This window comes from Lactuca saligna, chromosome 9 (assembly GCF_052625555.1).
Source record: "Lactuca saligna cultivar CGN05327 chromosome 9, ASM5262555v1, whole genome shotgun sequence".
NCBI classification, from domain to species: Eukaryota; Viridiplantae; Streptophyta; class Magnoliopsida; order Asterales; family Asteraceae; genus Lactuca; species Lactuca saligna.
Window position 1 is genome coordinate 156,284,651 of NC_136425.1, and position 72,089 is coordinate 156,356,739.

At 35.3% G+C, this 72,089-nt stretch overlaps 5 protein-coding genes across 5 annotated transcripts; 3 read left to right on the forward strand and 2 right to left on the reverse strand.

Annotated features, from left to right (window-relative positions):
• The first annotated feature begins 10,693 nt into the window (after positions 1–10,693).
• Positions 10,694–13,768, forward strand: ATNUG2 (GTP-binding family protein). Its single transcript, XM_078974661.1, has 11 exons — positions 10,694–11,041; positions 11,365–11,498; positions 11,585–11,714; positions 11,853–12,007; positions 12,088–12,189; positions 12,281–12,385; positions 12,476–12,604; positions 12,694–12,834; positions 12,947–13,047; positions 13,165–13,222; positions 13,323–13,768. Exons 1-11 carry the CDS (start codon positions 10,798–10,800, stop codon positions 13,623–13,625), a joined length of 1,602 nt encoding a protein of 533 aa, XP_078830787.1. The 5' UTR covers positions 10,694–10,797; the 3' UTR covers positions 13,626–13,768.
• Positions 13,769–18,059: 4,291 nt separating this feature from the next.
• On the forward strand, positions 18,060–21,869 carry LOC145014127 (MLO-like protein 14). Its single transcript, XM_078972503.1, has 14 exons — positions 18,060–18,862; positions 18,949–19,006; positions 19,085–19,275; positions 19,587–19,703; positions 19,811–19,871; positions 19,953–20,047; positions 20,172–20,246; positions 20,353–20,438; positions 20,542–20,591; positions 20,728–20,768; positions 20,849–21,019; positions 21,085–21,120; positions 21,199–21,327; positions 21,397–21,869. Exons 1-14 carry the CDS (start codon positions 18,731–18,733, stop codon positions 21,733–21,735), a joined length of 1,581 nt encoding a protein of 526 aa, XP_078828629.1. The 5' UTR covers positions 18,060–18,730; the 3' UTR covers positions 21,736–21,869.
• A 15,546-nt stretch (positions 21,870–37,415) lies between these two features.
• LOC145016848 (uncharacterized) lies at positions 37,416–46,969 on the forward strand. The gene is made up of 12 exons (XM_078975029.1): positions 37,416–37,571; positions 37,666–37,734; positions 37,816–38,016; positions 39,845–39,984; positions 40,878–41,017; positions 41,177–41,326; positions 41,987–42,232; positions 42,325–42,760; positions 42,852–43,636; positions 43,959–45,176; positions 45,306–46,115; positions 46,161–46,969. The coding sequence occupies exons 1-12, from the start codon at positions 37,416–37,418 to the stop codon at positions 46,967–46,969; spliced, it is 5,160 nt and encodes a 1,719-aa protein (XP_078831155.1).
• A 758-nt stretch (positions 46,970–47,727) lies between these two features.
• Positions 47,728–49,752, reverse strand: LOC145018237 (nucleic acid-binding protein). Its single transcript, XM_078976136.1, has 8 exons — positions 49,075–49,752; positions 48,801–48,846; positions 48,649–48,698; positions 48,506–48,547; positions 48,299–48,412; positions 48,135–48,213; positions 47,984–48,055; positions 47,728–47,881 (listed from the first exon to the last, which is right to left on the reverse strand). Exons 1-8 carry the CDS (start codon positions 49,632–49,634, stop codon positions 47,834–47,836), a joined length of 1,011 nt encoding a protein of 336 aa, XP_078832262.1. The 5' UTR covers positions 49,635–49,752; the 3' UTR covers positions 47,728–47,833.
• Positions 49,753–55,407: 5,655 nt separating this feature from the next.
• LOC145018326 (E3 ubiquitin-protein ligase RMA1H1-like) lies at positions 55,408–57,039 on the reverse strand. The gene is made up of 2 exons (XM_078976221.1): positions 56,899–57,039; positions 55,408–56,352 (listed from the first exon to the last, which is right to left on the reverse strand). Exon 2 carries the CDS (start codon positions 56,345–56,347, stop codon positions 55,538–55,540), a length of 810 nt encoding a protein of 269 aa, XP_078832347.1. The 5' UTR covers positions 56,348–56,352; positions 56,899–57,039; the 3' UTR covers positions 55,408–55,537.
• Positions 57,040–72,089: the final 15,050 nt, after the last annotated feature.

The window sequence follows — 72,089 nt, forward strand, 5'->3', positions numbered from 1 at the left end:
CATGGGTAAATGGGAAGACATCACCATGGATTTTGTGACTAAACTGCCCAGAACGAAGAACAGACATGACATGATTTGGGTAGTCGTGGATCGTTTCACCAAGAGTGCACACTTCATAGCATCCAACGAGAAGTGGTCTATGGATAAGCTCGCAAATGCTTACGTGAAGGAAATTGTAAGACTTCACGGTGTCCCTCTTATGATTGTGTCAGATCGTGATAGTCGTTTCACGTCAAGGTTTTGGAGGAGTCTACAAGAGGAGTTGGGTACAAAGTTGTGTTTAAGTACTACTTACCATCCGTAAACTGATGGTCAGAGCGAAAGAACGATTCAGACGTTGGAAGATATGCTGAGAGCATGTACCCTCGAATTCCAAGGGAATTGGGACGAGCACTTACCTCTAGTAGAATTTTCCTACAACAATAGTTTTCACTCGAGCATCAAGATGGCACCTTATCAAGCCTTGTATGGACAGAAGTTTCGTACGCCGTCTTGTTGGCTTGAAGCCGGAGAGAAGCAGTTTATGGGCCCGGAGATAGTCCATGAGACTACTGAGAAATTGAAGGTGATTAGGGAAAGAATGTTAGCAGCTCAGGATCGTCAGAAGAGCTATGCCGACAAGAAAAGACGACCGATAACCTTCGAAGTTGGGGATTCCGTTTTGCTTAAAGTATCACCGTGGAAGGGACTTATACGATTTGGGAAACGAGGAAAGTTAAGTCCAAGGTTTCTTGGACCGTTCAAAGTTCTTCAGAAGATTGGGAACCAAGCTTACAAGCTGGAATTGCCCGAAGAACTCAATGGTATTCATAACACCTTCCATGTGTGTTATTTGAGGAAATTCATGGGAGATGTTCCCGACATAATTCCAATCTCATAGTTAAGGATGGATGAGAATAAAAGGTTGATCGAAGAGCCCGAGGCAATTGTTGACCGTAAGACTAAGAAGTTACGATGCAAGATGGTCGACTTAGTGCTAGTCCGATGGAAACATTCGAATGGGCCGAATCTCACTTGGGAAACAGAGGATGACATGATGAGTCGCTATCCACATCTGTTTGCTGATGCATGATTCCGGGACGGAATCATCCTAAGGGGGAGAGAATTATAACGCCCGAGTTTCAGGGCTAAGCATTTTTGTCAATGTAATAGTCTAGGTCAACTATTGTAACTCTTTTTTTTTAGTAATAAATATGAAATATTTGAGTATTATGTGAATTATGTGTGTTTATGTGTTTATTATTTAATTATAAATGTATAATTAATAAAGAATAAAAATAAGCGTCAAAATTAAAGTGTGAGATAATCCCGATATCTCTACATAAAGTTGTAGAATATGTCTCAAGGTTTCCGTACATATAAAGAATGCCGAAATCCGAGCTATAACGAAGAAGTTATGGCCCGCCGAAGTTTTACGGCAAAACCGGCACGGCACCGGGAGACGTAAATAGTGAATTTACGATAGAAGACTTTTTAGCCTTAGCAATCTAAACAAAAGTCGTAGAATATGTTAAACTAAGAACATCGATAAAAAGAACGCCCAAATCTGACTTCGTATGAAGAAGTTATGATTTTTCTAAGATTCGGATTAGCAATGCACGGCCCGAAACTCGAATTTTTGTTCGAGCGGTTTTTGGCTTACGCGACCTAAATGAGAGTTGAAGATCTCATTAATAGGAACTCAACGGTAAAAAGACAGACGAAAATGAAGTCCGTATGAAGGAGTTATGAACTCTTCGCGGTCATTTAACAGTCTAAACGCCTCCTACTGTTAAATTTGAGATCGGTTGAGAATTAGCTGACGGAGTCTAAATTAAAGTTGTAGATCTTGATTTTACCTACGCGAGGATATAAAGAACGTCGAAAACGGAGCTCGTATGCGAAAGTTATGATTTTTCTAAGTTTGAGGGCTGAGACGCGATAGGGGTGACGTGGCACCACCAAAATTGGACACGTGGCGCCACCAGAAGGCCACCACATGGACCAACTCGGCGAGTAGGTCCCCCCTACTCGGCGAGTCCATCAGATTTCTCCCCTATAAATAGAGGTGTCGGGTTCCCTCATTTCCTCACCCCTCACCCCTCTTCTTTCTCTCTCTAAACTCTCTCTCTAAGCCCCCTACCCCCCCTAAAAGCCTAGGTAAACCCCCTAGCACCCGAAGGAAGCCCCGAGGCTCCCGGATTCCCGAGAAAAGAGCCTTTCAGCTCAGGAATGCTGCTCCAGCGAAGCCCGGTTTTCGAGAAAAACCCGCTGTAAGTGAGTTGTACCTATCCTATCTTTAGTTTAGCTTATGTTTTAATATAGGAATGTTATTAGGTCCTTAAAATAATTATTTGGGCTATTATTATGAGTTATATTGAGTGTTATTAACGCTTATATAATAATAATAATAGTCAGCTAATTAATTTGTCGCGGTTATCATTAGACTAAACCCTAGTGGTATCGATACTAGGTTTTATCGAAGAAATATCATTTTGAGAGTATCGAAGCGTTGTCCGAGTGCTGAGTCACCACCTAATCAGGTGAGTGCATGATACCTTTCAACTTACACATATATATGAAGTATTTTATATAAATTACGTGCTATGTGTGCATATTATCTGAATACTTGCTATCTATACTAGATGAACGTTGTTATACATGTTTTCAATGATTTAAACTGTATATGTATTTTATATCTACGAAAATGTTGGGGTAAAACATGGGTAGATGTAATAGGTGATGTGTGATAAAATGATGAGAGGCCTCGATGTTGTTGTTGTTGATCCAGTCATCTAGCGGAGTATAGATGACGACCACAGACTCTTCTAGACAGTCCAGTGGAACACTAGCAGGCTCGCAACCTGTAGGTGTTGTGAACGATGTGTTCACCGATGTACTCCATCCCCCACATGGTTGCCTATTAGGACATTTATTGCTGAGGAATCCCCTTAGCAGTAGTGTCCGTCCCGATGATGATCCTTAGGCTAGGTCCCTTACGATAGGTGTTTAGGGATGTAAAGTGAGGATAACGGGAACGGGTAATCAGGTTATTGTTGATTGATGAAATTAATAAACTTATTTATTGTGGGTTGAAAACCCTATGTGCTCACCAGGCTCCCAAGCCTGACCCACTCATTTTTATGTATTACAGGTAGTGGCGCATGAGCATAGGTGTGATGTTTTGGACGAGGGATTACGGATATAGGCATGTAGATATGAAATAATGTAGTAAGGCTTATATTGTACTGTTTATACTTTTGATCTGTACGAACATGACATCCCGAGTCTTTTATTGAAATACATTTCTATGGAAAATGCTTTTGATAAATCTTTATCATATTATTGTTTTGGGACAAATTCCGCAACCCTTTTATTAAAAGATAACTCTGATTTAGAAATAAAGTATAAACAAAACCAGTCTTTTCTGGCCGTGATTTTGGGGATGTCACACCTTTGGCTCAAAAAGTTATAAAATATGGTCTACAAGATGTATGGGGTGTTTATGGCAATAAGGTGGGCACCTTTATGCCATAAAGACCCCCAGTAACCCCAGATCTGAAGCACAAACTGACTTCCAATACTCAATCCCAAATACAACCTCTCTAGGGCTTATAAAGTTGTAGAAAAAGGTCCAAAATCAAGATCTAGATAAAGAATATACAAGGTTTTCAGTTTGATACCTCTAATAAGCTGGAAATATGCTCAAAACTTTGGATCTTCTTGTTTCCCCTTGATCTCACAAGCCTCTTTCTCTTCTTCAAGCTTCAATCACACAAAGTAACACCACAAGGCTTACGAACACACTAAAAAACGGCTAAAGTTTCGAGTTAGGGTTTGCTCTGGACGATGGGGGTTGAGTTGAGGGGTTATAATGTGTTTAAATAGGGTGCAAACCCTCAATTTAGAGTTTCACTCAAATAGCGCCTACTCGCCGAGTCGGTCTCCCGACTCGTCGAGTAGACTACTTAAACTTCCCGCGGATCACGACTCTACTCGACGAGTTGGGCCTCCAACTTGTCGAGTCCCAGAGAAAAACATAAAAATACATGAATTAAAGGCATACCAGGAATTGGGTGTTACATTTAGCTTTTTAACCCCAAAATTAAAAATATACCCATACCCACCGCATTCATTTTTACAAGTGAAAACATTCATAAGATTCGTTCATCTCAATCTCACCCATGTGTCTCTCGTTCTTCACCATGAAAACACCCATTTTTGCTCTAATTATTGCTCCAGTTTAGCATGATCCTCCTCCGATTTCTACTCCAGTTCAGTGTCGTTGGCTTAGGTTTCAACCTCCACTTCCGATATGGTAAAAACCGTGATTTTTTTCTGTTTACATTGCATCTCAAATTTGATGCATTTAGACGTGCATCTCCGATTTTTTTCTGTTTATCAGTTCCATCTCCGATTTTTATTGGTTTTTCACAATTTAACACACGGTGGGTTGTAGGTATGGTGAAGAAACAATTCAATGTTTGTTTTTCTCGGTTCGGTACCCACAATGGGTATTGCATCCCCTATTTTTATGGAATCAATGAAATTGAGAAATTATAACTATAAAACTAGAAATTTATGAAATTAAAGAGGGCTTATATATGTTAACAGTGAAATTGATGAACATGTCAGTTGTGTTAATTGTGGAATTGTGAAATTGGTTATATGTGTGTGAATTATCTTGGTTTGATGTTAATTGTTAGTTTGTTTCATGTTAGTTGTGTTAACTCTGAAATTGGTTATATGTGTGTGAATTTCCTTGGTTTGTTAACCGTTAGTTGTGTTAACTGTTAGTTTGTTTACATCTTCTTATTATGTAGTTCTCATATAAGGGACGTAAACTACACTAATGTTGTTGATTGTGAACCATCTAAAAAAAGAAAAGAACAAAATGTGTATGGGATAGTCAAACCTTTAAGGAGTTCGTTGATGCATGCGTGATTAAATTTAATAAAGGTCATAAAACTGATGGCCCCTTCATTAAGAGTGGATGGGAGAATTTAATAAAACACGTGAAGGAAAAACAAGGAGAACCTTTGACAGAATACAACTGAAAAACAAATGGGACAACATGAAAAAAGATGGGAAGGTTTATGACTGATTAATGAGGCTTGAAAGCGAAATCGGTGGAACAAGAAGCTTAATAAATGCATCGCTTAAGTGGCAGGAAGAAAAAATAAAGGTATATTTTACTATTCTTTTTAATTATTTTATGTTATGATCGCAGTGTGAAATTGATGAGTTAAACATTATTTGTTTATCTTGTAGGCAAATAAAGACTATGCCAAATTTAAGGATGCAAATTTGAGCATGTTCGATACTCAATATGCTCTTTTGTTTCAGGATTTCGCTTCCACCAGAAATCATACTATGACTCTGTTATATTTTCAAAATGAAGAAAATATAAAGGGCAACGGAGATAGTGATGAAATCAATTTAGATGATGATGAGTCTCTTTTGACCAGTTCCCTTGAAAAGTAGTTCATGTAAAAAGAAGAAGTCTATGAATGTTGGCAATAACCGATCAACCAAAAGTAAACCTTCAATTTATGAGGAAAAAGTAGATACTTTATTGGATGACATATCAACAAAAAGCACACAAACTTTTCCACAAAATAATCCATCTCCTAAAATAGCAGGTTGCATGGCGGTTTTCATAAAAGTTTATCGGTTTCAATGAAGGATCCAAAGACTATTCACAAGCATTGTTAGTCTTCACCAAAACCCAAAATTATGAAGCTTTTATGTTTCCAACGATTGATGAAGCGAAGATGGAGTTCCTTACGTTACTAATAAAATAATGATTTGTGTTATCCTTTATGAGTTATCCTTTGACATCAAGTGTTATGACTTTATGTGTTATCCTTTGATATTAGGTATTATCGTTTATCCCTTGAAGTAATATAATCGACATTTTTATGGGTTATTTTGTTTACGTAATCTAATCGACAATTTTTTACTTGTGTAGGATGTATAGTGATGACTCTAATTCATCTGATGATAATGAGGTCTATTTGGTGGAAGAGGATATAAAATTCAAAATGTTATGTGGATTAGCTCTAAAAGGGAACAAAATTGCAACTGTAGGGTCTAAAATGGAAAAGTCACAATTAAAACCCTCCATAATGTGATCGACGCTTCAAGTGAGGATGGCAGGGATGCGTTTATTTTTTATCCATGTTGCATTAGTGTGTTTCCCCCCCAATGTATACATCAAGAACGACCCAAATTGACCTTAGGTTTTGTTGTCTTTCACTTGCGTCGATTAGGAAGGAAGAAGGAAAAAAACCAAGGGCCAGTCGTGATAGAGAAGTCAAGCGAGAGAAAGGGAATGATAGAAAGGAAGCCTTCAATTGTGTAACATCATGTTTCGAGAAGTTTTTTATTCAGGGATTATAGACAATAAATGGATAAAGTAAAGGCCTTGGGCTTTAAGGTAATGAGGTTTATACCTTATGGGATGATGATAATGTTGGATAAGTGATTAAAGTCTTGCTTTGTGTCTTGGAGTCGAATGGGAAAATGGGGACAGTGATGTTTCAAACTTCTTCTACGAATAAAGGATTTTAGTTTGATGTGTTTAACTTAAAAGTAATTATATAAGGTTGTGGGGGCTCGTCAATACCTTTTCGTGGATATAAAGATCGCCAAAAACGGAGTTGAAACGAATAAGTTATGGTTGTTTGAAGCTGGAATGGATTTGGGTGAAATGTCGCAGCCATGACGTGGGGATCAGTCAGGACAAGCCCATGATTTTTAGGACTTTCAATGTATTTAAGCTTAATGTTCCGCATTTTTGGGCATTTTATCAGCCTTCATCGCCTTGAGCACCCCTTGGGAAATAAACCTTAGCCTCCACCTTCAAGATTTGAGTTTTTCCTCTCTCTCATCTCTACTATTTTGGATGCTTTTTATGTTATTTTGATGGAGCTTAAAGATCAAGAATGTTCTTTTGGTTTCAAGGAATAATGCTTCAAGTTTGGATCCATCAAAGACACTACATTTATGGACTATTGTAAGTATAAAGTTCCAATCGTGCCATGTAGTTCCTTGGATATTGTCATTTGAGATTTTTGGCACTTTTGGTCAATTTTATGGGAGATCTTGGAGTTGAGTGGACTCCAGCATCCATTTATCAGTTTAGAATGCTTCTTGGACTCCATATTCTAGTAAAGTTGTGATCTTTTTCCTTCCATTTTAGTCATGCAGGTTGTCTTGGTCCTTAAGGCCATTTATGTGTAATAAAGTTTAGATCTTGAAAGATTGTAGCATTGTTATGGATAAAGTTGGAAACTTTATCCATCTAGACATCTTGTTGATTCATATATGAAAGTTGGAGACTTGGACTTAATGAATTAAGTTGAGAAAGATGCATTTGGGTCCCTTTGAGACTTAAAGTCTAGATTTCAGTGGTTTGGACCTTTCTAATAATAAAGTTAGAAAGTTTATCCATTAAGACCTTGGAAAGGATCAGATATGGGCTTAGGAGATCTTGAAATCGGAAGAAAATAGATTAAGCTCGTTTGAGCTGTTCAAACTAGTCACCACGACGTAGCCTTAGGTTGCCACGATGTGGCAACTGGGGAATCAATTACTGTTTTGGCGTTTTGTACATACGACGTGTCCAAGGAAGGATATGAGGTTGAGGGCTAATGAATGGCAATTTTGACTTTGACTGTTGATTTTTTGACCAATTTGACTTTTGGTTAGACTTAAGTATAATTGAGCATTTAGCTAAAGATTGGTTTTGGTTTGGCTTTAGGAAGGTTGGGTTTGATGTTATGTTTCTAAGGTAGTTGTTGGGCTTTTGTTGAATAGTTCAGGTGAGTTTCTCCTTGTTGTACTCGTGGATCGAATGCACCAATGTTAGCCCACTAGGTTAAGTGACATGGTATATAGGATGATGCTATGTTGATTATATGTCAAATTGGTATATCTATATAATTACTTATACTTGCTAGTTATATGTTTATATGTTACATATGTCAACATAATGTGGGTTGGTTGAGGTTCAATTGCTTTGTGCTGTCGGCCAAGAAACCCGGGCAATCCAATCGGGAAATTATGGGCCAATGGTGATCCAATTGGGAGATTGTGGGCCAGAGTGGCAATCTAATAGGTAGATTGTGGGCCATAGTGGTGATCTAATTGGTAGAATGTGGGCCATAGTGGCAATTCAATCGGAGATTGTGGGCTAATGCAATCCAGTCTGGAGACTTTGGACCCATCATGCAATATGTATGTCTATTTGGTTGTGTATGATATTCTAGATAACTCACTAAGCTTTGTCTTACAATTTGATTTCATGGTTTCAGGTATATCAGATGATCGGGGCAAGGTAAATGTGTGATTATGCACATCATCCTTGGATATTTTATTGATAAATGATTTTAGGATACTCTGATTAACGATTATGGCTTTTGGAATGATGTTTTGAATGATTTATGGATTATTATAATGGTTTCATATATGAAAGTTTTTACTATTATTTTTGGGATATTACAAATTGACCTTAGGCTAACATGAACTCAACAAGACCGATTCACTCTTGATGTTGTTGTAGTTGATTCGTCTGATCATATCCCAATTATTGGACCTATAAGAGAGATGTAGAGAGAGGTGACGTTCCACCTCATATGTGGGACATCCCTGTTTTCACAGCCTTTATAAAACATTTTGTTTATGCTTATTTAAAACAATTGTTATTGCGAAATTGGTCCTAAAATATCCTTGACATGATATAACAACAAAATCAAGGCATTTTAGAAATTTTATATTTTAAAAACTTGAGATGTCATAACTGATACAATAAACATAAGCATAACAAAGACTTTAAAATATCTCAATATACTAAAGATCTACATCTCCTTGAATCTCTCACTAGATAATTACATTATCTATCAGTACATTCATATCGCTACTTGTGATACAAAGAAAATGATTGGGTCAGGTTGGGAAACCTGGTGAGATACATAGGGGTTTCAACCTACATAATTATATATATTCTTCAACATTCAAATAACCCAATTACCCTATTCTCATTGTCCTCACTTTCTAATCCTAGTATGACGATCTCGAGAGATCTTTCCTAAAGGATCTTTGTCGACAATATGATAACATTTTAGGTAAGCACGACACTACAAAAGTAATTGGATAGGCACGATAGGCACGACAATACAATAATACCTGGATAAGCACGCCAGTACTAAAGTGCTTTGGACAACACAATAAGCATGACAATACAATCGTACTTTGGTTAGGCGCGACAAGTCACAACTTATTATTTCGCACATATCTCATTAACCTATTAAGGCCACTAATTCACACAACCCTATCACAACCTATCCTTTATTATTACGCATAACCCTTTACTATCCAATTATATTCATAACTCTCTTATATGATATTCGTTCTCGATTGTCTTTTTATCGATGAATAGGTATTGAAGGGATCTTCAACTCTCATTTAGATTGTTTTTCGTAACAATCGACCGATTTCAATTTTGGTTTTTGATACATATATTGCTATGCTAAAATGTTAGAAAAATCACCTTCTCACGAAGTCAGATTTAGGGGTTCTTTATATGTGTGGAATCCTTGTGACGTATACTATAATTTTGGTTAAGATTATTTATCCTAAATAACATTCTATTAAAAGTCAACTTGAACACTTATAACATTCAAATTGACTAGCCTAATCTGCGGGTGTCACAATTACCTCCCCTTAGGATGATTACCGTCCGTAATCATCAAAGGCAGTGCTTGTATAATAACTATGCACGCTACCTTTCCATATTAGGTAATAATCGTAACTCTTACGTCTAAATTTGATCTTCATCGGAAACTTCTGCTCCATCTACTTTGATTATCATAACAGACTGATGGGTCATGTTCTAATGACCTCTCATCGTACGATGCAATGAATAGACTCAAGTCCTTTTGAGTCAGACTCTAGAATGGAATATACCTCCCTTCATGTTCTAGTGTGATATAATCATTTTATAGCACGTAGTTCTTCTAGCTACATGGTGCTCTACCATTAACGACGATTGCAATACTTTTATTGGCTGCTTCAGTTATCTTTTTCCTTCAGCCTTCTGGCTTAAGTCGGATGCTACATCGAACATGGTTCTCTGTAACTTACTTTGCAGACTTATCTTATCCGGACTCGGTTTAAAGTTTTCTGGGTCAGCGTCTGTCCGGTCCAGGTTTAGACCCACTTTCATCCCTAACCATAAAGACCATTCATGTAATTTTGTCTTTTTTTTTTCTTCATATGTACTTGTTATATTAAAAAATAGACCCTAAGAACCACTTTATGCACTACTAACTACGAAGATGAACTAGCGTGCAAGTGTATGTAATCCTCTTCTCTTAACACATAATCAAACTTAGCTTGAATTCTCTTATGATACTTGTCTAATCCCAATCATAAAAAATACATAATGGATTTTGATTAGTTTTTTGACCATATGTCTCGAGGGTTGCTTACCTTTCAATTTCTTTAGCAAATAATGACTATTTGAAATCAAATTAAATTATTATTTCGTATTGATTAAGGATAGATCTCATGTAATTGTTGAAAATCAAATTATGTATTTTTTTTCTTTGAAAAAGATAGTTTAATGGACTGAAATTGCCAATATAAAAATAGTAAAGGAACTATTTTGTAAATCACTTAAACATCATCAAAACCCTATAAACAACCGGCTGCCGCATTGGTGTTGGTCTCGACCTCATATTTACCATCTTCGATTTGCGGGCGGCACAGAACTTGTAGGCGATCAACTTATCGTAGCAAGCTTGATCGGAAAAAATGGTGAAGAAGAAAGAGAGGTCAGTGAACGTTTCGGGAAAGCCGAAGCATTCTCTCGATGTCAACAGAGATGCCGGCAACAAGAACAAAAGTGGCGGCACCGCCCGTACCGCCGCCACCGTTCGTCGTCTTAAGATGTACAAGACGAGGCCGAAGCGTGACAGCAAAGGAACAATTCTCAAACACGAATTGCAGTCAAAGGAGTTGCCATCTACTCGCATACAACCTGATCGACGCTGGTTTGGTAAGTAACATTTTCGATTTTTGTTCGTACTGTATACTGTTAGAACATAATGTTCGATATGTATCATAGTAAGGCATTCAAGGCAGATGCATGATTCCAAAACACACGATTAACAAGTTTGAGCTACTGCATCTGTTCCAGATAAATTAGGGCGGCGCTTTTAGTTTGACGTTAAAAATAGAGTTTTCAACTTGAAATTTGGTATTGACATGAAATTTTTGTAGAAGAATTTGATAACTGACCTTGTTGGTGTTCGGTTTGTAACAAAATCTATATCGGTTTTCCAGTTATACGTATTAACAGCATAAAATTGTGTCATTTAGGTAACACTAGAGTTGTAAATCAGAAAGAGCTTGAATTCTTCCGTGAAGAGCTACAAAGTCGACTCTCAAGCAATTATAATGTCATAATGAAGGAGAGAAAGTTGCCGATGTCCCTATTGAATGATCATCAGAAGGTAAACAAACCATTAGTCAAGCAAGAGTTCACCTTATGATCTTTATTTACCCTTTCTAATACTGGTTTTTTTCACCTGTTTTACAGCAAGCAAGAGTTCACCTTCTTGATACAGAGCCATTTGCTGATGCATTTGGACCAAAGGGGAAGAGAAAACGTCCAAAGCTAGCTGTCTCTGATTATGAATCATTAGCTAAGAGGGCCGATGGTTCTCAAGGTAAAATAACCTTATCTACCCATGAAGATCTATCCTTTGTTTTTCAATTTTGGAGTTGATTTCATGCAACTCCTTGTCTTCTTCTAGTGAATTGCTAATCGATCAAAACTTGCACTAACATGTGTTCCAACTCTGTAGATGCTTTTGAAGAAAAACATGGTGATGATCCAGTGGATCCAAATGCAGATGGATTCAGGGATCTTGTTCGCCACACAATGTTTGAAAAGGGTCAAAGTAAACGCATTTGGGGTGAGCTTTACAAAGTCATAGACTCTTCAGATGTTGTCATCCAGGTTAGTCTTCTTCTGCTAATTTTGTATAATTCACAATATCACTTCACATTATCGAATCATACTTGTTTCATCAATTACAGGTACTCGATGCTAGGGATCCCCAAGGTACAAGATGCCATCATCTTGAAAAGCATCTGAAAGAGCATTGCAAACACAAGCACATGATCTTATTATTAAACAAGGTATAACCATAAACCATTATCAGTTTTAGGAAATTTCCCCAAAAAAGTAAATGATTTAACTGATAATCAACTTTCCTTGTATTTTCTACAGTGTGATTTGACACCTCCATGGGTTACAAAAGGTTGGCTTAGGGTCCTATCTAGGGAATATCCTACACTAGCATTTCATGCAAGCATCAACAAGTCTTATGGAAAGGTAATAATTGTTATCAATATATCATATTTCATTATTTATCTACTCTCCATTATATAATTCCTGTCTAATTATGCTAATGATTTCTTATAGAACTCTCTTTTATCTGTGTTGAGACAATTTTCGCGTCTAAAAAGTGACAAACAAGCAATATCAGTTGGATTTGTGGGGTATCCCAATGTTGGAAAATCATCTGTTATCAACACTTTGCGTACGAAAAATGTAAGTTCTATTTTATTTTTAGTGTTAAGAATCACAATGTGATGTTTTTTTTGTTATAAATTATTTGACTATTTCTTTTTAATAAAAAGGTTTGCAAAGTTGCTCCAATCCCTGGGGAGACTAAAGTTTGGCAATACATAACACTTACAAAGAAGATATTCTTGATTGATTGCCCTGGTGTTGTTTATGGAAGCAGTGACACTGAAACTGATATTGTTTTGAAAGGAGTGGTTAGTTTTCTCATTAGTTTTATCATCCCTCTAAACCCTAGGATTTAGGGTTTTAGGGTTTCACATTTTTTTTTGTTGTGATTGAATTTAAATAAGTTTTGTTATTGTTTAGGTGAGAGTTACAAATTTGCATGATGCAACAGAGCATATTGGGGAGGTGTTAAATCGTGTCAAGAAAGAGCACCTTGAAAGAGCATACAAGATAAAAGAATGGTATTCCTTATTATTATTTTTTTTAACTATAGTAATTTTAAACAATAAATATTTTAATTGTGTAAATTAAAAGTTGTTCAATTTGTAAGTAGATTGTGTTTTGTGTATAATAAACAGGGTAGATGAGTATGACTTTCTGCTTCAGCTATGCAAGTTATCAGGCAAACTACTGAGGGTAATTAATTCTCTATTCCAATTCCACTTGTCTAACTCTGGAATGGAATCAGAATTCTTTAGTAGAAAATAAAAAGATATTGTATTGTGTGTGTTAACAGGGAGGTGAACCTGATCTGACGACTGCTGCAAAGATGGTTCTTCATGATTGGCAAAGGGGTAAAATACCCTTTTTTGTCCCACCCCCAAAAGTAGATGACACGTCAGCAGAAGGTGAAAAGAAAAGTGGTTTGGAGAAAGATGATGTGGCGGTAGCTGATGAAAACAGTAAAGAGTTGGCTGCTAAAAAAAGCATTGAGAATATTGTTTCCTCACAGCAGTTAAAGGATGTGCCTGTTCAAGTGGATTTGTTCACTGATAATGAGTTAAAAGGGGATGCAAATGAAATGGAGGAGGAATCGTAGATACATTTTGGTTAAAATGGCAGTTTTGACTTTTGAGTGTTTTAGAGAAAAAGCTATCTTTATTTACTTTTTCAATTGTAAGAGATTATCTGATTATTACAGTTTTAGTGACTTTGTTTGGAATATATTTTACTAAGATATAACCCGTGGTTTCGAGTTTAGTATGTAAAATTATTATATAGACAAAAAAGAATACTAAATGTTAGGGAGTTCAAAATATCCAAAGACTGAAAACCGAACTGAAAAACCTAAAAACCGTATTGATTTTCAGGTTAACCAAACCGATATTTTTGAATTTTCGGTTTGGTTAACCGAATCGGTAAAATCTTTGGCTTTTCGGTCCAGTTAAGGTTCATTTTTTTTGCTACGGACGGTTAACCGAAAAATCGAAATTTTATTTTCTATTTTTTAAAATATTGTTTATATTTTGTCATTTAAGTTAACATCAAATTATTTCAAAGAAATTTCCAATTATAATTAGTAATCGGTCTTATTATTTATATTTTCCATTATAAACCAATAATGGTCATCATTAGCATTTGTTATAAATATACATTGGATGATATAGATTAAAATTATCATTTCATTACCATTTTATATAAATAACTAAATATTTGACTATTTTTTATCTATTACTTAAAAAAATATATTTTTGTATTAGTTGATTTTATTTTCTATATTCCATGGATATTTGATAATTCATCCTAATTCCATTATTGATAACGGCAACAACATAATTAAACAAATTATTCATTGACATTCATTCTTTTTTAGGAAATTTGTTATGGGGTTTAGTAATCTTAACAATTTTTTATTAATTAGTAATGGTTAATTGGTTAACCGGATAATCAAACCGAGAAAATAGGTTAACCGAATACTTTCAGTTTAGGTTTAGGTTTAAGTTCAAGAAATGAACAAACCGATAGTATCGGTTAACCTTCCAAAATATATTTTCGGTTCAGTTAACAATTCATGAACACCCCTACTAAATGTCAACAAAAAAATATAACTTATTTTGGATTGTAAGTAAACCTGAATTAACATGATAAATAAAATAAACATAATATTTTAACATAGATAGATTTGGAAACACTTCTTTTATTACAATATTGTAAGTTTTATTACATGTCTTAACCACTGTATTTTTGTTATTTAATATTTAAATGAGAAATTAAATAGTCTCTTACTTTTTGTTCCTACTATCCTCCTACCTATTTTAGATGGTGATAAGTGTTATTAAATTTAATTTAAATTTGATTGAGATTTTAAATTTGTACACTTATCATCATTTTAAATAGATAGGAAGAGAAGGTAGGAGGATATTTAATCTCTCTATTTAAATAGATATTTATGTTATGTGACTTTACGAAGTATATGTGGTATCCGTGAAAAATAATGAAACATGGTCTAAAAAATTATTTAGCTAGTCTCCAGTGTGATTTTTGCAAAGTTGATTATCATTTGTTGATTGAATTTAAAAAATAGACCATCTAGTAATGTTAGCATATATATGTTGTCAATTTAGTAAACAAATACCATACAATTAGTTATTTCATTCTTAAATAACACTATAAATATAAAAATGTTATCTTTATTAAACATTAAATACTAATTTATGTATTTAAAAATAGATAATGATTTAAAAGGGTAATATATTTTTAGATTTGTACACATTTGTTTACTGAGTTTTTTTTCGTCCATATTTACCACTTTAATTTATTTAACTGTACACATTTAGTCCTTATTACGTATTATCGCCTACTCCAGATAATCCGAAAAAAAATGACTTAAAATGGTATATATTTCTCATTTTGTACACATTTAGTCCTTAATATTTTTTTGTTACAAAATAAGTCTTTGTTGTTTTTGTACACGTTCAGTACTGATGGTTGATTTTTTTAGGGTTTCTCACGTCATTCTACACAACACAATCATTAATAAGGTGTTCGGGGGCTATGCATGTTTATGGCTACGCAACACAATCATTTAGTCATTCTGTTCTGAACGTCGTAACTTTTTTATACGTTTACAAAATTTAACGATATTTATATCCACGCGTTAGTATTTAAGTCTACTATATATTTCATTTAGATTACTCCCGTTAAATAGTAATATATTTTTACTTAGGATCTTTTATATCCACATGTTCTTTATGAATGTATGTATGAACGTTTTTTTTTAATAATTCGTAATTAAAATATATTGTTTTTTTTAACGGGAGTAATCTAAACAAAAATTATAGTGAGTCATACAAACGTGTAAATATAAAGATCGTTAAAATTCGTGATCATATGAAGAAGTCATAACATCCAGAACACAAGACCTAAACCAAATCACAATAACTAAGGGGCTGTTTGTTTTTTTTGTGAAGAGCTGCGCAACCACTTTTGTCTGCGCCGTGCAGACAATGCGCAGACATATGCCCTTGCAGAGTGTTTGTTTTTTGAAAGTGCGCAGACCAAAAAACGTCTGCGCGAGGTCTTCCTAGCGCAGACATGAGCCACTGTCTTCGAAGGTCTTCAGACCTCATTTTAACCAAAAAAAATAAAAAGACCACCCGTTTTTTTTCTTTCTCTTGTTGCTGAAAATGCATTTTTTATCGTTATGACATGAAATTAAGTTTGAAAAATTAATTTATTTCAATAGCTGCAGACGTTAAAAACAAACAGCCTTCTTATTGCAGACTGCAGACATTTGGTTCACCTCTTCTGCCGCAGAGGCTTGCAGATGTGGTCCGCAGACTGCAGACATTTTGGCTTCAAAAAAACAAACAACACCTAAGTAACCATGCAGCCAAGGAGGGGGTGGTGGTGGCCATAAGCATGAACAACTCCAAACACCTTATTAATGATTGTCCCATGTAATATATAGTAAGAAAAATCCAAAAAAACCGATTATAAATACTAAATTTGTACAAAAACAATAAAAATTTATTTTGCAACAAAAGAATATTAAAGACTAAATGTACAAAAAAAAATATTAAGAACTAAATGTGTATAAAATGAGAAATTTTTAAGTCGTTTTTTCCGGCTTACTTAGTGTAGCCGGTTGTAAAGACTAAAAATGTATACATATAAACAAGTTGAAAGGGTAAATATGGACGGAAAAACTTAATAAAAAAGTATGTACAAATCAAAAAATATATTATTTTTTTATAAATCGTCCCCCATTTTAAAAGGGTGCTGATTTTTCCACAGAGTGATTTTGATTCGTCCACTTAATATTTATGTAATGACTATTATGCCTTTTATTTAAATTTATATTATAGTTATTATTGCAGGAAAATCAGGGATTTCTTTCTGCATATGACACGTGGATTGAACCCTATTTCTTTTTATTAAAAATGAATAAAGAGCACATTAATAAAACTTGCTCACCGGAGAACAAGACCATCAACATTTTGAAAAGCATATGCAGAAATAAAAATCAACCGAAAAATTTATATCTTATCATTGGATGTTCTTCCGACGGAGAAAGAGGTTGTTCATGGAATCATGGGAGATGGGGAGATCACCAATGATGTACATCAATGGTTCTTTGACACTGCACAGAAGGAGAACCTTTTGCCGGTGGAAGAACGGGAGTTCACCGGTGGCTGAAGTGGTTGTCGTCTGTGGTTATCTATAAATCGACGTCTTTTCTCATTCTATTTTCTTGCTGCAAGACTGCAACATATGAACTATGAAGTTTATAAATATATAATGCAACTGAATTATGATCGAGATATGTTCCAGAAAATAAATAAAAAAGTATAAAGAAATCTACCTTTAATTCATAATTCTTAAATCAATTTCATTGCTTCTCAAATTGGTACCAAATCATCATTTTATCCAGCAAATATAAGAAACATCCTAGAGTAGGACGATATAACCACTGATAATTGAAAAAAATATAAAGCGAGTTATCTGCAATTTCAAAAATTAATGTTTTTTCACTTAACTATATCCGGTGATTAGAACTATTGAACCAGTCATGATAAACATAAATCATAAAACTTCAAGAGAAACCAGAATGATATGATAACCATGGGCGACAAACTGTTGCATGACGGGTGAGCTCCTACCGCCTCCCAATGAATCGTTCGATCTCCTCAGCCACACCAATAGTTGATGATATTTGATCTGTTTATAATGGTTTGTGTTTCCGGCGATCAAACATGTAATAATAAAGATAGGGTTTATCTTGTTTTTTTTTTTTTTTTTAAATAAACATATGGCGGATAAAAACTTTTTATATTATCTTTTATGTAAATAATTTTAAAACTACCACAATTTGCTAAAAGAGAGTGCATTTTGGAAACATATTTATGAGATCTTTCTCTCGTGTAAATGTTTAAGAAATTAAAATAAAGGGCAATATTGTCAATACATTAATATTTCAGTGGATTGATAAAAAGTAGCTCCCATTTTGGGTCCAAGCACCCCGACACTACAACCGTTTTGGCACTATGTAGAGTTGACTAAAATATTTTTGTTTATGTATATACACCTACACAGCTACACTACACTTTCAAGTTTCAAATGCATGGGAACAACAGCCGCCCGCTTGGAGTATTTTTGTGTTCACTGTTCATGCAAGAGAATCAGAAGAACGAACGTTCTACATTCCACGTGGAGGGAATCACGGAATGCGACTACTTATTTCTACAAATACCATATATACTTTTGTTTAATCGCTTTGGATTATAGCGGGTGTAGTTTCTTGGGCATTTGCGAAAATTGCGAAATGGGTATCTTGAGTTTTCGTCAGCTCAATCTTATAAAACCTCTGGAATCAGAATCACTTCTGAATTACAGTAGATGTAGCTCATCAAGTTTTGTCTGGGTATTTGCCAGCAAAACCACTTTTCGGTTTTCTTTCTGGTTCAACAAACAAAAAAGCAAATTTGGCATCTGTTCATTCATGAATCCTGAGAGCACGTAACCTGTTTGACTAAATGCCTATGAGAGGTTTTGCATTGAAAAACAGGGTTTAATTAAGTCTAAGGAGTTGATCAAGGGTTTTAGTTTAATCAATTCTTCTTGTTCCTTTCATGCTTTGGAATAAGTTGTAGGGTGATCTTAATATCTTATCAGTTATCATCTTAAAAGTGGTAAAAAAAAAATATGTCTTCTGATGATGCCAAAGAAGACTCCAGATCTTTGGCTTTAACTCCAACATGTTCTATTGCTATTGTTATGACTATCTTTGTTCTTGTCTCTTTACTTGTGGAGGAATCAATTCGTTACTTGAGCAATGTAAGTTGCTTCATCATCCTTCTCTTTTTCCCTAAAATCAAAATTATATGAACATCATCATGATCTTATAATGAATGTTCTTCCAGTGGTTGAAGAAAATGAAACGCAAGCCAATGCTTGCAGCTGTTGAGAAAATGAAAGAAGGTAATTGCTACATCTTTATCATCATCATCATCATCATCATCATCATCATCATCATCATGATGTGATTGTTGTCTTCAGGGTTGATGCTTCTTGGCTTCATATCACTCCTTCTTGCAGTTACCTCCAGTAGTATATCAAATATTTGTATCCCTTCAAAGTTTTATGATACTGCATTTTCTCCATGCAACAAGCCTGATAAGAATCAAGAAAACAAGGATCATAGTAAACAACAACTTTTGAACAAATTAAATCACAAAATCTGTCAAAAGGTGAGTTAAATATCTCTTATCATTATCCAATTTGCATATTTTAATTCAACCTTAGGAGCTGTTTTTTCTTTTCCTCACTAAGTCCTGTATTGGTAAAGTGGCTTAATGAGACTAAATGACCAATTCACCCTTACATTCCAAAAGTCAAATCTTTAACAATATTAACGTGGTAGGAAAAAGAAGGGCAAATAGGTAAAAGGGTTAGTGTCATAATACATCAAGCTAGTTTTTTTTTTTTTGGCTTAACCCATTAAGTCATTAAGCTCATTAAGTAAAAAAAAAAGCCTCTTAATGTTCTTTTAAATGTACAGGATTATGAGCCATTTGTGTCTGATGAAGGACTTGAGCAACTACACCGTTTTATTTTTATAATTGCAATTACACACATATCATATAGCTGCTTAACCATGCTTCTGGCTATAGTGAAGGTTAAAAATGTCTTTTTCTTTTACTCTTTCAAATAGACTATGACTATGAATGTAAACAATCTTGATAATTTTTTTTTTTTATCTTCACTATGGTAATTTTTTGCTAGATTCACCAATGGAGGATATGGGAAGATGATGCTCAAATGGATCTGCATGATGTCCTAATTGGTATATATATTATATCATTTGTGAATTTACCAATCTGCCCTCCTAAAATTTACTTGAATAAACTTGTTTTTTCTTATGCAGAGTTATCAAGATATGAGACAACAAAGAGGCAATCAGCAATTGTTGAATTCCATATGTCAAATCCATTGATTAGGAATGGCTTCTTGACTTGGATGGTATAAATTATAATACAAACTATAAGAGATGTTTTATATAATTTAAAGACTATAATTTAAATAAAACAAACTTTATTATATTTTTCACATGAACATCTACTTTTTATTTTACATTAAATTGTAGGTTTGTTTTTTTCGCCAATTTGGAAGTTCGGTTGTTCGTGCTGATTACCTTATGTTGCGTAAAGCCTTCATCATTGTATATATATATTTTTATTTTTTTTATGTTTTTATATAATGTCCTCACATATTATATATTGATGATTACTATTTATTTATTTATTTTTGTTTTTCTTATTCAACAGAACCACAACCTCACATCGAAATTTGATTTCCACAGCTATATGATTCGTTCTATGGAAGAAGAATTTCAAAGGATAGTTGGATTGAGGTAAAACTAGAATAAAACAAATTTCTTTTATAAAAATTGATAATATTTTAGGGATATTAATTATTACCATGTGAAAAATTACTCATGTTATTATTCCTTGTAGTGGCCCTCTTTGGGGATTTGTTGTGGCTTTTATGCTGTTTAATGTGAAAGGTAAGGGTAAAATGGTCATTTAGCATCGTTAAGACTTTTTATTCAATCTAGAAATAAAAGACCCAGTGTATTATATATACATCACACTTGTGTCAAAAAAAATAATTAAATTTTGTACATTTTTTTTTTCTTTCAGGATCTAATCGTTATTTCTGGATTGCTTTACTTCCTGTTACTGTAAGTATTAATTATGTATATAATATTATAATTTCCCAAAAAAGATAAATTATTTTCAGATGATTTATGTTTATGTTCAGCTTGTTTTAATCATGGGGACAAAACTACAACATGTTATCGCTACTTTGGCTCTAGAAAGTGCTGGAATTACTGCATATTTTACTAAAACTAAGCTAAAGCCTAGAGATGAGCTTTTTTGGTTTAAGAAGCCAGGGCTATTATTGTCATTACTCCATTTTATTCTTTTTCAGGTGAAATATTCATTATTTTTTTTTTCTTGTTGAAAATTGGACTAAATTTTCAGTGCTTGTTTCAGAATGCATTCGAGCTGGCTTCTTTCTTTTGGTTTTGGGTAAGATTTTTATTTTCTTAATTAAATTTGATTCTGATTGCTTTTTTTTTAATTAAATGTGTGTTATGATTTTCACAGTGGCAATTTGGATATAATTCTTGCTTTCTAAACCATCATTTGATCGTGTATTTACGCCTGATTTTGGGGTTTGCTGGACAGTTTTTCTGTAGCTATAGTACTTTACCATTGTATGCTTTGGTTACTCAGGTATATTCACGAAATTGTTCATGTTTTTTATTCAATTAGTAATATATGATCGACACTATTGTTTTGAAGATGGGGACAAACTACAAAGCTGCATTAATTCCGGAGAGAATAAGAGAGACGATGAATGAATGGAGAAAGGAAGCTAGGAGAAGGAGAAGGAGAAGGAGGAGAAAGTTTAGCTTTAGCATGTACGGCGATGATTCACCGGCGATATCCGTCGAGGAATTCGACCACGGCGAGCTTAATAGTCCTCGAGCCGCTACAACGCGTAACCACCGTTTGGAAATCGAATTACAACCACCGGTCCTCCGCCAGTCTGCTTCCGTATCTTCTTCAGCTTCACCACGCTTTCTGTCGGAGATCATCACAAGAGCGTATTCCTTGCCCTCCCGAAACCACTCATGGTAAAATTTGGGTTTTGTTAATAGCTAATTTGTAACATTTTATAGTAAACACGAAGGGAATTGACTTTGATTTCATAGGTAACGATTGAGACATGAGACAAATGAGTTTTTATTTAATAGAGAAATTACATTTAAGCAAGACGCTATATCTTAAATTCTATGGTTTGGTGAAACGGAAATGTTGTTGTTTAGAAACGCCGCCCTAGGAACTAGTGTTCTGTCGTAGATTCATTGTCTTCCTCTTTATGAACCTCATTCGATGGTAGAGTTTCAGCATGTGGAGGATATTGCGGCCATGGAGGGTATTGTGGCCATGGAGCATAGGCTGGTGCTGCTGTAGGCGGACGAATATATTGTGGTTGACATTCGAGGTCGGACTGCGAGCAGTCCGATCCTGGTTGAGAATTACATTCCGCTTGGTTACATCGTGGTTCAGGCTGGGGTGGGTAGGCTGGTTCTGGTTGGGCAGGTTGAGGGTTACATGCTGGGTGGTTACATACTGGTTCAGGCTGAGCCTGGCACGCTGGGTGGTTACATCCTGGTTCTGGCTGGGGAGGGTAGAACGGTTCGGGCTGGGGTGGGTATGCTGGTTGAGGTAGAGGTTGAGGCTGACATGCTGGGTGGTTACATCCCGGTTCGGGCTGTGGTGGGTATGCTGGTTCAGGTTGGGGTGGGTATGCTGGTTGAGGTTGACAAGCAGGGTGGTTACATCCTGGTTTGGGTTGGGGAGGGTATGCTGGTTGGGGTTGAGGAGGGTAAAAGGGTTGGGGTTGGGGAGGATAGTTCGATTCAGGCTGACACTCTGGGTGGTTACATCTCGGTTCAGGCTGACACTCTGGATGGTTACATCTCGGTTCAGGCTGGGGTGGGTAAGCCGGTTCGGGTTGTGGTGGGTAAGCCGGTTGGGGTAAAGGTTGAGGTTGACATGCTGGGTGGTTACATCCCGGTTCAGGTTGAGGAGGGTAAGCAGGTTGGGGTTGGGGAGGGTAGAAGGGTAAGGGTTCGGGTTGTGGTGGGTAGGCCGGTTGAGGTTGAGGCTGACACGCTGGGTGGTTACATCCAGGTTCGGGTTGGGGAGGGTAGAAAGGTAAGGGTTCAGGCTGGGGTGGGTAGGCCGGTTGGGGTTGAGGTTGACATGCAGGGTGGTTACATCCTGGTTCGGGTTGTGGTGGGTAGAAGGGTTGGGGCTGAGGCTGACACGCTGGGTGATTACATCCTGGTTCAGGTTGGGGAGGGTATGCTGGTTGGGGCAGAGGTTGGGGAGGGTAGGCTGGTTGGGGCAAGGGTTGAGGAGGGTATAATGGTTGTGGTGGGTAGGCAGGTTGGGGTAGAGGAGCATATGCTGGTTGACATTCTGATGAAGGACAATTTGGAATAGGAATTGGTGGGGGCCGCCACATTGGAACAGGAATTACGGCCGGACGCCCACACTCAACTTGATCTGCATCCAAGCCCTTAAGTTCATCGCCAATAGGTGCACTGCTCATGGGTTCATGGTTAGACGACAATGGTTCAGTTGCAGGTACAAGAGCATGTTCATCAGTAGCAGGTACAGATATAAGTACAGGCTCATCAGTAGCAGGTACAAGTACATGTTCATCAGGATCAGGTTCAGCAGCAAGTCGTCTTGCAAGGTCGTTGCTCTCTTCAAGCATGATCTTACGGGCTAAGCCATGGGCCAAGCATAGGACCAAGAAGAAGAATACAAGGGAAATGGCTTTTTGTGAAGCCATATTTGATTTTAATATGCTATGATAATTTATTGCATTAGGCTATGAAGACTACAACTTATATATATGGGAAATATAATGTCAAAGAGAGAGATACGTAAGCGACTGTGAAACATGTGACATGCGCCCATGCTAGTTTCCGGTTGTTAGATGGAAATGGTGGTCATGAAATTTTTGTGTTTCTTTGGAGCAACCAAACTTCTTGCCATGATTTTTTTTGCCTAACATGTTCCCGAGTTTTCCGAAAAAAAAGAAAACTTATATTTTATTTATGTTCTTGAGTGGGTAGAAATGAAAGAAAACTAATAGTTTTTATGTAAGGAATTAATCTTATACTATTTTGTTATTAAATTAAGGGATAATGACTTAAAAATGTAATATTTTTTCGATTCGTACACATTTGGTCATTGAATTTTTTTCCGTTCACATTTACCTCTTCAACTTGTTAAGCTGTACACATTCAGTCCTTATGACCAGTTACTCCAGGTTAGCCGGGAAAATGACTTAATATGGTAATGTATATTTATCATTTTGTACACATTTAGTCCTTCATATTTTTGTAAACATTTTGTCCTTAATATTTTTTTTGTTTCAAAATAAATCATTTTTGTTTTTGTACTTATTTAGTACTTATGATTGATTTTTTTAGTTTTTTCTCACAATATCTTACCTATGACAGTCATTGATGAGGTGTTTGGGGCTATTGATGCTTATGTCCATCGTGATCACGACTGCTTGGTTGCGTAGGTCTTGTGGTTTGGCTGAGGTCTTATGTTCTGAACGTTGTAACTTCTTCATACAATATCAAATTTTAACGATCTTTATATCCATGTGTTCGTTTTTTAAGTCTGCTACAACTTTCTTTAAGATTATTCCCCTTAAAATGTAATATATTTTTACTTATGCTTTTATAAAAAAAATACACCCATACATGTATTTATAGAAAAATGTATGGATATAAAGATCACAAGTAAAAATATATTACTTTTTAATGTGAGTAGTTTAAACGAAAGTTGTAGCAGACTAAAATACGAACGCATGTATATAAAAATCGTTAAAATCTGAGATCGTATGAAAAAGTTATGACATTCATAACATATGACCTAAGCAACCAAGTAGTTGAGATCGTGGTAGAGATAAACATCAAAAACCCTAAATACCTCATTAATGATTATCTCACGTAAGATGTAAGAAAACCGAAATAAATTATTCATAGGTACCGAGTAAGTACAAAAACAAAATGATTTATTTTACAAAAAAGTGTACAAAGTGATAAATATATTACCATATTAAGTCATTTTTACCGGCTAACTTGAAGTTGTCGGTCATAAAGATTGAATGTGTATAATTTAACAAGATGAAGAGGTAAATGTGAACGAAAAAAAACTCAGTGACCTAATGTGTACAAAACGAAAAATATATTGCCCTTTTAGGTTATTATCCCTTAAATTAATCACCTTATGATATTCTTTTACATATTTAATTTTTGGGAAATCTTCATAAAAGTTCTAATATTTTAGATTTTTTTTAATAAAGTCTTAAATTTTATTTTTTGAACCGAAAAATCCCAACTTTTTTAACTTTTTGAATAGGAAAACCCAAGAATCTAACTAATTTATTCACGTTAGCCATTTTTAACATTTTCAACAGGTCATGAGACCAAATCGTTAATTTTTCCAAAATAATGAGATATTTTTGCAGATTTTATCAAAACTTGTATATAACGTTTAAACGTATTTATAACTATTTTTATGTATTTATGTATTTTAAATTCATAAACATATTCTTTTACTTATTTATATGTATTTTTAAGTATTTTACATGTTTTTTATGTATTACATATTTATATCCATTTTTACGTATTTATGTATTTTTTTAAAGTTTTTATATCTATATGTTTACATTTTTTGTATTTTAAAATTTTAAATGTATTTTTTACGTATTTACATGTATTTTTAAGTATTGAGTTATTGTCACTGTAGCCCAGCAATGTTTCGTATATTGGTTTAAATGGTCCCTCGTGATTTTTTTTTTTTTTTTTTTTTTTTTTTTTTTTTTTTTTGCGTTTAAAGGGTACGAACTTGTATTTTACTGGTTAATTTCGTACCTTTACCTATTTTTGAAGCTACACTGCCTTTATCACTTGCCAACTAGGCAAGTGAGTCAACAATGACTCATTGGTGAGTCGACTCATCGTTGCCACGTAAGTAAAATCGACTGGGGAGGAAAAGGATTGCACCTGCCAAACGAAATCGGAAGTAAAATCGACTGGGGAGGAAAAGGATTGATCCTCATCACTCCAAGGGGAAAGAACGATCACAAATGTGAGATCGATTGAAAAAGCAGGAAATCAGGGTCTAGAAATCGATTAGTCAAAGGGGAACGATCGATGATTGGCAAGAAGGAAGCACGTAGGTGCGTAGTCTGCTACTTCGGATGCCTTGGCCGATCGTATGGTACACTGGGAAGATTCGTCCCTCTCTCACTGCAAATCACCATTGTTGAAGAAGCATCACCCAAAACATCACTTGAATGGTCTCGATCAATGACAACAAACACCCACCCTTCTAGCTTCATTGTCGAACCAAAAAAAGAAATGAGGAGCTACCGACCACCATGATAGCTCCTCCCTTGGTGAACTCAAACAATCACCAAACACCATTCCTCTGTGAGCTGCTCTTACTGCTTGGATTTCATCCGTAATTGTGGCTGCCGATGATGGAGTCAGGGAAGACCAAGTGGATCATCAGAAAAATAGGTTCTTTTTCCCCCCTCACTCTTCTCACGATCGATTAAGAACCACCGACCCATCGAGTTGCTGATTTCGTTTGTATTCTTTCTTTCCCTGATCTGCCTTTTGTTTCCCCTCTTCCTCTTCAGTTTGTTCAAGCACAGGAGATGCTTCATTCTCCGATTTCCCCTCCTATTTGCTCGATCGAACACCAAATAACCCACCCTAATCGTTGTTACTGCTGCTCTGAATTCCTTCCAGATTATTGCTACCAGAGACGAGAAGGAATCCTCGAAGAATCTCACCGGAAAACGACCTCGTCATCCCCTTTAGTCGAACCCAAAACAGTGGTACATTTTTTTAACTTTTAAACCTGCTGACTAGGAAAGGGTTCACCGGGTGACCCCTTCATTTTAAAAAAAAAGACTTTTTAAACCCTAAAAACATGAATTTGTACCATTTAAATGCAAAAAAGTCACGAGGGACCACTTAAACAAATATACAAAATATTGTTGGGCTACAGTGACAATAATTCTTAAGTATTTTACATATTTTTTTTATTTACTTTTATGTGTTATATTTTTACGTATTACGTGTGTGTGTGTGTGTGTATATATATATAAAGTTTTTTATATAGATGTTTATGTATTTTAAATGTATAAACATAATTTTTTACGTATTTATATGTATTTTACATATTTTAATGCATTCTTATATGTTTTTTTATCTATTACATATTTATATGTATTTTTTAAAGTTTTTTTTTATATAGGTGTTTTATGTATTTTTATGTATTTTAAATACATAACTGTATCATTTTACATATTTATGTATTTCCTACTTGAAGTTGCCTTCACCATTTTATCCGATTCGTATAACTTCTTTGAGTATATCTAGATGATTTTTCCTACAAGCTCATATATGTTAAGCTTTTCCCATTCATTTATCTTGAAATTAAACATCGAATGGGAAAAGCTTAAAATATGTAGGTATGTAGGAAAACTATCTAGACATACACGAAGAAGCCGTGCGAATGAGATGAAATGGTGAAGACGACTTGAAGTAAAAAAAATACATAAATATATGAAAATAATACGGTTATACATTTAAAATATATAGAAATACATAAAGATTTATATAAAAACTAAAAAATTACACATACATATAAATACGTAATACATAAAAAAATACATAAAAATATATAAAAAATGTAAAATACTTTAATATATATACACACACATAAAACAATACATTTGTATATATATATATATATATATATATATATATATATATTTAAAATACATAAAAATACATAAACATTTGCATAAAAAACTTAAAACTTCATAAATACGTAAAAATACATATAAATACGTAATACAAAAAAACATATAAAAATACATTAAAATATATGTAAAATACTTAAAAATACATATAAATACGTAAAAAAATATATTTATACATTTAAAATACATAAACATCTATATAAAAAAACTTAAAAATACATAAATATGTAAAAGTATATATAAATACGTAATACATAAAAATAACACATAAAAATACATAAAAAATATGTTAAATGGTTAAAAATACATAAAAATACATAAAAGAATGTGTTTATATATTTAAAATAAAAAAATATGTAAACATATAAAGATAAAAACTTTAAAAATTACATATATATATATATATATATATATATATATATATATATATATATATATATATATATATATAAAATACATTTATAAATTATATACAAATATTGACGAAACCTGCAAAAAATTCATATTATTTTCAAAAAATTAACAGTTTTGTCTTATGACCTGCTAAACAGGTAAAAAAGGTAAAATGAAAAAATTAACTTTTTTTAGGGTATTCTATTAAAAAGGTTAAAAAGTCGGAAGTTTTCTATTAAAAAAATAAAATTTAAGATTTTATTAAAGATTTTTCAAAAATATTAAAATTTTTCAAGCAGCATTAGTTTTGCATCATTGGGTTAAAAATGAAACATAGACGTCGGAATTGCATTTGGGTTTATTTTTTATTTTTGTCGGTTAAATCTGTAAAATTTAAATAGTTGAGCAAAAAAAGAAAATGTTCAAATGGGCCAAACATGTTAGATAGTTGCTACTTGCTAATCACTTAAAAGTGCATTAAATCAAATACAATTATACAAGCATACAACATCGTAACCCGTTTTATTCACAAGTGTTATTTGTAATAATATATAGTTTTTTCAATCATATTTAAGAGATTAAGCTATCTTTGGCACGTTATGTTACATCAAATTATTTTAAAATTATCATGTTTGATAAACAAAAAAATAATTTGTAAACTACTATTCAAAAAGTACTTAAATTAACGTTTCAATTTAATAAACTCAAGATTTTTTTTCTTTCAAATATAGGATTTGAATATATTTATGAGGTTTGTAAGTTATTTTTCAAAAAAAGATAATAATAATTCAAGATGAAATATATCGTTTCTATACTTTATCACCAAAAATAACAAATTGTTGTATCGCATTCACCAAATTCCAAACCTTTTAGTTATCTTGAACCCTCTATAAGAATATATATTTTAGTTAAAACATGAATTTAAAATTGACACTTCAAAATATTATTTATATCTAGATATATTAAAGAAAAAATTCTGTTAAATAAAGTGACATTTTTACACTATATTATAATATTTTGTGATGTTTGTATTCATTATAGACAAAATTGCAAAAATGATCCATGTGGTATGCATTTTTTTTGAGGTTTTGGTCCAAATTACGAGTTTTTTGGTTTGTGGTCCTTTTGTACTGATTTGTTTGTGAGAATGGTCCCTATAGTTAACACCCGTTAAAAAGAATCCGTTAACCCCCTCATGTGCCTTGCACGTGAGGGTATTTCTGTCTTTTTACTTACAGGGACCTTTTTTGCATACAAATGTCAACGCTTCTTTCTACCTTTTATCCCTCATTTACAATCCCAAACACCAGTCAACTCCCCACCTCCCTCCTCCTTCCTTCTGCTCCATTAAACCTGCAAAAAAACATCCTTCGTTATCCAAAGAACCTAATCGAAGCAAAAGGAGATAAGGTCATACGTTAAAGTCGAAATGGTGTACGTAATGTGGCAGATCAGTCCAAAAAATGAAGTTGTCGACGTATAATCCTTATATGGTAGGTTGCTCTGTTTTCTTAAACATTCCTATTTTTCATTTTACCCTTGATTTATACTAAAATCCGCCAAATTTTGACTTTGTTATCATGTACATTTTTGACTTGTAGCGGGTGCACCCACATGGTTTAGTATTAAGCTTCATCATTGTGGGAAGTTTACTAAGTTACCTGACATAAAGTATACTGGAGGTGAAGTGCGTTATGTTGATTATGCGGACATAGATGAGTTTTCTGTACATTAACTTGATGCCATAATGCTTGACCTAGGTTACCCAGACCCACGGATGATTGAATTGACTGATGAATCCCCAGTGATATACTACCATTTCAGGATACCCAATGGTGACTTTCAATTTGGTCTTAGAGCTTTAGGGAATGATCAGGATGTTATCAATCTTTCTAAATTTATTCAAAATAACAAGTTGATTGAGGTGTACACAGAACATGGGAAGACAAATCTACTCACATACTTCATGTCTCCAAATGCAAAGGGTAAAGTTGTCATTGAGGAATTTCCAGAAAATGATGATCAAGGGGTTGAATCTCCATTGAGAAAAGTTGTCACATACTTCATGTTTCCAAATGCAAAGGGTAAAGTTCATGTAGAATCTCCATTGAGAAATATGAACCATGTCAATGATGAGCCAATTGGTGAGTACATGTCTTTGATTCTTTTTGGGAGTAAAAGTGATGCATTCTCTCCATAGTATAGAAGGGGTAGAGTTGGGAATTCAAAAAGAGAGGAAGGTTCTTGTAGCAAGAGGCTTAATTTAGATGATATTGATGATTTAAAAGAGAAGGAAAACACTAATGAGGGTGTTAAGGAGGTTCATGAGGCTGGAACTGTTGTTAGAGGATGCTACAATCCATTTACTTCAAATATTTCTAATGTAGGGGATGAGATGATTGGGGTTCATGATAATGACCATATTGATGGATGCTACAACACCCCACCTATTAATGATGATGAACAATATAATGAGCTTTTTGATAACCTTATGGAAAATTTAATTGGAAGTGATGAGGATGTTGAAGAGTATGAAGGGGATGATGAATCTGAAGAGAGTGATGAAGAGTATGAAAAGGATGAAGGTGATGATCATGATGGGAAACAATCAGAAAATGAAGATAAAGTGGATGACATAATGGATGAGGAGAGCAATATAGAAGATGTTGATGCTGACATGGCAGACTTCTTTCTAAATGTTGAAAGTGATGTTGAAGGAGCATGTATTAATGATGTTCATGAACCTGAAGATATGAAAGTGATCAACAATGAGGAGTTCAAATCATTGGATGAAGGATCAGACCAAGACAGAGAAAGAAGAGCTCTCATAAAAAATTTGGGAAAAGAAAAAAGGTGCAACCTTGGGTCAGTACATATGCAGTCATTCTCAGTGGGGCAAAAGTTTAAAAGTAAAAAAGAATTAAAGAAGATAATTGATGTGCATGCACTAGAAACAAGAAGGAATCTATTCTTAAAAAAAATGAAAATCAAAGGCTTAGGGCACAGTGCAGAGGAGTTGTACTTGTCATCGATAAAGGTCAAGTGGGGACTCAACCTACCACTTCAAAAAGCAAGGGCAAAGAAGTAAAGACACAAAAAGAAACATGTGGTTGGTATATACATGCATCTAGGTCAAACCACAAATCTGACTGGTTTATAAGGACCTTAAACCAAACTCATACATGCTTACAAACAAGAAAACTCAGAGCTTGTACTGCTTCTTTAATATGCAAGAAAATCATAGATCAACTTGAGGCAGATCCGAAGATTCCTTTGAGAGCCATACAAGACCACTTTCAAAAGACCTACTAGGTGGGTATTTCGATGGATAAGGTGTTTAGGGCAAAAGATATGGCAAGAAAGCATGTAACTGGGGACTACACAAAACAGTTAGAATTGTTGAGGGACTATGCTCTTGAACTTCAAGCTACAAACCCAGACATAACAGTCAAAATAGATGTGTGTCCTAATGGCAACCCTGCATCCCCAACAAGGCAGTTTAGAAGGATTTATGTATGCTTGGGTCCATTGAAAAAAGGTTTCAGAGCATGTCTTAGAGACTTAGTAGGTTTGGATGGTGCCTTCATGAAAGGCCCATTCCCTGGTCAGGTTCTTACAACAGTTGGTCTAGATTCCAACAATGGAATTTATCCCTTGGCCTATGCAATTGTTGAGTCTGAAAACACAGTTAGTTGGAAGTGGTTTTTAGAAAATCTTGGGGATGACTTGGAGCTTGCGAGCAACTCAAACTATACTTTCATAAGTGGCAGGCAAAAGGTAAATTACAATTCATAAATTGATCATTTAGATTGTGTTTTTTTACCAAGAAATTAATTCTAATTATTGTCTGTTGAGTCATGTAGGGATTACAAATTGCATTTGATCAATTGTTTCCCAATGCTGAGCATAGGTATTGTATTATACATATTCATGACAATATGAGAAAGAAGTGGGGGCACTCTGAGTACAGGGACCATTTATGGAGGTGTGCATCAGCAACCACCATTCCTGAGTTTGAACATTTGATGAAAGAGTTTAGTGAGAATGATAAGGAGGCATGTCAATGGTTGAAGTAGATTCCTCCTATACATTGGGCAAGGAGTCATTTCTCAGGTAATTGTATATGTTTGCATATGGTAATGATTATGTGTTTCAGTTATTTATCAGCATTAATTATATGTTATTGTCATGTGCAGGAAGAGTTGTTTCTGATGTGTTGATTTCAAACGTGTGTGAAGTGTTTAATGGAAAGATAGAGAAAGGCAAGGATAAACCTGCAATTTCATGTTTAGAGTTCATTAGGGAGTATCTAATGAAGAGGATATGCAATGTCATGAAGGCAATAAAGAAGGCTAAAGGTCCACTAACACCTACAACAACAAACATCCTAGATGCAAGGAAAAAAGGTGTTTCACAATATATTGCTAGGTGGAATGGGGAAAACAAGTATCAAGTCACTGGAGCATTGCAAGATCAGCATGTGGTGGATGTTAGGAACCAAACCTGCACTTGCAGAAAGCGGGAATTAATGGGAATACCTTGCAGACATGCAATTGCAACTCTGAATGAAATGAGCAGAGACCCTCAGGCTGAGCTTGACATTTACAAGTGGGTACACAAGATGTATTGGCTAGAGACATGGCAAAAAGCTTATTCATTTAAGGTGGAACCAATTAAAGGGAGACTCATGTGGCTTAAAAGTAATTATCCAACAAAGCTAAAACCTCCTCCACATCGCACTCAGGTGGGAAGGCCTAAGAAAAAAAGAAGACAAAGTGAGGGTGAAAGGTTAAGCAAAAGGCAGAAGGCAAGTCAAGATGATGGAGTCAATGAGATGCAAGGAGAACATTCCCAAGGGCCAACAAATGATGGAGTGCAGAAGCTATCAAGGAAACATATCAGTGTTACTTGTAGCAAATACAAGAATAAGGACACAACTCTAGGACCTGTAAAGGGCAAGGAGGGAATCAATCTAAGAAGCGATTATGGTTGTTTGTTGTGGTGCAATGACTATTTAGTTTCTTGTTGTTAAAAACTGTTTGTTTTTGAAAACTTTAGTTATGGTTTGATGATGTGGTTATGTATGGTGTACATATACTTGTATGCTTAACTTGGTAATGGTTTTTGGTTCCACTCATGTGGTTAATGGAATGCGCATTTTGGTCAATTTATGACATGTATTTTGGTAATGTACTTTGTTACATTTTGGTTCTATTTATGTGCTTATATTTGACAATTGATACACATTTTGAACACATTTTCACACTTGAATATCATTTATATCATTAACAACATTGGAATTCATTACAGACATGATGAAGTCAAATTACAACAAAATTATACCATTTTTACCCTGCATCACTTTATCAACAAAAATCAAATTACAACAAAATTATACCATTTTTACCCTGCATCACTTTATCAACAAAAGTCCCCACATTTGGCTTATAATAATGAACTAATCGTGTGACTCATGTATTACATGGATTAATTTAAAAAATAAGAGTTAAATATAAAAATTAAAATATTTGAGAACTTTGAATTTTTAAGAAAATAAAAAATAATGGATTATTATAATAGAATTTTTTTATATTTTAAATTTAAATGAATAATTTAAATAAATAAACAAAAAAACTAATGAGCTTTAATTTTGAGAATTTTTAAATTAAAAGATATGCTTATTAAAGAAATTAATATCCGTTTATTACTATATTTATTGCAACTATTATATTAAAATATTATATGAAATTTAATAAGATAAATCTCCTAAAATGACATGTGGAAAAAAAATTCAAAATAATTGCAAAATGATATTTAACAAATTGAATGAGTGTGTAACAAGTGACAAAAATACATTCATTTATTAGAGTAGAGTAGAGATTATTCATCTACATACATATTTTTGTCATTTTCTATTTTCAAAATAGATAACATATTACACCATTCTCTTACATCATAAATGATGCAAATAATATCTCATTCTCAAGTATACATTTTCTACATAAAAAAGTATATTCCTATACTATATTTTCTTTTTAAACTACATTTTGTGTAAAAACTTTATAAAACATACTACTACAAAGTTATAGTTTTATATTATTAATTCAAATTTGATGTTATTTTCTCAAAATGACATTTGTTAAATAATAATAATAATAATAATAATAATAATAATAATAATAATAAAATTATATTTATAACACATATGTTACTATGTTTTAATATTTTAAAGTATGTAATTTTCTAAATAAGATTCAAAACTTTAATAAAGTTTTATAGTATCATATATCTCTAATCCTAATAAAAACCTCTCCTAAATTACACTTGTCAAACTATTAAGCTACAAATCTGACACATGGCATCACAATAAACAATAACCAAAAAAAATTCCCGCCCATGTACACATTCAGAAAAAGTAAATCCGTCAATTTAGCAATCCATATCCAAAATAAATTCAAAATTCAAAATTCCTTATTCAATATTGAAGATTGAAGATCACGATCCTGTATCCCTTAATTTCAGCAGCCGAAATTTATGCCTGTCAATTATCCTCCAATCTTCTGATCTTCTGATTCAAATATACCGTAGATAAATCCCTGAAAATCAGGTTCAAAATAAAGGCATACACATATATCAATTTATATAATAATAAATCGGTTTTAGTATCACTTAGTATTATATTTCACACATTCTTTGACGACATTCTCTGTGAGCTCTGATGACTTCCATGGAACAGGAAAAACTAAGCACAATCGATGATAATAATAAAAGGTTTGTGTTTCATTTCTATTGCCACTCATCTATATCTTTTAATCATTAATTAAGATGTCTATATTTCACTGACTATATTTCAATTTCGATCTTTATGAATTATCTATACTCAAGAAATTTATGTTTATGTAACGAATATTCATCTTTTGCAGCTTTTTTCATAACTTATTCATTTAAAACAACTTTTGATAAGTACAATGCTTAAATATTCATCTGTTTTTTATGTTTTTGACTCATCATTTTAATTTTTCGGAAAAACAGTTTTACAAAGTTTGGGATTGTTTTCAATTTCTTTCTTTATGAATTATCTATACTCAAGAAACTGATGTTTATGTAACGAATATTCATCTTTTGCAGCTTTTTTCATAACTTATTCATTTAAAACAACTTTTGATAAGTACACTGCTTAAATATTGACAGAATATACACACTTTAATGTTTTCAACACAATTATGTACACTAAGTTATTGATTTAAATAAACTTATCATACGTACGATGCTTAAATATTCATCTGTTTTTTATTCTGTTTTACTCAAATTCTCATATTTTGGTAAAGCTTTTATGTCTCCATACAGTTTTTATATTTTTCTTCAATTTTACCATTTTGAATTTTTTTGAATATAAGGTGTTTATTGATTCATCTTTGCTATGTATGCATCTTTATGTCTTTGAAGAAGTGTACATATATACTATTACGGATAATTTCACTAATACTCTCTTGTAGTTACCAATTATTTGGCATCTAACTTATAGAATGGATTCTGATATTTGTAGGGATATGTCTACAACAAATATTAGTTTCATAGCTGACTTGGATGTAACAAGGGATGATTTGAGTATCAAGGTTCGTGTCATAAACCATTGGAAGCAAATGTCTTTCTACAACAAGAATGAAATATGGTCCATTGAATTAATCTTGGTCGATGAACAAGTATGTTATATATATCTTTACGTATGTGTTAAATATAAATATTTATCTATTTTAATGTTTAATGCTTATAATATATTGTGTTTTTAGGGGAGCAAAATACAAGCATCGGTCCCTAAAAAATTCCTCTATCGATTCAAAAAAATTTTAAAAGATGGGAAGTCATATTACATCACATCTCCAAGCTTTGCATCTCTGAAGCCTAATACTTTTATGTTAATTCCCCAAGATCAAAAACTCACGTTTGTGCAGGAAACCGTTGTTAAAGAATGTACCCAATTTAGCGGGCCTAAATTTGGTTTTTCTTTTGTTGATTTTCAATCTGTGCTGTCAATGGTTCATCCTCAAAATTTGTCACTCGGTATGTTTATTTATTATATTTTTTACTTAATGAAATTTCAAGTTTTCATATTTAATGTTTATATATGATATGATATGATGTTTCCATATTCTCAACACCACTTCATTCATATTTTTCTTATATCTTAGATGTTATTGGATTGGTTGTTGCTGTTGGGGAAATGACAAGAGAAAACACTGAGAAGTCCAAACACAAGATTCACATCCATATCCAGAATGAAAAGTATGTTTTTCAATATATTTATATGTAATACTTAAAAGATTATATGTTTATATATAATTAACTTAATAACTGTTGTTGCATTGTCAGTGGTTTGGAAATACGCTTGGTTTTGTGGGGTGATTATGCGTACCAAATGCAAGAGTATATACAAGACAATCCACACAATCTTCAAATCATTGTTATACTTCAGTTTGCGCAAATTAATGTTTGGAGAGGTAAACTCAATTACTCAAAAAAAAAAAATTTATAATAATTTTTACATTAGTTATACATTGTCTTATAGACCATCGGTTATATTTAAATAATATTTATAATTTTTTTATAGATCGCCCCAGTGTCAACACCTACTATACATCCTCAAGATTGTTCATTAACTCCGACATAGATGAAATTTCTGTTTTCAAGAAAAGGTAATTTATGTCATATGGTGTGGTTTTTATCATTACATCCTATGTATCTAAATTTTTTGTAATTGTATAAAAAAACAGGTTACAAAGGGATGATCGTCCTGATTCCTCTTCACATACTTTTTCACTTATTCCTGCCAACCAAGTTTCTGAATATGATGACTTCATGGTTAAAAATAAGCTCAAGACTATTTCTGAAGTTTGGGAACTAGTGGAGGTATATGTGATGGTATATTTATTAATATACTTTTTTTGCTTTGCATATTTATTTTTTGACAAACTTACTTTTTTTATCCAGATATGTACATTCATTCTTGTGGGCACTATAAAAGGAATATTACAAAATGAAAAATGGTTCTATCAAGCGTGTACAAACTGCAGTAGCAAAGCAGTCCCTAACAATAATCAAGTAGATGGAACAGCTAAATCTTATGAATGTCATAACGTAGATTGCACAAAAACTACAACTTCTGTGGTTCCAAGGTTCTTACCGTCCATAAAAATCTTTAAATAATATCTAATACCAAATATATATTAGTATAATTTTTTATTTTCTTAGATATAAGATTAAAGAAAGAGAATGGTGTCCCCTTTCGCCCAGGGGACATCGTCGGAGAACAATGCCGGGGACCGATCCGTGTTCAAGATAACACCGACACAATCACCTTAACTCTGTTTGAAAGAGAAGGAAGGTATTTGTTGAAGAAATCAGCCAAAGAGTTTTTTTAACACCGCAGCCAAGGTCATTTCAACTTATTAGATAAAATGTTGTAAATTTTGTATTTATTTTCACTTTAAGATACATATTTGATAATGTTGCATAACTGCAGAATGGAGACAATGTTGATTTGTACCCAATGGAGATGAATGCATTGAAAGGGTTGAAATTTGCCTTTAAGATTTCTTCAAATAGATTCAATGTGTCCAAAAAAACCAACCAATATGGTATTGTTAGAATTTCTGATGATAACAGTTTAATCGAACAACTTGAAGATAAATTTAATTCTTCTCAAGTAAACACATTACTTATTTTTTTGTTTTATGTTATTTAGCTAAACATGAAGTATTTAACAAATAATTTATTTTGCTACCTATTTTCTTATACAGGCAGATAATTCACAGTCATTAGATGTTAATTCATCTGATTTTCAATCTCTTGACAACAAGACTTTAAAGGTATTATACATTTCAAAATATCGAATATAGTATAAAATTATAATTTGTTTTATAAAAGAATGATATATAATTGTTTTTTAGGATGCAATTTCTGCTACGGATGATAACATAACTCCCAACACTTTGGACAAAAACTCGGCAACAAGTCCACTGAAGATTTCAACAACACCAGTTTTAAAGAGAAATCTGCAAGAAGTTTTTGATTTGGAGTCTAATGAAAAATTTTCATCGTCAAAAACTCCAAAGACATCCCCAGATGGTTCAACAAAAGAATTGTTGAAGGTAAAGGTGGAAAAGAATGTCTGACTTAAGGTTTCGTGCTTAATTTGGAATGCTTCTTTGGAATGGATTTAAATAATCATAGACTACTTTTTATTTTTCATTATCGTATTTTAACATCCTACTTTTCAGTTTGAAAACTTTTGTTTTCCGGTGCTGGTTTTTTTTAATTTTTCTTTATTATACATTCATAAAACCTTCAGGATTCATGTTTTAGTCGTTTTTTATTACAATATGATTTGTTTGCTTATTATATCTAATACTTATAAAATAGGTAACACTACGACTCCATGAATGATGTTTGTGAATTCAATTTAAGGACATTAATTAAATTCCTACAATGACTTCTAATTACATTCATAAACGGTGTAATACTACATAAAATACGTACTTATGTTCTATCTTACGCAAATAACAACAAAAAATTAGAAGGGATTCTTTATTATAACATCGTATTATTTGACCAACATAAACGTGTTTCTGAAAAGAAATAACCACCACTGATTTTACGATATATGATTTTGATCAGTATCTTATAAATTATAAATATTTTTTTACATGAATCAATTAACACAATTTTACTTGATTTTGCATCCTTATGTTGTACCTTAGGTAAATAACAACCAAATTTACTTTCTTTTATTATTATACCATCTTATTACTTGACAAACATAAAGCTCTTTAACTGTTACTAAAAAAAATGATAAAAACTAATTAACAAATATCTTATAATATTTGTTAATTGACTCACATAACATAATTTTACTTCATTACTATTTTAAACTACAATCCGTAAATATAGCGAATACAATCTGAAAAGTAAAATGTTAAAAAAAATCGACATACCGGTGATTATATTATTTTATAGACTTCATTGCTATTACTATGTATATCTCTAAATTTATAATGCTATTACCAGTGATTATATTATTTTATAGACTTCTTTGTCTGGTTTCTTACATAATATTAGCTTTATACATTATTTCTTTGGCATATTATCTTTGCTGTAGATAGAATTATTATTAAAAGACAGCCTACTTTACCATGTTTGTATTACAACCAAAAAAATGTACACTACATAATATATGCCTAAATGACAATTCAAACCTTTTTTCTTTAAATTATTTTACTATAGTTTTAGGTGGGTTTATCCTTATAACTTAACTTATTACAGCAAAGTCATGTATTTTGGTTTCTGTTTGTCATCGTTAACTACAATAATTTCTTGTAAAACATAACTGTTTTTTGTTATAATAATATATCAGAACAAGATAAATACAATACTAACTATTTTGAAATGCAATTTCTAATGTATTACTTCCCAGATTAGCATCTTGCAAACAAAACTTTCTTGCCTAACCTAACACCAATCACATAAATACCCCAGTATACTCAGGTAGAAAACCCTAAATGATTATCAAAAGTAATAATTTCCAATTTTTTTAAAGGATGAAATTACTAAAAAATTAACAAATTGATCAGGAAGTTCAACAAATACAAGAGCATGACAGGATAACAAATATTGCATAAGAGGGAGACTAACAGCTTAAGTAAATCCAATAATACCAACCCATAAAAGATCAATAAACATCATCAGCTCAACTAAACCAGGGAAAAAACTCATGAACTGGATACAAGTAAGGGTAAAAACGTCTAAACATTTATTTTAAAATATTATAAACTTTGACCATTCGTATTTGGAAGGTGTATAACATAAAAAAATTAACTTACTTACTTATACTAATAACAGTAATAATCTGCACAAATTGAACCCTAATTTATAGCAAATTTGAATTTTAAATTTCAAATTAATACACACAATGAATTTCAGAATTTAAATCAGATTGGAACTTACCTGATTGTGTCTCCAGTGTTGAGTGTTAACCTATTCGTCACTAGCACTTCATTTTTCGCTCGGAACTTCAAACACGTCTTTGCTGCAGAAAAATCACAGGTAATGTTATCTTTCAAGTAATGTGTTTTCTCTGAAAGAATCTAACAATTAACAACGATGTAGATAACTTCTTTCCTTCGATTTTACCCTCTTCAACCCGAATTTTTTCCTACCTTAATTCGCCGACTTCTAAATTGCACTATAACTTTCATTTCACTTTTAAATTCTACTGTACCTGTATTATTGTATATGCCTTCATCCTTAGAAATTGACAGCTTTCCATACCATTTCTGAAATCGATCGTTTTAGATGAGTCGAAAATAGAGATTTTGTTAGACTGGAAAAGGGAATGGTATTCCTTTCTATTACAAGAAAAGGGGGAAAATGGGGTTACTCAACACTCATAACTCTTCCTTTAGTATATTCAATAATATAAAACATAAATTTATATTTCTTATTTTTTTTTAAATAAAAACAATATATATACATATATGAACACTTATACAAAGACATCAAATACTTTTTTTTTTTTTTTTTTTTTTTTTTTTTTTTGTTTTTTTTTTCTAATTTTATCTTTTAATTGTATGTATCACAACTCAATCTTAGGTTAAATATACATTAAATAATAACCTAAATCTTTATATTATAATGTCGATTCTTATTAAAGTGTGTTTTAAAAAAACATAACATTTTATATTTATTAAATTGTAATTTAAATAAACATAAACTTTTTAAATTTCCATTTTATATAATATGTTAAAACAATTTAATAAGTAAAGATTATTTATATATCATTATACAATATTATTATTTACATATTTCATTATCATAAAAAATTTAATTAGTATTCAATTTTCAAATTCAATTAAATACAAATTAATTTACCTATAAATCCTATGTAACAATTACTTTCAGATCCTTAATTTTATTTTTAACAGTTTTTTTAAAATTTTTTTTATTTATCAAACAGGAACATGGATGAAAATGACGCTAGAGGGAGAAGAAAAAAGAGAAAGTTATATTTGGATAACAGAAAATTTAAAAAACCCAATACTACATCATCATCTCATTATACATCAGCAACACATCCTTTTCATTTTAGTCAATACGGTACTTTTCTTACTTTATTTTGCATTGATAATATGTTAGTTTCTTATTTATTTTAAATATAAGATTCATAATTTTATATAAGTGAAATAAATACAATACGTTATATTTAAATTTATATCAAATAAAAATATCTTTAAGTTATTTTATGCTATTTTACAGGTTCAAATAACAATATCGAATCTACAACCGCTAAAGAGAGGAGAAAAATTAGAAAGTTATATTTGGATAATAAAAAATCCAAAATATTACATAACACATCACCCCATCAAAATTCATCTATTCCACATGTTTCCAGCAAATCGAATAAAGGTATATATATTTCTTTATTTTACAATTCATTTGCAAATATAATATAAATAGAAACTTTGCATACTCTTTAATTTATTTTATTTTTATTAATTAATAGTTTTTTTTTCTTACTAACAATTTCTTTGTTATATAACATATGTCTACAATTATCATCGTATATTACAATCTACAGATAACCATGCAAAAGTTACATCAAACAAGGAAAATATAAACTCAACCAACTCATGTGTATATCAACATACACGTACTCAATCTCCTTCAACAAATAAATATGTTACAACACACTTATCAACAGTTTCAAATGGTATGCATTTCTTTATTCAAAAATTAAAAAATATATGCTTCAAAATTATATAAAACATAACAATTCCTAATGTTCTAATCTGTATTTTCATTTTATCAAACAATTATATTCTCAACAATAACGTTCAAACACCATTATCTATTTACAAAGATAATTCAGTGTTTCGCATTGGCAAGACATCCACCAATCCCTCGACAATAATTCATAATTCTTCTTCAACAAATATAAATGTTAGAACTCCATTTTCTAACATTTCAAATGGTAAGCATTTCTAAATACGCAAATTTAAAAATATATGATTCACATTTATATTAATCATAACAACTATTGACTTTTGATTTCTATTTTTTTTACAGGAAATTATATTTTCAATAATAACTTTCAAACACCACTATCTATTAAAAAAGATAATTTGGTGTTTCGTAATGCCACGACATCCAGCAATCGTTCGACAATAATCCAAAATTCTTCATCAATCAAGTTACCAAGAGGAAAACATCATCTAAAAAGGAAGACTCCAGATATATCCTCTATACCTGTTTTTGACTTGACATTAGATGAAGAAATTCATGATGCTTATATCGTTCACGATATTTTCCATGGTATATCAAAAGGTGATCATAATTCTATATTTTTTAATATTCTAATTTTTTTTTATTTTTTTAATTATATAATTTTTTTTTGCATTTAATAGATTACTTGGATCATGGAGACAAAACTGTTACATGTCACCTTTGTCATGCAAAATTATGGATAGATGAATCGCTTAGAGGGCAAAAAAAAGGCAATACATCTTATTCACTATGTTGTGGTTACGGCAAAGTTGAGCTACCACCCTTAAAAGAAGCACCGTCATCTTACCAAAATCTTTACAAATCGGTAGATTCAAAAAGCAAGCACTTTATGAAGAACATTCGACGTTACAATTCAATGTTTTCATTTACATCGATGGGAGGAAAAGTTGATTCATCCATCAACAAAGGCAACGCACCATACATATTCAAACTTAGCGGTCAAAACTATCATAGTATGGGAAGTCTTTTACCTACACCTGGATCAAGACCAAAATTTTGTCAATTATACATATATGATACCGAAAATGAAATTTCAAATAGATCGACAACTATTGGGTATATTTTTACAATTTCCTATTCTTTAATAAATCAATTTATTTCTTTTAATTCTTTTAATAGCATTAAATATGTTTTATAATATTTTTAGTGGACCGACAAGCGCTTCTACATCAACTTCAATATCATATGATCTCCAGATTATCAAGTTTTTGAAGGTTATGTTAGATTCAAACAATGCGTTAGTCAAGTCTTATAGGATGGTAAGAGACAGTCTTCACGAAAACCCTGGTGCTAATTTGAAGTTAAGATTAATAGGAAAAAGAGAACAAGATGGAAGGACATATAACTTGCCAACTTCTTCGGAGGTAGCCGCTTTAATTGTCGGTGACATTTATGATTCAGTTGAAAAAAGAGATATCGTTGTTCAAACCTCATCAGGACTACTTCAGCGTATCAGTGAATTACATCCTTTTTACCTTACTCTTCAATATCCATTACTATTTCCATATGGTGATGATGGTTACAGAGTTGACATTCTTCATAGAGGTATTACATCTTCGAGTAATAGCAAGCGCCCAACCTGTACAATGAGAGAATTTTTTGCTTACAGAATTCAAGATAGAGATCAATCATTCTCATTACTTCTCAATGCAAAAAGGTTGTTCCAACAATTTTTAGTTGATGGTTATACAATGATTGAAAGTGAGAGATTAATTTTTATACGTAAGCAACAAAAAATTCTTAGATGTGAGTCTTATGAGAAATTGCGTAATCACCAAGCACTCGGGAGTACAGATATATCGAACGTTGGGCAACGTGTGATCTTACCTTCTTCATTTACCGGTGGTGCACGCTATATGATGCAAAACTATTTGGATGCCATGTCGCTTTGTAAATGGTTTGGATATCCTGATTTCTTCATAACCTTTACATGTAATCCAAAATGGCCAGAAGTTCAAAGGTTTCTTAAGGACACTCCACTTCATCCATAAGATAGACCGGATATATTATGTAGGTTATTTAAGATCAAGCTGGATGCATTTATTAAAGATTTAAGGGAAAACAAAATTTTTGGCACGGTCCAATCAGGTATCTAAAATTATAGTTTAATATATAACTATAAAATATTATCATTTATATTTTTCCTATAGGTATCTAAATTATGTTTTTTTATTATGTATGTATACATACATACATAAACACAAAATTTGTTTAATTCCTAACTTCTATCCTATTTGTATAATTTTATGTGCAGTTGTTTATACAATTGAATTTCAAAAAAGAGGTTTGCCCCATAGTCATATATGTCTTTTTATGCATGCTGACTGCAATCTTCCTACAGTTGAATATATCGACCCATATATTTCTGCTGAAATTCCAAATATCAATGAAGATCCAGAATTGTATTCACTTGTGAAAGACTTCATGATCCATGGTCCTTGTGGAGCTGAAAATTTCAATTGCCCATGCATAGTGGACAGAAAGTGTTCTAAAAACTTTCCAAAACAATTCTGTAATCATACTTCAGTTGATTCAAACGGTTTCCCCTTATATAGGAGAAGAAATGATGGACATACCGTTGAAAAATCTGGGGTCCAGTTAGACAACAGAAATGTTGTTCCATACAATAAATATCTTTTGAAAAGATATCAAGCACACATTAATGTTGAATGGTGCAATCAAGGATCTTCGATAAAGTATTTATTTAAATATATAAACAAAGGTCCTGATAGGGCTACTGTTACTATGGTGCAAAACAATAATGATTCTGATAACAACGATGCAGTGGATGAAATCAAAGAATACTATGATTGTAGATATATATCTGCATGTGAAGCATCATGGAGGATTTTTAAATATGATGTTCATTACAGGTATCCTGCTGTGATCAGACTACCGTTTCATCTTCCTGGACAACAACAAGTTGTATATGAGGCAGACGATGATATTGAAGATGTTCTTGACCGGCCTTCAGTTGCTTCTTCAATGTTTACATCTTGGATGAAGTGTAATGAAATCAATAAAGAAGCACGGAAACTTACTTATGTTGAATTTCCTACAAAGTTTGTTTGGAAACCTAAACTTCAAATTTGGAAGCCAAGGAAAGTTGGATATTCAATTGGTAGAATTCACTCGGTTTCACCTAAACTTGGCGAAGCGTATTTCTTAAGAATTCTTTTAAATAAAGTGAAAGGTCCAAAATTATTTGAAGAAATTCGCACAATTAATGGTGAAATATGTTCTTCTTTTAAAGATGCATGCTATAATCTTGGGCTTTTGGATGATGACAAAGAATACATCGACGCAATTAAGGAAGCAAGGCTCTCTGGATCTGGTTATTATCTACGTTTTTTATTTGCTACGATGCTATTGTCCAACAGTTTGTCTAACCCGGAGATTGTCTGGGACAACACATGGGAATATCTGTCAGATGGAATTCTTTATACTCAACAACAAAGATTAAAATCTCCAGGTATTATATGTTTATTACATTTTTTTTATAACTATAACATATAAATTTCAAATTTATGGTTAATTACATTTTACTTTCATTTATTATGTTTTTTAATTGACTGTACGTAATATAACATTATTCATACAGGTTTATCACTAAACGAAGATCAAATTAAAAACTTGACTTTGTTTGAGATAGAACAAATTTTACTCCGAAACAACACCAGTCTCAAGAACTATAGAAGGATGCCTTGCCCTGATGTTGATTCGATTTCATCTTTAAACAATCGTCTGATAACTGAGGAGCTAGATTATGACATACCAAATTTAAAGAATGACTTTGATCGTCTTTTTGTTTCATTAACAGATGAGCAACGCAACATTTTCCTTGATATCATGACTACGGTTAAAGATAATAAGGGAGGTGTATTCTTTATTTATGGTTATGGTGGAACAGGTAAGACATTTCTTTGGAAGACAATTTCTGCAGCAATTAGATCCGAAGGTGAGATTGTTTTAAATGTAGCTTCAAGCGGGATTGCTTCATTATTATTGACTGGAGGCAGGACAGCACACTCTCGGTTTATAATACCCATTAATCTTACCGAGGATTCTTATTGTAGAATAAACCCAGATAGTGATCTTGCCAATTTAGTAAGAAAAACATCATTGATCATTTGGGATGAAGCACCTATAGTACACAAGCATGCATTTGAAGCTTTAGATCGAACTTTGAAGGATATATTAAAGCGTTTCAATCCTACGAACTCGAATACTCCTTTTGGAGGGAAAGTGGTTGTTTTTGGAGGTGATTTCAGACAAATTTTGCCTGTTGTTCCGGGTAGCAGTAGACAAAACATTGTTAATGCTTCTTTAAGTTCTTCATATTTATGGCAACATTGCAAAGTCCATAAATTAACAAAAAACATGAGGTTAACTGTTGGAAGCGATCCATCTGGTGTTGAGAAAATAAGGGGTTTTTCAAACTAGCTTTTGGACATAGGAGAAGGTAATCTTGGTGGTCTGAATGATGGTCAAGCAATTGTTGATATTCCAGAAGATATTCTCATTAATGATCCATGTGATTCTATTGGTTCATTAATCAAGTTTGTATATCCTTCAATTATGGAAAACTTCAACATTGCAGGTTATTTTCAAGAAAGAGCAATACTTGCTCCCAAAAATGAAGTTGTCCAAGAAATAAATGAGCGTTTGCTAAAATTGATTCCAGGAGAGCAAAAAGAATATTTAAGTTCAGATAGCCTCTGCCAATCCGAGTTTGTTCATAATCAGTTTGATGCAAATTTATACTCACCTGATGTTTTAAATGGTCTTAAAGTATCAGGTCTCCCAAACCATAAGCTCATTTTAAAAATCGGTGTTCCAGTTATGTTGTTGAGAAACATTGATCAGAAAAATGGCTTATGCAATGGCACTAGACTACAAGTAAAATCTTTGGGCAAACGTGTTATTGAGGCGGTTATCATATCTGGAAGTAATATTGGAAACACAACTTTTATTCCAAGAATGTCTTTAACTCCTTCTGAAGACAAGATCCCGTTCAAATTCCAAAGAAGACAATTTCCATTAGTTGTATGTTTTGCAATGACAATTAATAAGAGCCAAGGACAATCTTTGTCGAAGGTTGGTCTGTTTCTCAAAGAGCCCGTTTTTACACATGGCCAATTGTACGTTGCTTTATCCAGAGTGCAAAGTAGAGAAAGATTAAAATTATTAATTTTAGATAAGAGTGGTAGACTAACAAATAAAACATCAAATGTTGTGTATAAAGAAGTTTTTAGATTTTTATAAAAAATTTGTAAAATTAAATTTTATATATCAATTTTTGTTTCTATTTTATTTACTTTTTTATTCACTTATACAAAAATGATATTTTTAGAAAATATCTACAAAAAAATGACCATTCAATATTTATAACAATATTTTTTCGTAATTTTAACGAATCAGTATATCATCATCAAATTACTAATAAAACAACTATATTTATTACTTATTAAAATATATATTATCATTCCTCAATAAATAAATATTACTTTAAATAAAACTAATTTTATTTTACTCATCCGTGGTGCCCACGGGTTATAACCTAATCAGTTTAATATATAACACAATATTTTTATAAGCTTCGCCAAACGCAACTATTATCTTTTTAATGACACTTTATTATAACTAAAAATTTATATTTAGGATTTTAATAAACTAGAATATATCGAGGATTTTTATAAACTAGAATTGAATCATCCAAACATACCTCAGTCTTCAGCAAATTACAATACTATTCTAAGAATTTGGATATTAAAAAAAAAAAAAAAAAAAAAAAAAAAAAAAAAACTATCGGTTTGAATTCTAAAAATAGTGTTTTTAAATATAAGCCTTTCCCATCTATGATTCCAACCATTTTCTTGTAAAAAACAATGTTAATATATTAGCATTTGAATAATTTATCACCAATTTACACTTTTAGAAAAATGATAACATTGTCTGATTTTTACTTTTAGTTGGTTAACCAATTTTGTTGCATCTTGTTAGTTGTCACTTAGAATAGTAAATAATCAAATCATGCGTTAAAAACATACATCAAATTCCAAACACCTCTATATTCTTACATACTTTGAAATCAATAAATTTTTTTCAACTTTTCAACAAATGATTAAATCACATAGGAAGATCAGGATCCAATCGTCTTTGAATAGCACTTGCTGCCTGTAAAACATTACAATTCAAAACACACATTATTATTACAACCAAATTTTAAATTACTTTTTTCAATATAAAAAAAATATATAAATAGTAGCATACACCCACCTCAACGTTGCCGATTTTGAACAAGTAATTCATCTCTTCTCTTAGTATAGCTTGTTCTTTCATTGCTTGCGCCTACCAATCCAAACATATACACAGTCAGATGACAAAATAACAGATAACAGATAACAGATACATGTGATATGATAAATACCATTCCACTTTGCATTGAGCGCTTCAAAGCTTCTACCTCCGCTTCCTTCTGTTTCTCACGCTCTCGTTGCAATTCTAGTCTGAGAAAACAAACAATAATAGAATATCGTGTCAATGGATGTGCAAAAAGACGAAAATGCCCTTATCATAAAAATGAAAACATACCGGCGTTGCTCTTCATCATCAAACACAACACGTTCTGATTTTGTAGCTTTTGTGGACCCTTTTTTAATGGCTTTTTCGATTTTCCTTCGGTGATAAGCATCAAGGCTATAGTATCTGTGACCCAAAAGATATATAATAATAAAAACTTTATAAGTAATTTAAGAACTCTATGCATTGTGTAACATTAAGAACAGATTCTTTACTTACTTTTTATGAGGAAAAGTGGCAGTGTTATGGTCTTCCATGAACCTGTAGGGGTATTTAGGTCAGAATGATGGATTTGATAGAAAAGGGAAAGAAAAATTGGGATTTATAAGAATTGGATAAAGAATCAGTGAAAAAAAACATACTGTTTGAACATTTGCTTCTCTTCCCAGGTGGGAAGACTTTCAAGATTCGCCTGTAATTGCAAATATGAAAATGGAAAGGGCATTATAGTCAGAAACTGTATTTGCTAAATGCTAAATCATCTAGCAAAGACATTGAATTGTTAATAAGAAACCTGTTTCACTTCTGCAAGCCAAGCAGTGAACTCTGGTCTTTTGTTCCTGCAAGCGATAGATAGATGATGATCATGGAAAATTTTGTGAACAGAATCAATAATTGATATCCTAATTTTATGAATCAGGAATTCAAATTATGAAATATGGATTTGCTTCAATGTTTTCTCAAACCCTATTCAGGATTTGCAGGTTAAATTGTGCAGATTGTTTAAATGAACACAATGGTAAGTAAACTGTAAAGAAGAATCAATGAAATCAAAGCTAAACACTTACCACATATCAGTTTCTCTAATAATTCCATACTTCCCCCATGAATCTGTAACAGCTCCCTTTTTCACCTTCTCTTTCTTCTTATCCTTCTTTTTTTTCTTCTTCTTCGACTTATCTTCATCCCTCTCTTTCCTTCTCTTCTTCTTCTCTTTCTCTCTTCTCCTTCTCTTTTCTTTCTCCTCTCTTCTCTTCCTCTCCTTCCTCTTCCTCCGCCGCCTCTCCTCCTCACTTTCGCTTTCATCCTCTGAAGAATACACCGAACTCCCCGACTCTGACTCCGATTCCGACTCAGAGTCAGTATCGGAATCCGACCGATCATCATCCTCATCGTCGCTGTATTCCCGTCGTGATTTCGTTCTGGACCGGCGGTTTCTCTTCCTTTTGCTGCTCCGGCGGCCACTGTCTTTGCTTCCGCGATCGGATCCGGATGAGACGTTGGATTCAGGGTCGGGTAAATCTTCCGATTTCCTCTTGGATTTGTGATGATGGTGATGTTCTTTCTTGGAGGATGCTCCTTTGAGAACTCTGTCGTCATCTGAGGTATCTCCTCGGTCCTTCGCCATTGCCGGATTGCTGATAAGGGTTTTGAAAATGAAAATAAGAAAAAAGAAGGGAAAAAACCTAAAACGCAATAAAAATGTTAGACCGGTGTTTGGCTAATCTGTCGAAAAGGGAGTATGCATCGCGTCGAACCGTACAGGGTCGTAGGGGGATCAAACTGAAACTGATATTAAATTATTTAGAGTAAACTACACGGATGGTCCCTATGGTTTGGGATAACTTGCATGTTTGGTCTCTAACTTATTTTTTTAACTCGAAAGATCGATACAGTTTATTTTTGTTGCGTGATGTATTACCTAAAAAGACTATTTTATCATTGATTTTTTAATTTATTCAAATAAGGTGACATAGGTAATGTAAGGTAATGTGAAGTGGAAGTAGGGTTGAAGATGCGTTTATTTAAATAAATTAAAAAAATTAATGACAAAATAGTATTTTTAGATAAGACAAGGACAAACACACAACAAAAACAAATAACAAGGGCATTTCGAGTTACAAAAACAAGTTAGGGACCAAACATGCAAATTACCTCAAACCATAGGGACCATTCGTATAACTTACTCAATTAATTGAAAAAATTAAAAAATTACTTATACATAGTTTTCTTTATCTACATATTTAGTCCTTATTATTTATTTATTTATATTTTTTATACAATAAGTTATTTAACTTGTTGTTTTGTACACATTCAATCTTGATAATCAGCTACTATAGGTTAAGTTCTTAGTTTGTACATATTTAGTCTTTAATGTTTTTCTTGTTGAAAAATAAGTCATTATTGTTTTTGTACACATTCAGTCCTTATGACCAGTTTTCTTTAGGTTTTGCTCAAATGAAATCTTGCGTGAAACAATCATTAATAAGATGTTTTCATATGTGGTTTGTCCCTCACTTATTTCAGTAACCTAATTAACGTATTGGTCAAATAATGTAGTGCCCCAATTTTCTCCAAGAATAAGGTGTCTCAATCACCTCGAATTTGCACTTCCAAGACAAAATAACCCTATGAAAAAAAGTTCCATCTGTCTCAACCACCTTGAATAACAAAAATACTAAAACCCTAAAACGTTTAGGGTTCTATCATGAGGATTAAGGAGACGTGTCATGAACTTCTATTAATTTATTAATCACTAATAAATTAACAAATTAGATCCCCGATAAACTCTCATATCAATAATTGCTTAAATTTGTCATTGCATGTAATCCAAAACGGCTATAATATTAATAACACTATCACTAAATGTTATAAATGTGGATATTATTTCCAACAATTGAAATCATTATGAATAATGTATTTTCTTCACATGATATAATGTGGTTGGTATTGATATTGAATGAAGTTTGCATTCTCATTAAATATAGTTAGTATTGTACTATAATTGTTACTAATATCACAAGTACAATATTATTACCAAAACAAAGACAAGAAACACATGATTTCATTTCCAATATGAGTCACATATGAGAACGCATCATTAATGATTACCCCACATAAGATATCATGTGAACAAAACCTGCAAAAACTTATCATAATGACTAAATGTATACAAAAACAACAAATACTTATTTTGCAAAAATATAATAATAATAATAATAATAATAATAATAATAATAATAATAATAATAAATAAATAAATTAAGGATTAAATATATATACAAACTGAGAACTTAAGCTGGAGTAGTCGGTCATAAGGATTGAAATTGTACAAAAAAATAATTTCAAGGATTTATTTTCAAAAAACAAAACAAAAAAAAAAATAATAAGAACTAAACGTGTACATAATGGAAATTATATTACCTTATTAAGTTATTTTCCCTTACAAAACGACTTAGGATTTTATTTTTTTCTTCAAAGAAATATTCATTATTTAATTAGTTTTGATCTAACGCTCCACTTTTAGTTCTCATGTTCTCGGAAAAATATGAGTTCTCAACCAATCTCACCCTTATATATATATATATATATATATATATATATATATATATATATATATATATATATATATATATATATATATATATATAATGGTGAGATCGGTTGAGAACTCATAGTTTTCTGAGAACATGAGAACTAAAAGTGGAACGTTAGATCAAAACTAATTCAATAAGGGCATGATCGTAATCATACCAATCTCATTTAATGTTTAATATTTTTTATTATTGGAAACATTAATACAAAGTTTTAAAAATTAATATTATAACTCAAATTTTGGATTTTTTTTAAATTATTTTTGATTTAAAAAAAAATGGAGATCTTTTAATTTCTTTTAAGAAAACATGATTTTTTTTTAAAATGAAAAAAATATTAAAGAAACTGCATTTTTTTAGAAAAAAATTACTGCATTTTTTTTTTCAAAAAAAAATTGCAATTTTTTCAAAAAATACAAAATAAAAATTGTATTTCCTTTTAAAAAAAACAGCATTTAAAAAAAAATCTGCAAACTTTTCAAAATAAAAAGCTACAATTTTTTTAAAAAGCTTGTAATTTTTTAAAAAAAATGCATTTATTTAAAAAAACTGCAGTTTTTTCAAAAACCAAAATTTTTCAAAAAGATACTATTTAACAAAAAATGCATTTTTTTAGGTGCATATATGCATATTTTTGGTACATTTATGCATATTTTTACAAGTGCATATATGTATGTTTCATATATTATAATATGTGTAAAGGAATCATAAGAAAACTTATTTTATTTACTAATCTATAAACACAATACAATAAGTATTTTATTCGATACAATATAAAATATCAAAAACAAAAAAATGCTACAAAATTTCAAAGCGTTTTCATGTTTTCGTGTCGATATTTCCATATTTTCTTCAATTTATCATTTTTCATCTCTTCAATATTCAACCAATTTCTTCCAAATCTGCAAGAAAAATAAAAAGAAATTTATTGATGCAAAAGCACTCACAAAAATACATATGTGATTTACATGTAACTCACATGTAATTCATATGTGAATTACATATGATTTATATGTGAATCACATATAATTCATATATGAATTACATGTGAATCACATGTAATTCATATATGAATTATATGTGATTCATATGTGAATAACACATGATTTACATGTGAATCACATGTAATTCATATGTGAATTACCTGTGATTTAAATGTGAATCACATGTAATTCATATGTGATTCACTTGTGACATATGATTCACATATAATTTATACATAATTCACTTGTGATTTATATGTGGATTATATGTGATGTACATGTGAATTACATGTGATTTTCATCTGAATCACATGTAATTCATATGTGATTCACTTGTGACATGTAATGGTTTTTTTTTATTATATAAAACCATTTTTATAAAGTACACCATAATGCATTAACAAAAGCAAACCAAACCAAACCAAACTTTTGTTTATGAACGAGGACCGGCCATTTGTTGCTTCTTTATCATGTTTTACCATGATGTAAATAAATATACATATATATCAAGTAATTAAATAAAATGTTACAACACTATTTTTTTCTTTGCTACAAAATTTGTCATAAAATGTTATAAACATCTCTTTTGTAAGTAAATAACGAAAAAGAAACAAACTTGAACTTTGTGGTTTACCTTATATTATGAGGTGTAATAAATGTCCACTATGATCCTTGTGCCAAAGCAAAATCCACAACCGTGTCCAAGCTTATATTTCTACTCACAACATTCTGCAATATAAAGATCATTAAAAGTTAAAACCAAGCCACTGGTTGTGTTTTATTAAAAGAAATTTAATGTGGTTATTATTCATGTAAAGTAATTTTACCATAAACACATCAAACTCATCCATAGCTGAAATGGAGCTTGTGTCATCTCATGAAGTGCAAGTGCAAAACATAGTGATGAAAATGATTTCTCTCCTCCTGTTATGCACCATAAAGATTATTATACAAAAAAGTTAAAAAATGAGAGCTAAACTCTGTAAATTATCCCAATGTATAAAAAAGTGGTGATAGAAGTCATGTGGTTAACAAGTATGACTTGTACGGAAACAGAGTTTTATAAGAATTATAACACTCGGTTCAATTCAAGTATGTAAATTAACATATGCAACCCACTAAACTCCCGTATACATAAAAAACATGATGATAGCAACAAAATAAACTCAGTGGGACATAAACACAAACACATGGTGTGCATGAGGAACTTAACTAAAAAAGAGAAACTTGTGTGTCCCTCGATTGAAGAATATTGATGAATAGAGAATAATTATCATACATCAACAACAAAAACTAACAATTGACTTAAAAATTAATCAAATGTTACAGTACATTTTGCAATCAGTTAAACCTTGAGTCGATATGGAGATGGACCAATGAATTAAACCTAAGAATAGTAATAGAACGTACCTGATTTGCGATACTCGATATAATGGTAGTCATTAACGGTGATTGCCATGAAAACCTGTGGTGATTGTAATGGAAATAAACGGTGATTGTAGTGGAACTCGAAGGCAATCGTAGCGGAAGTCGAAGACAAAGTCGGACCTGTATGAAGCTAGAAGAGATCTCGACGATGAGGATGTAAGATTGACGAAGGCTAAGATGTGAGCATCAAGAAGGATCTTCAATAGTTATGACTGTAGATCTGGTGGCAATTTCAGATAAGCGATGACAAGAAAACATGAAGAAGGGTGGAGATTCAAGTTCTAATGGCGATGGTGGTTTAGGTTTTTGTTTAGGACGTGAATGAGAGATAAAGGGTTTCAATTTCTATATCCCTATATATTGCCCTCTATATATATATTATATAATTAAGATGCTCTCCCTTAATTACTTTTTAACTTATTTATAAAAACATCACCTTGCATCTTGATCCTTCATTTTTTTGATCGAGTGGTCTAAAATTAGTTTTCGGGTTCTCGGGAAAATATAGGTTCTCAAATAATCCTTCCTCTCTCTCTATATATCTATCTATTTATCTCTCTCTCTCGCTCTCTCTCTCTATATATATATATATATATATATATATATATATATATATATATATATAAAAGCCAATGCTTCCAATTTCATGGTCTAATAACAAGTCGCTATTTGATTGATAAGATCACCAAAATAACCAATTTTCATAATTAAATATCGTATTTCGCTTTATATGACTTTCAAAATTATAGGAAAACAAGTTCAAAGAGCACCAAAATATAAAATAGTGTATATTTGAAGGATTGTGACTGTAGAAATAATGACTTCTACTGTTAATAGCGTAACCCACTCTCTGATAGACTCAAACTGTCTAACATTCAAACTAAGCAATTCGACTAAAAGGGCCGAAGTCGCACTCCAACTTGGCGCCAAAACACTAACCATAAACAACATCTCTTAAAATCGACAACGAATAATGCTCTGTTCATTTCCTAAAAGTAGCACAACGGACAAGCCTACGAAATCATATCATACCCATCCAAGCCACAAGGGTCTACAAGGTTGGTACGTGGTGATTTTTTGATGACACGTCAGAGTATTTTTACTCCTACATGCTACATATCCATTATGTTACGTGTATATATATATATATATATATATATATATATATATATATATATATATATATATATATATATATATATATATATATTGTATGTGGTTTTATGTTACATCCATAAGTAAAAAAATATTTACATTTCATATATAATAAAAAGAAGTTCAAATAAGTCATTTACATTATGTGTCCGTTCATGTCATCTTATTTAATCCGATATCTATTATCTAGATAATCAATGACATAAACATATATCATACAATAACATGAGGCATCATCACATCAAACAACATCAATCACAATATAGCGTTACAAAATCACATCCACATGATAAATTCTATCTCGATTGAATATATATTATATTTCTTACTAAACCCACAAAATCCAACCTATACACACGACAAGGAAAATCTCAAAACAAGAAAAGACACAACATGAAACAACAAAAGAAAAAGATGGTTAATCGGTTCAACGATTTCTCCACCTGCATTACTTGCCTTCTCACCCGTGGACTCGTGGTACCCGAAGCCGGATACGGATTCTGGTACGACCCGTATGGATAAGCCGCCAAAAACCCGGAATCAGAACTCCGGAATATCATTGCACAAACCATCTCCCCAACCATTCCCACAAACGGGTTTGAAAAGCCGGTAGTGGGTGTCATTGGCCCATTAAAATTAGATGGCCCAAACGTATACCCTCCAAACGGGTGTGAGTGATTCACAATATGCTGCTGAGGCTGAAACTGTGACTGTGACTGAAAAGGCACCGGATGGGGATTGATTTGCTGATTCACATGCACAATCGCCCCGCCAGGTGCTGATGGTCTACTAGGTATGACTAACTCCGATTGGTGTTCGCTTTTCGATTCCGATTCCGATGATGGTGAATCGGAATCGGAATCGGAATTGGAATTGGGATTGGGATTGGAATTGCCACGTCCGTAGAGTGGAACTAAAGATGAGTTGGAGATGTGAGCTTTACAAACAGGGCATTTGGGTTGTTTATCGGATTCAAGAGTGGATGTTGCTTGGACATGGAGCCATTTGTAAATACAAGGCCAACAGTAGAGGTGGCCACATAGGGTAACCACAGGGTCTCTTGCAGAATCTAAACATATATTGCATTCGCAAAATCCTGTTGAGTTTTCAGAAACTGGTTTTGAGTTCTTGTTTAGTGACACGTTTCCTGGAGAATCAAATGGTGTTTCTTCTAAGGCCATTAACGCTGTACGACATTTGAAGGAATTGTTAGAGATTATGATACTGAATTACTGATGCATATATAAATAAAGAAGATGCCTTGAATTGTTCGTCATGTTGGATGTAAACAAAGTTTCCGACATAAGAAACAACGGATCTCTACTCAAAAGTCAAAACTATTCAATCAATCACTTTATGGGGTTGTATTATTCTGATTTTTGTTCTTAAATTCACAGTAATTACTTCAAATTCGAACATCCAAACACTCACTAGATACAGGAAAACGCAATTACGAACCCTAAAAATTTGAGATTTTCTTAGTCGGGGATTGTAAATTATTTGTTCTAAGAAAAGAAAAGGAAAAAGAAATCGATTCAAACTTTCAATTATAGATCTCAGTTTATGAAGATGAACAATGATAGCCGTTGAAAGTAATGATATAAAACGAGTCTATGATTCTAAGGAATAAAAAGCGAATCTATAACAGAACCGAAATGATCGATCTATAAACAAGAAGATGAACAATTCAACATTCATAAACGATTAGAGACACAATAAGACGGCGACATACCTGAATTCCTTTAGAAGTGAAACTTGTATGAAGCAGATATTTTTGATTCGCGATTCGAAGTTACGATAAGAGGAAGTAGGTGTGATAAAAAGAGGATTTTTGGGTATCGTCCCAAACCCAAAGAATCGACGACAGATGTGGGCAACGACAGCTGTTTTAAAGGATGAATTTCCGGCAAACTAATCATTAATTTTAGAGCGGGTGTGGTGTGGGCCTGTGGGGTTCAGATTCGATAAGTAGGAATGCCGTAATTTAATAAAGAGTGACAAACTCATTTAAAATGCATTAAATTTCCTTAGGATACAAGTATTTATAATATGATTTTTTAGTGGTTTTACAATTGAAAACACCTTTTTAAAAAATTTATTATGAACTTTTTAATGATTGTATGAGTTTTATATATTTTCAACCGACAATAATCAAACAACTATCGAACAAAACTCTCATATAGATATAGAGATATAATTATTATTTTTTATTAAAAAACCTCCACTAAAAATGTAACCCCGGTCCTTGGAGGTAATTCCTTTCTATAAGTATTAAGTGTGAGTATTGAGTTTTGATTTACGAAGGGCGTAGATAGCATCTACGTGCTGCGTAGAAGGGAAAAGCTGGTGGGCCTTTAATAAACTACACGGAGTGTAGATACGAGTACGTATGGTGTATTCGGCCAGGGCCAAACCCTAAATTCGGGGTTTTAAGCCATATTTAAGCATTTAACCTTCATGACCCACTTTCATTCTCAGCCTCCATTTCCCCAAATGACTCCTTTGAAACCTTAACCCCATATTAGTGCATAGTGAGCTTAAAAGTGTGTTTTTGGGTGCTTTTGAAGGAAGAAGAAGGTGATGGTGGTGCTTGGGAAGCTTAAAGCCTTGCAGATATGGGATTTGCATCTCTTAAGCATTCTTTAGGAGGTATAAAGTTCAGAACTTGATGAATATTTTGATAGATCTTGTTAGCTTTAGATTTATCTCCCTTTTTGTCCTGTATTCTTGGTCTAGTTGGGTATGAACTACTCCAGACCTTATGTGTAGTTGTTTCAGACGTTTTTGTATGCATGGAGTCATAAAAATGCAATCTTGATCCCTTCTTTCCCACCATGCATGAATTATGGAGCTTGGGACTTTGTGATAAGTTAGGGCTTTAGATCTGGACACTTTCTAACCAAGCAAAGACATAAAGTTGGAAACTTTATGATTCAGAATGCTCTTTAGGGTTAGATCTGTGTACTGGGTGAAAGTTCTTAAGGAAATAAGTGGTTAATGGAAAGTTTGGATTCAACATATGTAACACCCGGTTTAGAAGGTGCTCGATTGCGACTTTAGAGGCCAAGGGTATAAGCATAATATATCGATTCGGGGTTTTATGGGTCTCAGGTCTTATTCGGAAGGTTGTAGGGCTTGGGTGTCGAGCTGGGAGTATAGGGTTTCTCATCACCTTTTCGTGGCTATGAAGTTCGTAGGAAATGGACTTAAAATGAAGAAGTTATAGTACTTTGAAGTTATTGGCATTATTGGTCCTTAGTAGAGAAAAGTGGCAAGGAGATCCCATGCATGCAAGGTAGCCAGCACAAGAGTATGCCCATCGTAAGCTGGGGTACGCCCCGCGTAGAAGGGATAAGTGGTCGCGGGTGTTGGAGACGTACGCCCAGCGTACCCTCAGAGTCCTGAAACCCTAATTTTAGGGTGTGCCACTATATAAAGAACATTATACCCTCAAGGGTCAGCTTCCTTCTCACCCTTAGACAGTTTTCACGAAAACCTAATCTTCTTTGAGTGTTCTTGGAGCTTGGAAGGCTTTGTGAGAGCATTTTGGTGTTTTGGATCCACCCTTCAAGGAAGCAAAGGTCAAGGCAAGGTGTTGGTACAAAAGAGAAGGTTCAGATCTGGAATTATTGCTTTACTTCAGACCCTTTTCAAGGTATAAAGTCATGAGGTTGATGATTAATCTCTTAGATCTCTCTTAGGATGAGGTTATGGACTCTTTTGGTCCCAAGAATGGATATTTATGACTCGAACACGTTTCAAGGTCCAGGGTTGCCACCCTTAGTAATACGTAAGTCCCATAAGCAGTAAAGTTTCAATCTTTAGGGCTCATTTGTGGCCATGCATGAGATCTAGCCCTTCTCATGGAAATTTGTTGTCACATTTCAAGTTTTGGCTCATTTGGTGGATTGCAAGCCATCAGGTAATCAACTTTATGGATTAAGATGTCGAAGAGGACTTGGATTTGTAATTGTAGCTGCTGGAATGGAGTATTAAGCACTTAACGGAAAAATAGCTTAATAGAGGAATACGTTGGGTGTACATGCAGGTACGCGCAACGTACATCACCTTCAGCCAGTACACTTAGCGTACAAGGGAGTACACCTCGCGTACTCCTCAGTTATGGGCTTGGAGTGTTTTGGGCCTCGGGTTGGGCCAAGCAGTGGACTTTGGGCTTTTGGGCCTTAGTGGACCATCAGAAGTCAGATGTTATGGGCCAGGAATATGTTTGGGCTTAGGGTAAGGCCCATTAAAGGGATTGGGCCCAATTTAGCAAATTGGGCCATTAGTGGACCACTAGTAGGCTTGGAAAGCCTACCTAGTGTTGGGCTTTTGTTTTGGGATTAGGCCTTGGTTTGGATCATACTGAGCTAGGGGTAGAATAGTCATTTTATCCCCATTCATGGATTAAGGATTATGGTATTGGGGCCCACTTGCTAATTGGGTATATTGATCGGTATTAATAGCTCAGGAAGGGGACAGGGCAACAGCTAAGGATTTCTTTCAGGAAGCTTCTGCATTCGAGGTGAGTTTTCTCACCATACCAATGGATCTAAGGCACCAAGGCCGACCCATTTTGTGATAGTTGGTAGACTTGCTGTGTAGAGGTGTGTGGCATATTTATGCATTGATACGTGGTAGAGATATCTTTTACAGCTAATGGTAGAGGTAGCCCTTGCAACTAATGGTAGAGATAGCCTTTATGGCTAAGGGTAGAGATAGCCTTTATGGCTAAGGGTAGAGATAGCCTTTGTAGCTAATGGTAGAGATAGCTTTATAGCTAATAGATATGTGATATTGTGGTAGAGGTAGCTTTTATAGCTAATTGATATGTGATATGTAGTAGAGGTAGCTTTTATAGCTAATTGATATGTATTATGTGGTAGATGTAGCTTTTATAGCTAATTGATATGTGTTATGTGGTAGAGGTAGCTTTTATAGCTAATATGATATATGAATTGTGTGTGCGGGGTATGCTCTGGGGAACTCACTAAGCATTAGCTTACAGGTTGTGGATTTGTTTCAGGTACTTCAGATCCCAAGGACAAGGGCAAGGCGTGATGGTGCGACGTGCACTCTCTCTCAGGCGTTTTCACGGGGTACTATGGTGTTTGGAAGAAAAGTTGTATTTGACTTATGTTTTGAAAACAATTATAACTGAATTTCTTAATATATGGAAATATGTTTGATGATTCGAAAATGAAAAATTTCTGTGAAAAATTGGGTCGTTACAAGTTGGTATCAGAGCCTTGGTTTGAGGGATTCGAGAATATTCTCGGGTGTGTTAGGACTCAAACTAAGGAAATGGTAAAATTGTTTTCAAAAATAAAATGAAAAACCTTTTAAAGAAAGAAAAAGATGAGAGTGCAACGTGCGTGATCAGGTGAGCCAAGTAAGTAGTTCCCCAATATGTTAGCCATGTTATACTAATATTTGAGCTTTGATGATCGTATGGAACTTGCTATGTGTATGCTTTTAAAATTGTATACGGTTAGGAGCTTATAACCTCAGAATGATTGATTTGGCCTTATTTCCTATTCCTCGTATGGTTGTGGTCCTACGGTAGAATCTTTTATTCAAAAGTCTATTTGATCATTTTCTGTGTATAATTTGCGTGCATAAAGGCAACCTGTTATGATTGGTCTGATAGCTAATATGATATATGAATTGTGTGTGCGGGGTATGCTCTAGGGAACTCACTAAGAATTAGCTTACAGGTTGTGGATTTGTTTTAGGTACTTCAGATCCCAAGGACAAGGGCAAGGCGTGATGGTGCGACGTGCACTCTCTCTCAGGCGTTTTCACGGGGTACTATGGTGTTTGGAAGAAAAGTTGTATTTGACTTATGTTTTGAAAACAATTATAACTGAATTTCTTAATGTATGGAAATATGTTTGATGATTCGAAAATGAAAAATTTCTGTGAAAAATTGGGTCGTTACAAGTTGGTATCAGAGCCTTGGTTTGAGGGATTCGAGAATATTCTCGGGTGTGTCAGGACTCAAACTAAGGAAATGGTAAAATTGTTTTCAAAAATAAAATGAAAAACCTTTTAAAGAAAGAAAAAGATGAGAGTGCAACGTGCGTGATCAGGTGAGCCAAGTAAGTAGTTCCCCAATATGTTAGCCATGTTATACTAATATTTGAGCTTTGATGATCGTATGGAACTTGCTATGTGTATGCTTTTAAAATTGTATACGGTTAGGAGCTTATAACCTCAGAATGATTGATTTGACCTTATTTCCTATTCCTCGTATGGTTGTGGTCCTACGGTAGAATCTTTTATTCAAAAGTCTATTTGATCATTTTCTGTGTATAATTTGCGTGCATAAAGGCAACCTGTTATGATTGGTCTGATTGATGTGAGTAGAGTAAATCTTAGGACGGCCTGGGATTTGATGTATGCGGCAGTTTGTGGGATATGGTTTAGTTTTGGGACGAATTAGAGTTATCAGGAAAGGTATAGGTAAGTGTGGAAGGTAGTATTGGGCCCGTACCACTAAAAGCACATGACATGTACCCAAACCAATGTTAGATATGACGACTTCAAGGAGGACCGGTGTGGGAAGATCAGGATCGGGATCTGGATCCGGGGCTGGATCAGGCAACACTACCAATGTCATTGATGAGAGCTTGCACGAGCTTAATGCAGCCGAGGTTACTAGGGGCATCCTTGGCGCTACCTCAGTCATATTTCGGATGGTCAAAGAGGGTATGATGAAGATTATGGAGGAGAAACTCAGGACATTTAGGGGTGAGATTACTAAGGGTCAGGTTGGGGCCCGAACTCCCTCATTCCGGGAGTTCAAGGCATGTGGGGTGCTGGAGTTTTTTGGGGTCAGGGACCCCATTGTTATCCGACGATGGGTGGCGGATATCGAGAATGCTCAGTGCATGAGTTCTTGCCCGGATGCAGCAAATGTGGGATTTGCTTCGTGTATGCTGAGGGATAGGGCCCGAGACTGGTGGGGAGAGGTTAATAGCCAGGTGGGAGCAGCTGGTGTGGATGAGATGACATGGGTCAAGTTCGTTTGGCGATTTGACTTGGAGTTTGCACCATCCATTGAGGTGCAGAGGATGGTGAGGGAGTTCTAGGAACTCCATCAGACCACCGAGACCGTGGCGGATATCATCGCCAAGTTTCGTGAGCGAGCATTGTTGATTCCTTAATATGCTATTGACGAGGATATGCATAAGACAAGGTATCATTCCATGTTGAGGGATGATATTCGGGAGTTTGTGAGATTTACAGGGTGCAAAACCCTGAATGAGATGGTAAAGAATGCCTGGGAACGTGAAATGGAGCTGGACTTTCGCACCAAGCGGAAGCCAGAGCAGGCGCAGGCAGCAGTGGGTCAGGCTAAGAAGTCTAAGACCTCAGACACTTCCAGCAGGGTTCAATAGGTTCAGGGCCGGTGTGCCAAGTGTAGTAGGGTGCACCATGGATCTTGTCGCATCACAGGATCGGGATGCTACACATGTGGCTAGCAGGGCCACTTGAGCAGGGACTGCCCCACGAAGGGCTTGATTTGTTTTCACTGCAACCAGACCGGCCATAAATGGGTCAAATGTACAAGGTTGCAGGGAGGGGAAGGAGCGGTGGCGGCGTCTGCACCCGCCACGATGAGGATTACTGATGGCCTCCATGCGCCGTGTGTTCCAGTTGACCACGAAGGAGGCTCGGGCAGCGCCAAACGTTGTAGCTGCTACACGTTTATTATTCTCTGCTCTTTATTATTCGTCTGATTTATGTGTACATTATGTTTGTATGAGGATATTTTTGGTGAATGGTATGTCGGTGCATGTCTTGTTTGATTCGGGTGCTACCCGATCGTTCGTGTCACTTGTGCTTAGCAAGAAGTTCCTGGACGCACCGGGAACTCTGGATTCCTGCTCGAGGAAGAGATTGCAGATGACTGCATAGTGAGTGCTGCGAGTGTGGTATTGGTTTGAGTAGATGGAGTCATTGGCATTGTTGGGATTCAAGAAGTGCTAGATGGGTTTTAGGAATCATGTTGTTTTGGAAGGGCTATTCATGGTGCTCTAGCTTTGTTAGGCACCGGCTGTCAGTAGATTAACCATTGGGACGAGAGAGGGTTGGGGAATCCTTCAACTCTCATGTGCCAAGCGGGCTTAGTTGAATCTAAGTGGGGGAGAACCATTCATATATACAGGACCGAAGCAAGTGTGAAACTAGGATGCGTTTCACATCCCCATTGGGAAAGGGAAAGCAGCCTTAGGGGCTAATCGAATATCGAATGTTGCGGGATGGAAGTCCGGGAAACTCCCCAACATTTTGGATCGCGTCTTTCTGATGTCATATAGCAGGTTTTGGGGGAGGGAACCAAGTAGAGTTCCGGTCAGTATTTGAGTACAGTTGGGAAGATAGACCGCATGACGCTCATTGTTGAGATGTGTTCGAATCGATAGATGAGCGATACGGATATGGTCCGTGATCATGATAGTATGGAAAGTGTTGTAAGACTATGGGGGAGCCGTAGCATTCACTAGCAGTCAGATAGGGTGAAACGTGTTGTAAGACTACGGGGGAGCCGTAGCATTCACTATCGGTCAGATAGCGTGGGAGGTGTTGTAAGACTGTGGGGGTGCCGTAGCGTTCACAGATTCTTTCAGGTGATTTGGATTAGGGTAGGCTAGTTTGCAAGGTTGTGGGGGAGCCACATCTTAGTTAGGATCAGGACCAGAGGTGATTAACCGATCAGCTATCTAGGCGTGGGCTCGGATGGTTATGGGAATTTAGGATGGAACCGATAGAGACTGCAGAGCCAAGGGTTGGATCTTGAGATACAGGATCATGGGGATGAGTAGTGCATAACTCGGTAGGGCTACGGCTGGGTAGCCTTGAAATTGGATCTCATAAGAACATGGTTATTGGACCGGGTGCGAGATTGGTAGTATGAGAGAATCGACTAAGGGTAATTATTAATCGGTCGAGTAAAGGATGATAGGAAGTCATGGTGCATTATGCAAATGTTGATTCGAGGATCTCTGGATAGGAGCGAAGTGACAATTCGTATTTGGATAGGAACTTGAATCGGAATTCGTGCAGGATTTTGTTTCAGTGAGATGGTGTAACGACCCGTTCCCGGTATGTTAATTCATTAGTAATTGTTTTAAAGTTTTGCAAGAGGGACTCGGCGAGTTCATAGCCTGACTCGCCGAGTAGGGTCGCGACTTCGAGCACGTGTTAGCTGGAGACTCGGCGAGTCCATATCCCGGACTCGGCGAGTCCATCCGTCTGGGTGAAACCCTAAATCCCCGGGTTGCCCACTATTTAAGTCACCTTATAGCCCCCATTCTCGCCTCCTTCACCCTCTAAAGCTGTGAGAAAACCCTAGTTCATCCTTGAGAGGTTTGTAAGTGATTTTGTGTGATTTTGTGAAGGCTTGAAGAAGGAGAAGAAGAAAGGAGCAAGGAGAAGAGGTGGAGTGCCAAGATCCAAGGGCAAATCTGAGTTATTTGAGGTATTTTCGGATTTCCCCTCTTGTTTTATGCTTTAAACCTCCATTAGAACTCTTCTAAGAACTAGTTGATGCTTGTTCCAAGCCTTGTGCTTTCATGAACGCCCTAATAAGCCGAGATAACCTTGGATCTATTCATTGAGAAGTCCCATAGTCCAGATCTATTGCCTTTATGAGGATACTATGCATATTAACCCTAGATCTATCCCTTTTATGCATCTTTCAGCCTTATTTTCCCTTATTCATGTGTTGTACACGTAAAGTTGGAAACTTTACGTGGTAAACCAGCTTATTGGACTCAGATCTATCATTTGTATGTGTTGGATTCAAGCAAAATCGGGTGAAAAACAGTTGCATGGCGGCAACTCGGCGAGTCGGGAAGAACGACTCGGCGAGTTGAGTCGCGAGTCCCCGATTCCTTCATTTTTAGCAGTGTTGAGTGGAACCAGTGAGTTAGAGAGTGGACTCTGCGAGTTGAAGGTAGACTCAGTAATGGAGGGACTCGGCGAGTTGTTCATACAACTCGGCGAGTCCAAGGCAATCTTCTTAAGATCAAGAACAACTCATCGAGTATGTTCATACGGCTCGGCGAGTCGGATGAAGATTATCTGAGTTCTTGGATCAAGAGGTTACTCGTCGAGTCGATGCCATACTCGACGAGTAGCAGCGAGTAGGATTGAAAAGTGAGAGTAGGACTCGGCGAGTTGGGTGGCCCAACTCGGCGAGTCAGTCCAAGTGAGAGTAACTTTGACCAAGGGTAAAAGAGTCATTTTACCCAAGTGCAGTGTTTAGTATTTGATTGAGTGTGTTTATGGACTTGTAGCCGGGGAGATACAGGAGCAGCAGCCGTTAGCTTCCAGAGCCACACACTCAGCAGCCAGTTTACGAGGTGAGTTTCCTTCCAGTAGGGATGGGTCTAAGGCCACAATGCCGACCCGTTCAGTTAGCAGTAGTTTCCGGACTTTGATCCGATGCAGTAGCTAGTATGTTTGATGCCTTTGTGGCTCAGACAGGATTTGTGTGCTATGTTTTATGTGTTATGTATTATGTGTTCCGGGCTACGGCCCGATGTAGTATGCAGCATATGTGTTCATGCTAGTTGTTATGTTATGCTACGCTATGCTCAGTCAGTTAGTTCCGGACTTCAGTCCGATGCAGGGGACAAGGTCCCAGTCGGTTCCGGACTTTGGTCCGATGCAGTTAGTTCCGGACTTCGGTCCGATGCAGTTAGTTCCGGACTTCGGTCCGATGCAGATAGTTCCGGACTTTGGTCCGATGCAGGGGACAAGGTCCCAGTCAGTTCCGGACTTCGGTCCGATGCAGTTGCCGGGCTTCGTCCCGATGCAGTGGGCAAGGCCCAATATGTGTTTATATGTTATTGTATGGTATGTGGTAGTTTGGGGGAGCTCACTAAGCTTCGTGCTTACAGTTTCAGTTTTGGTTTCAGGTACTTCCGCAAGCAAAGGGAAGAGCTCGGGGTGACGGCATCGCACACACCACAACTTTAGCTTTTAGCCTGGGATTGATTTAGTTTGTTTTGATTTGACGTAGTATGATACAGTTTCCGCACAGTGTTTTCTATTATGTTAGAATACATCACGTATGGTTTTATTATACGACACTCTGATTATGGTTTTGATTATATCGAAAAACGAAATTTTTGGGTCGTATTTTTGGGTTGTTTCAAGTTGGTATCAGAGCCCTGGTTTGAGGGATTCGGATACACTTCCGGGTGTATCTGAACTCAAACTAAGGGAAATAAAAGATTTTATTTTAAAAAATAATAAAAACGTATTACAAAGAGAATTTTGAAAGCACTTAGAAAGAAAGAATAGTTTTTAACAAGATAGAGGTGTGTGCATGCGGTCAGCCGAGCTCAAGTAAGTACTCCCAAATTACCCATACAAGTTATTTGTTCAGTTCCAGTTTCAGTAGAACAGCATGCTAGTATAGGACTAAGGATCTAGGAGAATGCCTTATGTGCCTGCTTATGTGTTACAACTTTATGAGTATTGCATGCTAGTACTGAGTAGACAGCAGTAGGATAGCCTGTTTAGGTTATGCCTGATAGTATGAGCTTAGCATCCTTTGCTAGTGCAGTTTCTTGTTATGAGAATAGTTTTGCCTGAGTCTGTTTCCCTTATCCGAATGTTGCATGCTTCGTGCTTGGTGGGGTTCTGAGTAATGGGAGTTGGCCATTAGGTGAACACGTCACACCACATGTGATCAGGTTTGAATAATCCCAGAGTACTGGAACTGGCCCTATTGCGCAGCTCTTGTTTGAGTCCAACCGTTATAGGGACGGGTCTTTTACTTGAAGGATTATCTGATCCTCATCACATGTGATGGTGTTTAGGTGGTGGCTAATTGGCATTATGAGGAGACCTTCAGCAGCTGAGGACCAGTCGTGTTGAGCCTGAGGTTTCCCTAGGGCAAGCCTAGGATGAGAGTAGCAGAGAATAGCAGTAGTAGACGTGACTTGGTGGAGTCAAGACAGTTTTTGAGGAAAGTACGAATAGATGTGGAAGGTAGTATGGGCCCGTACTACTGAAAGCAGAGGATCCGTGCTCGAATCAAGGAAGGCCAAGACAAGACCAGGAAGCTAGTAGCAGTGTCATGACCCCTTGAGATATTTCAGTGTTCTGATGTTGTTATGATATGTTTCAGAATGGTAGTTTTGCGTCCGAGACCAGCAGTCGGCAGCTCAGATGCCGGAGGGGGATCAGGATCGGGATCAGGCCCGGAGGTCGGGCAGATGGATGAGCAGACCAGAGAGTTCCTTTCTTCTGAGGTTACCCGCATCATACTGGAGCAGACTCCTGTGATCTTCGGTTCGATCAAGGAGGGTATTTTAGAGCTGATGGATGAGAGATTGGGTATTTTCCGTGCGGAGATGGCGGCCATGATGGGGTCGCGCACACTTACGTTCAGGGAGTTCAGGGCATGCGGAGCTCCAGACTATCATGGGGCGCGGGACCCCATAGCGAGTACCAGATGGTTGGCGGATGTGGCCAACGCTTTCCGTACTAGCAGGTTTCCCGAGAGGGACAAGGTCAGATTGGCGTCCTGTCTTCTGAAGGACAGGGCACGGGATTGGTGGGAGGAGGTCGGACATGCCATCAGGGATGATGCGGCATTGGATGCCATGACCTGGGCTGATTTCTCTACCAGGTTCAGGGCGGAGTTTGCACCGGTCATTGAGGTGCAGCAGTTAGCTAGGGAGTTTCAGGACCTTACCCAGACTACAGAGACAGTGGCGGAGATCACCGCCAAGTTCAGGGAGAGGGCTCTTCTTGTTCTGCAGTATGCAGCCGATGAGGAGATGAAGAAGGCCCGTTATCATGAGATGTTGTGGAGTGATATCCGCATGTTTGTGAGCCGGTCCAGTTGTAAAACGTTGGACGACATGATTGTTAGAGCTCGGGAGAGGGAGATTGATCTCGAGATTGAGAAGAAGAGGAAACCGGAGGCGGTTTCGGGTTCAGGCAGTTTGGGCAAAAAGCCCAAGGTTTCAGATCACAGGTCTAGGAGTTAGCAGAGCCACGGTCGGTGTGGCAAGTGTGGGAGATTGCACGAGGGGGCGTGCAAGGCAGGGAGTTCTGGCTGCTACAAGTGGGGTCGGACTGGGCATTTGAGTAGGGATTGTATGGCCCCTGCTACTACGGTTACAACATCAGATCTGATTTGCTTTCAGTGCAATCAGAGGGGACATAAAAAGTCCCAGTGTCCCAGTTTAGCTGCAGCAGGGAAGGTGTTTGCACCTGCCCCTGCCACCTTGAGGATTACAGATGGCCGGCAGGGCCGATCTGATGCGCCAGTGGCGAAGAGCAGGGCGTTTCAGATGACAGCAGAGGAGGCGCGAGCGACTCCTGATGTGGTGACGGGTAGGTATCTTTCCTTCATCTTTTAATTATTATTATCGTTTGAATATTACTTGATGATATGCTTTATTTAGGGTCGTTCTCGGTGAACGACATTTCTGCTTTGGTATTGTTCGATTCGGGGGCTACCCGATCATTCGTATCGCTTGCGCTTAGCAAGAGATTTAGCAGAGCTCCAGGGGAGCTGCATTGTCCATTAGAGGTTGAGATAGCAGATTATAGGACCGTGAGGGTCGGCAGAGTACATAGGGAGTGTATTCTTCAGATATTTGATAAGCAGTTTTCAGTGGACCTGGTACCTATTCCCCTGCGAGGGAATAAAGTTATTGTGGGCATGGATTGGCTGAGCCCCAATGGGGCGGTGATTGATTGTGAGCTTCAGCTAGTGAGGGTTCGCACTCCCAGTGGGGGAGAGTTAGTGATTCAGGGCGAGAGGCCACAACGTGGACCGATCTTTTGTTCTGCCGCTAGGGCGAGGCGCTATGTTCAGCAGGGTTGCGCCGGTTTTGTAGCTTACGTCTTGGATGCCCGGGAGAAGGGCAAGACGACGATTGATGATGTTCCTATTGTTCGAGACTACCCGGATGTGTTTCCCGAGGATTTGCCGGGGATACCTCCAGAGAGGCAGGTTGAGTTCAGGATCGACCTAGTTCCTGGTGCGGCTCCGATAGCCAAAGCACCGTATCGACTAGCTCCCCCTGAGATGCAGGAGTTGTTTACACAGCTGCAAGAGCTGTTAGACAAGGGTTTCATTCGGCCGAGCAGTTCGCCTTGGGGAGCGCCGATCCTGTTTGTAAGGAAGAAGGATGGGTCGCATCGTATGTGCATTGATTATCGGGAGTTGAACAAGGTAACGGTGAAGAACCGTTACCCACTTCCGAGGATAGATGACTTGTTTGATCAGCTTCAGGGAGCGTCTTGGTTCTCCAAGATCGATCTACGCTCCGGTTATCATCAGATGAGGGTTAGAGATGAGGATGTACAGAAGACTGCTTTCAGGACCCGGTATGGTCATTATGAGTTCGTGGTGATGCCATTTGGGCTCACCAATGCCCCAGCCGCGTTCATGGACCTCATGAACCGCGTGTGCAGGCCGATGCTGGATCGGTCAGTGATAGTATTCATAGACGATATCTTGGTATATTCCAAGACACAGGGGCAGCACGAGGAGTACCTGCGGGAGGTGTTGGAGACTTTGAGGAGGGAGAGACTTTTTGCGAAGTTCTCCAAGTGTGAGTTCTGGTTGCACGAGGTGCAGTTTCTTGGTCATCTCGTCAACCAGAAGGGTATTTTGGTAGATCCGGCCAAGATAGAGGTCGTGATGCAGTGGGAGGTCCTAAGGTCTCCATCTGAGATTCGGAGCTTCCTAGGGTTGGCAGGGTATTATCGGAGATTTATTCAGGACTTCTCCAAGATAGCAGTGCCGCTCACCCGACTAACCAAGAAGTCAGTGGTATTTCGTTGGGGGCCTAAGCAGCAGGCGGCGTTCGAGACTCTCAGACAGAGATTGTGCGAGGCTCCGATCCTTACCTTGCCAGAGGGAGTAGAGGACTTCGTAGTCTATTGTGATGCTTCGATCACAGGTATGGGAGCAGTATTGATGCAGCGAGGCCATGTGGTAGCTTATGCCTCGAGACAGTTGAAGCCTCACGAGGCTAATTATCCTACCCACGATTTGGAGCTGGGGGCAGTTGTGTTTGCCCTCAAGATTTGGAGACATTACCTTTATGGGGTCCGTTGTACTATATACACGAATCACAAGAGCTTGCGATATCTTATGGATCAGCCGAGTTTGAACATGAGGCAGAGGAGGTGGTTGGACGTACTGAAGGATTATGACTATGAGATCCTTTATCACCCAGGGAAGGCCAACATGGTGGCCAACGCCCTAAGCCGCAAAGTGTCGGCGGCCCCTATCAGAGATCTGTGTATGAGGATGACAGTGATCACTCCGTTGTTGGAACGGATCAAGGAGGCTCAGATGGAGGGTCTCAAGGAGGAGAGGCAGAAGTGTGAGAGAATAGTGGGCCGAGTAGCTTCGTTTGATTATGATAGTCGGGGTTTGCTGACGCTTCATGGTAGGGTGTGGGTACCGTACTGGGGTGGAGTACGGCAGGTGTTGATGGACGGGGCTCATAAGTCTCGGTTTTCTATCCACCCAGGGGCGACGAAAATGTATCGAGATCTTCGACCTGATTATTGGTGGCCCTGCATGAAGCGGGACGTTGCTTGGTATGTTGAGAGATGCTTGACCTGCCGGAAGGTCAAGGCAGAGCACCAGAGACCTCACGGCAAGATGCAGCCGTTAGACATTCCCGTGTGGAAATGGGAGGATATCACCATGGATTTTGTCACCAAACTCCCCAGGACCGCACGTGGAGTGGATTCGATATGGGTTGTAGTGGATCGGTTGACAAAGAGTGCCCATTTTATTCCGATTCAGGAGAGTATATCGGCGGAAAAGTTAGCCGATATCTATGTGCGAGAGATTGTGGCACGTCATGGAGTGCCGGTATCGGTGGTGTCAGACCGAGATGTTCGTTTCACGTCCAGATTCTGGAAGCGGTTCCACGACGAGATGGGTACTCGTCTCCATTTCAGCACCGCTTTCCACCCTCAGACTGACGGGCAGAGCGAAAGGACGATTCAGACTCTTGAGGACATGCTTAGGGCATGTGTTCTAGATTTTGGGGGCAGTTGGGATACGTATCTTCCGTTAGCGGAATTCTCGTATAACAACAGTTATCATGCGAGTAGTGATCGACCTCCGTTTGAGATGCTGTATGGGAGGAAGTGTAGGACCCCGATTTGTTGGGGCGAGGTCGGTCAGCGAGTCATCGGGAGCACCGAAGTGGTGCTCAAGACGACTGAGTTGATCCAGCAGGTCCGTAGTAGGCTGCAGACTGCGCAGAGTCGGCAGAAGAGCTACGCTGACGGGAGGCGTTCGGACTTGGAGTTCCAGGTGGGAGATATGGTTCTTCTGAAAGTCTCACCTTGGAAAGGTGTCATCAGGTTCCGGAAGAGGGGCAAGCTGGGCCCCAGATTTATTGGTCCTTTCAGGGTTTTGGCCCGGGTGGGTCGGGTTGCTTATCGGTTAGATCTTCCTGAGGAGCTTAGTCAGATCCACAACACCTTCCACGTGTCGCAGTTGAGGAAGTGTTTGGTGGATGATTCAGCAGTCGTTCCCCTAGAGGATATTCAGGTTGATAGCAGCCTGAATTATATTGAGAGGCCGGTCGCAATTCTGGATCGGAAGACCAAGAGCTTGAAGAACAAGGTAATCCAGCTAGTGAAGGTACAGTGGCAGCACCGGAAGGGGTCTGAATGGATGTGGGAGGCTGAGGAGGAGATGAGAACGCACTACCCGGAGATATTTATAGATCCAGCCGTAGCAGACTTCGAGGACGAAGTCTGAGATAAGTGGGGGAGAATTGTCACGACCCGTTCCCGGTATGTTAATTCATTAGTAATTGTTTTAAAGTTTTGCAAGAGGGACTCGGCGAGTTCATAGCCTGACTCGCCGAGTAGGGTCGCGACTTCGAGCACGTGTTAGCTGGAGAC

Excerpts from the sequence above, each read along its gene's own strand:
- ATNUG2 (XM_078974661.1), top strand. The coding sequence starts at position 10,798 with ATGGTGAAGAAGAAAGAGAGGTCAGTGAACGTTTCGGGAAAGCCGAAG. Across the intron at positions 12,190-12,280 it reads TGATCTTATTATTAAACAAG|TGTGATTTGACACCTCCATG; the intron begins GTATAACCATAA and ends TATTTTCTACAG. Across the intron at positions 13,223-13,322 it reads TATCAGGCAAACTACTGAGG|GGAGGTGAACCTGATCTGAC; the intron begins GTAATTAATTCT and ends GTGTGTTAACAG.
- LOC145014127 (XM_078972503.1), top strand. The coding sequence starts at position 18,731 with ATGTCTTCTGATGATGCCAAAGAAGACTCCAGATCTTTGGCTTTAACT. Across the intron at positions 20,439-20,541 it reads CAAAGGATAGTTGGATTGAG|TGGCCCTCTTTGGGGATTTG; the intron begins GTAAAACTAGAA and ends TATTCCTTGTAG. Across the intron at positions 20,592-20,727 it reads TATGCTGTTTAATGTGAAAG|GATCTAATCGTTATTTCTGG; the intron begins GTAAGGGTAAAA and ends TTTTTCTTTCAG.
- LOC145016848 (XM_078975029.1), top strand. The coding sequence starts at position 37,416 with ATGGAGATGAATGCATTGAAAGGGTTGAAATTTGCCTTTAAGATTTCT. Across the intron at positions 37,572-37,665 it reads ATAAATTTAATTCTTCTCAA|GCAGATAATTCACAGTCATT; the intron begins GTAAACACATTA and ends TTTCTTATACAG. Across the intron at positions 45,177-45,305 it reads ACAAAGATTAAAATCTCCAG|GTTTATCACTAAACGAAGAT; the intron begins GTATTATATGTT and ends TTATTCATACAG.
- LOC145018237 (XM_078976136.1), bottom strand. The coding sequence starts at position 49,634 with ATGGCGAAGGACCGAGGAGATACCTCAGATGACGACAGAGTTCTCAAA. Across the intron at positions 48,699-48,800 it reads GGCTTGCAGAAGTGAAACAG|GCGAATCTTGAAAGTCTTCC; the intron begins GTTTCTTATTAA and ends TTGCAATTACAG. Across the intron at positions 48,548-48,648 it reads GAGAAGCAAATGTTCAAACA|GTTCATGGAAGACCATAACA; the intron begins GTATGTTTTTTT and ends ATACCCCTACAG.
- LOC145018326 (XM_078976221.1), bottom strand. The coding sequence starts at position 56,347 with ATGGCCTTAGAAGAAACACCATTTGATTCTCCAGGAAACGTGTCACTA.